A 72,089-nucleotide genomic window follows, 5' to 3' on the forward strand; every position below is an offset into this window, starting at 1 on the left:
GTTTTCTACTAAGCTGCATTAGCCTGTAAGTTTTTTTCTGGTTTTCTTACTGTACAGTTTTTCCTACTGCCCTCTGTTTTAAAACTTAATAAGTTTTAACTGCTTATATTATAGCCCCATAATTGAAAGTGTGTAATGACTCTTAGAAAGGGGTGGTTCATTCCTGTTACAGATAGCCCATGTGCTGGTGTCATAAAAGGCCATTTTATAGATGGATAATGTACTATAGTCATAATTCTTTATTGCTGATGGTTATTGCACTAGATCATGACCCTTGGATATTGAGAGACAGTTTTTAATATCACAACCATTTACAGAGGTTAATGGACTAGGTTTTGCAGCTTTTGACCTTTTGATGGTGAGGGTTAGGAGGTTGCATTTGTGCACTAAACTGTCAGAAAATATCTGTTTATTTATCTTAGCTATAATAGACATGGTTACTTCTTATAATCAAGAAGCTGAGAGCAATGGGACTTGCATGAGTTGGAATTATTTGAGCTGCATCTTCTAAGGTACTTACAATATGCTTTTCATTTCTTATTAATTAGAAAGTCAATGTTTATCAACATTCAATCTTTGATATGTTTCATTTAAACAAATGAAATTGAAATTGAATTATGTTAGCTAGAAAATATTTGATAACCACGGCTCTGAATACAGAATTTTTTTGAGGATCAGATTACCTGTACATGGATTGCTAGGAGATATGGGTACTGATCAGAAACAATCACAGCAGGCTGGTCACAAGGGTAAGTTTTCCAGATGAAGGAGATGAAATTTTCTGTTTCAGAAAATATTTTTCTTATGCTATAAAATACCTGCAATATGAGGCAGCCATTTTAATGCTTCTCCAACAATGAAACAAGCGTCAGGTCTCCAGAGACCTGATGAGTACCTAAGAGTAGCATAGACCACAAAAGTAAAGAATTAAAATTTATCTCTTTTTCTTTTAAAAGTTCAAGTTAACTTTGTCAACTACCTAGAAAGTAAAACACGAAGGTGAGGAGAAGAGAAAAACTCAGAAGCAAATGCAGGAGAACCCAATAATTATTCTAAAGTCAATACTTCAAAAGAATAATGAATATTAAATATGGGGAATATTAAAGGATCCTGTCTATATTTGAAATAAATTTATAAAAGTAATTTATGATTTAATTTTCTTAGATGCTCATCCAAGTTTTAAAATGTTTTAAAAAGAGATGTTTGAAAACAGATGGAAAAAAGGTGATCCTGGTGGAAAAATGGTGAAGCTATGGCAGAAAGAATTAAAAATACACTGAATTAAAAATAGTAGAAACATGGTGAGTTGTCTAAGTTTAGACCAAAACCTGATGCTATGACCTAGTTTTCTAAATCCTAGTCAAATTTTTATAAGTTAATTCTTGGAACTAGAGACTTAGAGGTGTCATACTTGTTTCTAATCAGCAAAGGTTTCGCAGTTTCTGATTATTTAGCATTACTTTTACTATTATTTCTTTTAAAAAATGTTTTGAGTACCAGGTAATTCCAATAGGCTCGTAGGAAATTTGTTTATCCTAGCCTGAGAGAATTTGTAAAGCTGTTCAACCACAATGGCTTTTTTTATTTCTATTTATCCTTCTTACAGCTTTTATCCTCCCTTCCCCCTCTTCTTTACTCCCTCTCCTTTGCTATCATAGCAGTGTGGGTGGGAGTGCTGCATTTTGTTTGCTGAGCCTGTGATGCTGAATGGTTCCAATATAATCAAACTACACTTTTATAGTGTCACTTTATACCGTGCAGCCCAGGGTGCTAACAGAATAATAAAATTAGCAGCTCAGATAATGATGAGCAAGGCAGGTCAAACAAATAATCTTTTAGACCTGGAACTGAAACTGGAATGATATGAGAGTTGCAAACGGCCAGGGGCAGTGATGACATATGAGGCAGTACTTAACAAAGCCCCAAGCATAGATATTTGGGCAGTGTTTTGGAGATCTGATCACAGATGATACTGAGTGCTTTCTGCAGGCCTAGAAAAAGCCAAAGTAAATAGGATATATCCACAACAGTGGTACTGACAAGTACTCAGCATCTGAAAGAATTGGACAGTAATGCCCAACCTAAATTTTTATTTTTAATCAGTATTGTGTTCTGAAGTACCCAGGGGCAATGGTATTTCTACTCTACCTCATCTGTAGTTGATTATCTCATTTTACCTTCAGCTTGACTCCATTTACAATGAAAAAAAATAGTATCAGTTAACCAAACATTGCTGATGTGATGAACTACTTACATGGATTTCTTTAATAGAGTGTTTTGGGAGGTAAAAGTCAACAGTGCGTTTGCAGTTTGAAATCATGTAAATTTCCTCTTTTTCAGTCAGGTAGCTTGCAAGTCTCATAGCACAAGAGGAAATGTTTCTTATGCTATGTGAGTCTAGTCCAAATCCATCAAGAAGCTCTAAAAGTATAGGGGATTCTTTAAGATTTACACTGGTTAGGTACAAGTGCTTTTGGCTTATATAATGGGTGACGGTCAGATCAATTAACTACAGTATATAGTACTTAAAGTGATGAAGAAAGACATTGGATGGTCTAATGATTAATGTCAAGCTATCCATTTTGATGTTCAAAATCCTAATTGTGTTTAGCTCTGACCTCCACCCTCATTGCTACCAATATAATTACAGGATCTCATTTAAATGAGATGGACTTGAAAAAAAAAGGGAAATTGATGTCTCTGTTTTTACTTCAGAAGATTCTTTTATATCTGCACAGAGAAAACAGCTAAATTCATCATTCTTTTGGCTGTCTGAAATATGCTTTTAGGAGATAATAGCACTTCATTGCTGAAGTTACACATTTATATTTCTTTCTTTCTCTTTTTCTCTCCTTCTCCCTCTTGTTGGTTGCTTACTCTTTTGTTTGTACAATGTTCTCTTATCCTGAGCAATATAACATTTTAGTTCTTGTAATAAATGCCTTCATGTGAGGCAGTTCAGCTAAGAGAATGTTATTAGACTGTGCTCTCAGGCAGTGCACCTTCACACGATCAATACGAATCTGAGCCTCTGTTCATTCCCTCTTTGCTTAAATTCCCTGCAAATGTGCAGGGGAAGCAGCAGAGGGTGTCATCAATCATGGGCTACTCTGACATGCTCTGAAACCTGACCAATGCTGAGATGTTTTAATAAGGCATCCATTAAAACCCTCAAATAAATTGCAATTTGAAAACAGAATGTAATATCAGCCAAGTTTTCCTCATCCATCTTCTGGCATGTCATGTAATGTAATTGCGCTGTTAATTTATCCAAGAACTTTCTCTGTACATGTTTTCATTGGTGTTGCTTAATTTCCCTGCAGACTACTTGAGTGTGTATGGCTGCGTGGAAGTGAGCATACATGCATGTGTTGTGCATATATGTATATGTATCTCTATCTGTTTCCACTTTAGGGGAGATAATGGTTCTGTTTAGCATGCCATTAGCCAGAGAAACAATCAAGGATTTGAAATGTTTGACATTTTGTCAATGGCTCCTGAGCTTTCTGATATTTGCTAACCAGTTCTTGCCTGGAGCAGGCCCCCCTTTTCCTGCCTTCCCAGCTTGCCATTGGTTTATGCCCCTCAAGAGTGGGATCACTCAAAGCGCCTGTGGATCCCATCAATAAATATTGACAAAAGGGTTGGGAGACCATTTAAGATCGCAAAGCAATGGCAGTCAAAACAAGACAATGCTGATTTCTGTTCCTGTGCTTAGGAGGCATGCATGAAGTTTTGACAAGGGCAAGGAAAGTGAGAAGAAGTAAATCAATAGGACAGAATGAAAAAGTGCTTGTGTAAAATAATGTTAAAGCAATTACATTTAATTTTCACTTTTTAAAACATAAGTTCTGGGAGGGAAGATACAAGCAGAAGCTCATATAGATTTCTTTGTCTCCCATGCATAAATCTAAAAAGAAAGCTATTCCTCATCTATGGCTGCATCAGCAGTTTCTTCACTTTTATTTATTCTTCTGGGTTTTTCTTAATCCTTTATCTCTCTTTACTGTGAAAAAACCACGTTCACAGGTCTAAAGCAAAACATTTCTGCCCTGCACAATAACTTTAAATCTAGTATTCCTTTCTAACTTTAATATAAAATATGATTTTGTTTGTTTCAATCAGTTTCTATTTTGGAGTCAATAATTGTCATGTCTAAAACAAAAACCACAAACAAAAAACCTAAAACAAACCCTAAATTTTTTTAAGTACTGTGAAATTAAATCAAATGCTAATAAAAAGCTTTTTAAGCTAAATAAATCAGGACAAATGCACTTGATTTCTACAGTTTGATGCTCTATAGTACAGTGCACCCCATTTCTAAAGAAGTGGGGTCCTAAATATTTTTTTTCTCTCCTGTGTTTTCAGTTTCATTTCTGAGATGTATAGGGACATATTCACTATCTGCATAGAATCAAAGGTCTGGCTTTCTGAGTCTCTGAGCACCCCAGTTTCTGAACACCACAGAAACTGCAGGGATCGGTACTGGTGATAATAACATCGCAAATGTGCTGTGCAAGGTTACTAATATTGCAGACATTTTAGTGCCAGCATCTTAAATCTTTATGGAAGTAATTTTACATCATTGGGAAAAAAACACTTAAAGTTCTAATTTTTAAGCACCTGAACCCATTTTTTGCTTAAATGTTCAGGCATCAGTGTAGTACATTTAAAAAAAAGGACATGAAGCAATAGTGTTGCAATCCCTCATAAGGGCTTCTTTCCATGCTGACATTCAAACAACTGAAAAAAATACATGTTACTGAGGCCCAGAGAAACAAATATTGTGTTCAGCCTCAGACTGAAATGTCTCCCACAGACAGCTTTCAAAAATTGTGAATATACCTGCAGAAAAATCTTTGTGCATATTTTCTCAGCATTTTCCCCATAAAATTATTGTAAATGTAAATTCAAATTAGGCAAGCACAGACTTTCCAGAAGATCCTGTTCTGTTAATTTTCTTACATAATAAGGCAGAGTTTTATTTCTTTGTTTCTTTTTAATCAACCTTAAGATCAACACTGCAAATATACAAAGGATTTAGTCAGGTACTTGATCAATTATTCAGTAATCATCCCTGAAATGCTTGTTTTGATATCAAAATGGTGACATGGTAATCACTCTGAGTAATCATTGCTTCACTTACTCACTCTTTCTATATTTAATATTCCTAAGACTGCAAATATTACAGATGAGAAAAATTAACAGAGATCTATTAGTAGTGATTTGTTTAGATGTGTAGGTATAAACCATCATTTTTTTATATATACATAGGATTAATGAAATATTAATACACTGGGAACACTGAATTCAGTTCTTTTAGTCTACTTTAAGGAGAAGAAATGAATATGAGTCTTAAAATGATATAAAAACCCATAAAATAGAAATGTTCTTGTTAAATAAAATTAAACAGATTTTATGTGTCTGTTTCCCCGCACTGGGCATGATTCCACATTCCCTAAGGATACTATACATCACTTTGGTAGTGTAAAGGGAGTATAAATCATATTTACACTTACTTCATGGCTGCTTTATACTGCCAGAGTCATGTAAATCAGTGCAGGTGTAAATGAAGTTTGAAAAAACAGGAAATGCAACAAAATTCTGCAAGCACAGGTAAAGTACAAAAGACACACTCATGTGTTTCTGGTACTTGGAACTACAGCCATTATGGAAATCAATTGAGGAACTATTTAATTTTTTCCTCAGAAACACAAGAACATTCAAAGAAAAAGGGCTTGACTGTTGAGTCTGCTGTGGCCTGCCCCATTTAACCCTGTGATGTTTTTAAAGGGACTGATTTGTTTTACCTTTTGATTTCCTTTCTCTGAGCTCTTTCTTGAACTGATTTATAATTCTTGCATCTATTGCTGCCTTCAGCAATGTGTTCCATAATTCAGCTACCCTTTGTGTAATTAAATTCTACTAGAATTGCTGATAGGCTTGTGCATGCTTGTAAGCTTTCTCCTTAATTTCTGTCCATGATCTCTTGTTTCTGAGTTAAGTTTGTATTGAGTATATGAGGAATAATGTAGTTTGACTACTAAAATACCTGTGTCTGAATTAAGTCTGCATCTCAAATAAGTAGCCAAGAAAAATTTCTGTAAAATTACATTTGAATTGACATTTTGGTCCTTAGAATTTTCTAGTCTTGATGTGTGACAGCTGAAATCTATGGAGATAAAATATGTGACACTATAAACACTCCAGCAAAAATCAAATAAAATTTTCAACTCTGGTCTGGTAACATTTCCCATATTTTCTTAACAGTTCCTCAGTCCAAATTTGGATATACCTGAATGTTTAAAATTACCATTTGTGCTATTTATATTATGCATTTTTACATGCTTTTGTAATGCCCTGATGTGTTTCTAAAAGAAACTGACTTCTTCCCTCTCCTCCTCCCCCCTTCAGTTTGAAAAAAACCTTGGGAAAATATGCCAGTAAACCAACATGACCACATGCAGTGATATTTTCAAGAAAACCTCAGGAGAAAACCACTTCTATTTCATAGCATAAATCTAAACTCTTGGCCAGCCCTCTGTTTGCAAGTCGCCTGCCCAGCTCTCATGCTACTTCTCCACCAAACCTCCAGTTTTATGAAAGCTATATTTTATCTGTTTGGTTCTTTGCAATCACATGAGACTTGAAAAAGGAATATTAGCGCCACTCACATTTTATAGTAGGAGTCACAGTACTTGGTTGACCCCTTTTTCAGTTCCTACTGAATTTCCTATACAAAGGAAATGAAAATATTTTATATTTAATACAGCAGCATGTAACAAGAGGTTTAGTTATTACACATAGTGCTGCAGTTTTCTGCCTTTTGTTTCAGTTACCTGAACTGAAATTTCAAAGCACAACATTTGTTGGTTTTTTTAATGTTGAGGATTCAGACAGAAGGAACAAGGAACACTGTTATATGTATGCAATTTACTCTGAGCGAGTAACATGGAAATCAGAGAATACAAACACTGTCTACACCTTTTGCTATTTGACCCCAAACCTCAGTTAAAATATATTTGAGATACCTTTTCAGTGAGGTCTTGTTATTGTAGATCTCTTCATAAATAGGTAAAATGATCAGTTTTAAATTATCCTGCTCCCTTCACCTACTGGCTTTCTTCCACCTGTCCTGAAAATAATTTTAGCATTGCTGTAATTCTGTTCCCTGAATCATCTTTTCTAATCTGTTAATCTGTAAATCTGAACAGAAAAGTCAACTCATAGTATCTAAATTGCACCAGCTGTACGTAACAGGACTAAATTCTACTTTGTGTGGCAAACAAATAAAGCATATATCCCCATAAAGAATTTAGTACTGATGACACAAAGTCACTGTTATGACATAATTTAGATAATTTTGATTGTTTAAAACCTCAAAACTGTGAAATTCTAATTCTGGTAATTAAGCCATCAGTTTCAATGGGTCAGAATATTTGAAAAGCCAAATATTTGACAAGCCTGGAATAGTAGTATATATGTGAAGATAGGTTTCTTTCATAGTGGGTGAAGGAACCCATTTTTGGGACAAAAAGGTACTACAAATTCTTATATCAGGGCATTGTTTACAAAATATAAAAGTCCAGACAACTGCAATGGGAAATGACTAGATTCCTGGCTTGATTATTATACTAGTGATAAATGAAGATAAGAATTTAGAAGAGGCTGAAGTACGGAGCAATGCCAAATACATGCTCAAGAGTGCATTGTAGCCAAACAGTAAAGTTATAAAAAAGCCTAGGTGAAAGAAACCTCACTTCAGACAGGTGCTATGAGCATTTGTAATAGAATCTGATGAAACAGAAGTCATTTATCCTACTTTCTAGGATAAATATGAGATAATAATAACAACAGAGACAAAACCAAGTTCATGGCATGAAAACGTAAAACATCAGAAAATAAGAGAAAAATATATTGGGGGTTATTTTTGATTTGTTGATTTTTTTCATATTTGGTTTTTTGTTTTGTTTTTTTCTTAAAGGAAAGAGCAGTAGTATGACAGTTTACATGCAGAGTTTGTAGTTGAACAGTATCTGGAATCCTGGAAGTAGGATTTTCTTGCAACATTTAATGTCTTTCTGTAGTGTTTTACTTACGAGCGACCAAATTTTCAAGGTTTTCTGTATACAAGAAAACTTAGATTATCCTTGCATTCTTTATTAGCTCCCTTTTGGGTTCCTTCACCAATAAGTGGCCTGCTCTTGAATCTTTCCATGCTCTCTGTCAGCATGGCTGCATCCTTAATTTAACATCACTAGTTTAAGGCAAGAGGCCCTCCAGACATGACTATTTCATTGACTATGGGACGACATACCGCAGCACTGGTGCTGCCAGTGTTTGGTTCAAACATTTTATTCATCCCAATGAACTGAATGCTTACCTGCAGGATTACACTTATCTAATCTTTATCTATACACTTATTCCTTTTTTAATGTGCTGCAAATAATATGTGCTCATGAACACTCTCCTTGCCTCACACACCCCAAGACTGTCTTTGCCTGAAGGGGCAAGGTGTTTCCAAGTGGTGTGCTGCTTATCCTAGAACTAATTGGAATTTGATGGCATCTGTATTGTCCTTTGACTTATGAAAAGCTGACAAGACAGACAGTGCTGAAAAGGAGAGAAAGCCAGGTCAGGTGAACAAGCAAGACTGAGGTTATGATTCAATCAAATATTGGTGACACTTAGGAATATTGTTTCTAATGGAGACCATAAGGAAAGTCTGAAACCAGGTTTGGATTCCAAATATTGGTGGTTTGGGTGGGATTGGATTCTGTAGGTTTTTTTCAGAGCCATTTGAAGGAAATATCATAGCTTTTTATTTTTTGGAGGTTTTTTCTCTCTCTAGTAGTAAGGCAGTGTCACAAAGCTTTTTGATGGTCAACACTATTCCTAATAATTTTATAAATTTGCAACATATTGAAACATGATTTTTTTCAGAAGTACCTTTTAATGTTAGAAAGTCTTACTGACTTTTTTCTCAGTTTTTGGTAGGGAAAAGCCATAGATGGTGTAGATATTGAAGGACTTAACTCTCCAAGAACAGCAGACTTCACCTTTCTGCCCCTAATATCATGGGCAAGCAATCCACTATTGAAGATGTTGAGGCTCAGGAACTGATCTGAGGAAACTGCTCCCTACATGCACTGCACATTCAAGGGCAAGAAGTGAGGCCCAGGTAATATGAGTTTCAAAAAATTGGGAAGGGAGAGAAAACTGAAATTTTAGGAAAAAGAAAGTAAATATTTCTTGGGAATATTTTTTTACTAATTTCTTGAACATAATAAAATAGTGGAATATTATCCTCAGCTCCTTCACTTGTTAGGAGGGCAGCAGTTATAAAAATATGTCCATCACAGCTGAATTGTTTTTATTTGCTATTCACAGCTAGTTCTGCAGCAGGGACTTTATAATGTCAGGGCCTGATCTGTGGCATACAAGCTGGATCAAATGAGTGATAAACTATAAATGTGAACTCATGTAAGTAAAGTAATATATTTTTCTATATAGTATACCTTCTCTTACAACACTGGCTATTATCATAAGACAAAGCTGATACAGATAGTAGGAAAGCCATCATGTTCTGTTCTTAAGGAGATTTTGTTTACCTTCCTTAACATTTGCTTCAGACAAAAATAAAGACAATTCAGAGTGTGAATACATGGACATACACAGGAATTTAAGCCTACCAGAGCAGGAATAAAGCTGATTTTCAGGCCAATATTTTTTCTCTGTGTGTGTAGCAACTATGAATTCTGATCTTACGTAGTGATTTCTGTCACCTACCATTTCCTTACACCACTCAATGAAGAGACCATCTGCTGTATCTGCTCAAGATCCTGAAGAAGTTGAGTGCAGCTGTCTCAACTGCCTCATATTACTTTTTTGGTAACATTCAACAACATTCAGTATTGTTGCTGATGTATAGGAAAGTGAAAATTGCTCATTCTCAATGACTTTAATCAGAAGACACATCTTGATCTTCAGCTACAATGTCTTGTCTAAAACAGTATTGCTTATATGACACACAGTAATTTCTGGATCAAATCTAACCTGTCTTTTGAAATCCTTTAGGAAGGTATTCATCCTTGACATAATAGCTGCATGACATTGTGTGCATCACTGAGAATGCACCTCAGGAAAGTATTCACTGTTATTATGGGAGATTTATTTTACCTTCAACAGCTCTGTATGTGTTGACACAATCCTGCATAATCTTACTTCTTTATGAAATTGTCAATTATACAACGTATCAGTGACTTTAAATTGTTAAATTCATTGAAGAGCAGAGAAACATTTGTCTTCCAGTTCACATAAGTAAGTGCAAAGGAAGGAGGAATCTATCTGCTAAATACTGGGACAATCTCGGAATTCTGTTACTTCAAAATAGAATGTAGACATCACATTCAAAATAAGTCAATTTGTCTCATGGTATCATGTCTACAGGGGAAACAGGTGCAAATATTTTACCAAACACAACAAAGACAACTTGGGAGACATGTTAAGGAAAATAAAGATCACTTGTCTTAAGGGTTTCTGGATTTGCTTTAGACCTTCTGTCTAGGAAATAAAATTACATTTAGTAGATACAACAAAACTTGAGAAGGATAAAAGTTTTAATCCAAGGACTTGTTCTCATTAAAATATTTTAGAAAAAGCCTGTCCCAAAGATTAGAACTTGGTTTCTAATAGAAAATACCGCAGTTGATCAAAACTTTAAAATAGTTTTAAGCACCAAGAAGGAAGCCTTTAGGCTTGGATGTTCATGTCTCTGATTTATTAAACCTTTTACATTTAGAAAGGCACATTGTAATTCTGGTTTCTTTTCTCTCCTTTGTCAGTCTGTTTTAGAATGTACAACCCAGAAGATAGGTTACAATATTTTGGTGGAGAAAATTTTCAGTACTATGAACACTTCCAGAATATCTGGATAAAATGACACATAAGCAAACATAAGAATAAATGAAAAGTTACAGTGATTAAATTAAAACTTAGAAGCAAACTCTTGATTTATGACGTATGATATCTTAGTTCAATAAAGCCTGAGTTAAACAGCTCTTTTTTTTTTTAAATTGAATTTTATATCCCAAAGTCCTATATTTATTCAACTCTAAGTTTTTTGGTGTTTTCTAGGGTAATACAATCAATCAGGCTCTGAATTAACCATTGTGAAAAGTCTAACCTTATGTTCTGTGAAAAACAATTGAGGAATTTTCTTATCAAGACCATAACAAGTAACTGATTTAAATTATAACATTTAAACAGAAATATAACCCTGCTCTTAGATTTTTGTCTTGGAGACAATATGACATCCTTAAATAGAATTTCAATGTTTTATGATATATATGATTAAAAAATAGGGCATTAGAAAAGCAAGTTTCCATTTTTTTCATTTTGACAGAAAACTATAGTCATTAGATGACCTAAACCAGAGAGGTTTCTGTTTCATAACCATTGGACTAGAAAATACTTAGCTTAATGAGTTGCCAATATAATATAAAACAACTTTCTAAATTCAGATATAAATATTTATCAAATACTTTGAATTGTTTCTTTTTCAGTTGCGCATTGTATCATCGTAACCATTTATATCTAAGAAGTAACTTTCAGAGTTCATAAGGACTACATTAGGCTAGATTAGGAAGAAAAATTTACATGCTTACATTTCCATTCTTCTTTTATGAGGGGGAAAATATCAAAAAATCATGATAAAAGTCTTTACAGCTCTCAGTGCTAACCTAGAAATTTCATAATGAAATTACTTTACACAAAAGTGAGTTCATATTTGTAATAAACATAGATAGTAAATAATTCTTTGTCCATCCCAAATTATCATTAATTTTCCTGAATATTTCTTCAGCCACTCTACATTCATTCCCATTTCATTTAGACACAAGCGAAACAATCAAATTTTTAGTCCTTTTAAACTTTCCTAGTCATAGCAGGTCTATGCCTTTTAATCAGTGAGAGCTCTAAAAACACAATTATTAACTACCAATTTCTTTCTGTGGTTATAGCTGTATCACATCAGTGATAGTGATTACCTCTCACCACACTGGAGAGAGGTAATCAAAACTTGAACATATAAAGTGCTTCTTCCAGCTTACTACTCTAGCTGACCCCTTTCCCCAAAAAGTGAGGACCTTTGAGAGGCCCTTATAAAGTATATTGTCAATCACAAGTGATATTTCAAGAAGAAAAACCACAACATTAAAAACTGTGAGACAGATATCAGTGTACTATAAGCAGATGCCACGTAAATATGGATGAAAAAGATAATTCTTGCCCCAGAGATTATACTGCTTGTAAAGCAGTAGCAGACTGTGTGCAAGCAGTCCAGCAGAAGAGTTTGTGGAAGCAATGTAAGATACTTCCAGCTCTTGTAAGCTGTGCCGCAAACAGAAGTCTAATGCACATGCAAGAAGTTTGCTCTTTAATCCAGATGTTGTTGTAGGACTAATCTTCAGATTTATGCCTACCACACATAAAGCTTATTTATATTTTCTTCAAGGTAGATGTATTTTTCAATAGCAAAGCTATTTTTAAAAGGTGTTGAAGTTTGTTCATAAGCAATCATACCCAAATTAATGCATACCATGCTTTAAAAAGAAGGTAGAAATTTCAAGAGGCATAGGGAGCAAGTAAGTAAATAATATCCTAATAAGACTTAAATATAGTTTAGGTAGAAAAAAGCCAAGAAAACTTGTTACTTTTACAACCTTGGGGGAATTCTTTTCTCCTTTCAAAAATTTCAGTAGAAATGTAATTGAAAATCTAACTAACTAAAGGTAGGTGTGAACTAGAATAAGAAGTGATGAAATTTTGTTCCATTTTTACATTAAAAACTGCAAGAGAAATTCCAATTACATTGGAAGATATTGTTAAAAGTCCTGAAACTTATTTGACTAATACATTTAGACATTTTCTTCCAGGCCTTTGAATTGATTCAATTCAGGGAAATGCAGTACAGTTAGCATTCAACTTTAATTGCAATGAGGTGACAACATACTGGGTAATGAGTTGTTTATGAGTTGTAGATGTGTTTACAATGAGTTGACAATGTGTTGGATAAAGTGTTCTTCTAAAGTTGTAGATCTATTTACAGTGAGCAGTGGGGGAATGTGCATTAGTTGTCGATTTATTTGTTTACATTGTTTTCGATTTGCAATTGCTATAAAACAAATCGCAGACTGATGAAGGATGATTGTGTGCTTTAATGATTTACTGTAGTAGCTTGTCTGAAAAAGTACTTAACTCTGCTTCATCTGTCAGTTCTCACTGCAAAAGCTCCCAGTCACAATAGTTTTATTAGCACAGCATGGGCCATTTGTAAGAACATTATGCATCTAAAAAATCTCAGTGCTTTCGTGTTCAGTCTGTTGCATTTTGGCTGGCTGAGCTGAACTGAATTCCTTCTGCTCTGTACAAGTTTATGTCTTTTAATATGTACCTCGATGTGCACTTGAAGCTATACATATAACATCCTTGGAAACACCTTCCCTTATATGTCCTAAAAAAGATCACATGCTTGAAGTTAAATTACTGTCTACTCTTTCTTATTGCTGCTACCTTCTCAAAAACAGCTTAAAAACAATCTACCATCAGGTTATGCTGGGTTACATGACATGAAGAAAAACAAATATATACATCAGAGGATACCGGCTTTTAGGTTACAGGAAATCTTTCAGCAGTTTGCAGCAATTTTGCAAGATAAACATTGTAATATGCTTTTTTACTTCAGTCACTGTACAGTTTTTTCAAAACAGACAGAAAAAGGAATTTTTGATTGTTTTGTTCCCACATTATTTTTTCCCAATTACTATTCCTGTGGCCTAGAACAAGCACGTTTCATAGGTTTCCTCTTTGTTATTTCCCAATACTATATGGCGTGTTTCCCCTTTTCATCTTCCCTCCCTGTGCATCTTTTGAGTATGGGTTCTTGACTAAGTTTTTGCAACCCATATCTTATTATGGGTTTCTCCAGGATTTAAACACATTTTGTCCTCAAATATCAGCAAAAAAATCTCCCAAAAGAGCTGATAAAGGAGTCTAAGAGATGTCTGAGGTCTGGATTACATCTGATAAATCTCTGAAATCTTAAACACATTAGAGAGATCTGGAAACCAAGAAGGCAAATTATATATAATATAGCATTTAGAAATTATATACTGTGGGCTATAATGTTAATGCATTACCAATGTCCTGACTTTTATCTTCCTTCCTCAGGATGTCCTTAGCATTAGTTTGTAATTAACAATTCAATTGTTTGGAATTCATGTACTGTAATTCTCAATACTTTTCCCTGCAGTGATCATGCATAAAGGATGAAAACTAGATCTGCAGGGAGAGGTGCCAACTCCCTGGTTGTCCACTCCTTCAGTAGCAAGATTTGGCCACACTGGGGAAGAAGGAAGAGATGACAAATAGGAACACCAGCTAGACTCTGCCAGAGTTTTGTGCAAGAGAATCTGGTCACTAAAGCAGAAGTGACCAACTAGCTAATTCATCTACATTTTTATGCTGCCTGGGCTTTCTTATCGTATCACAGGATCACAGAGTATGCCGAGTTGGAAGGGACCCACAGGACCATTCCCAAGAGTCACACCATGTGCCTGAGAGTGTCATCCAAATGCTTCTTGAACTCTGTCAGGCTTGGTACTGTGACCACTTCCCTGTGGAGCCTGTTCCAGCAACCAATCACCCTCTGGGTGAAGTAATATCCAACCTAAACCTTCCTTGACACAACTGCAGGCCATTTCCTCAGTTCTGTCACTGATCATCACAGAGGAGAGATGATCTTCCTCTCCTAAGGAAGTTGTAGACTTCAGTGAGGTCTACCCTCAGTCTCCTCCAGGCTAACAGACCAAGTGACCTCAGCCACTCCTCATTCAGCTTCCCCTCAAGGCCCTTCACTATCTCTGTTGCATTCCTTTGGATGTTCTCCAATACCTTAATATCTTCTATTGTAGTGCCCAAAACTGCACTCAGTATTCGAGGTGAGGCTGAACCAGTGCAGAGCAGAGTGGGACAATCCCCTCCCTCAACCTGACAATGCCCCCCAGGACATGGTTGGCCGTCCTGGCTGCCAGGGCACTGCTGACTCAGATTCAATTTATCATTGACCAGGCCTCCCTGCTCCCTTTCCATAGCACTGTTTCCAGCATCTCATTTCCTGGTCTGTATGAACATCCCAGGTTGCCCGATCCCAGGTGCAGAATCCAACACTTTCCCTCTTTGAACTTCATATGGTTGGTGATTTCCCAGTCCTCTAATTTGTCAAGGTCTCTTTTCAGGGCCTCCCTGCCTTCGAGAGGGTCAACAGCTTCTCCCAGTTTTATGGTGTCTGCAAAGTTGTTCGGTATTCCTTTGAGTCCTGTGTTCAGGTCATTTAGAAAGATGTTGAAGAGCACAGGGACTCAGAGGGAACCCTGTGGAATCCCAGTAGTGACAGGTCACCAGTCTGATGTTACCCCCTTCCCTATTACCCTCTGTGCTTGACCCGTGAGCCAATTGCTCGCCCACCACATGATGTGTTTATCCAGCTGTGTGCTGGACGCTTGGGCTGGAAGGATCCTGGGAGAGACAGTATCGAAAGTGTTACTGAAATCCAAAAAGATTACATCAACAGGCTTCCCTTGATCAACTAGGCAGTTTACCATGTTATAGAAGGAAATCAGGTTGGATAAGCAGGACTTTCCTCTCCTGAAGGAGATGGCTGTGACCAATGACTGCATTGTCTTTCAAGTGTTTTTCAGTACTTCGCAGGATAATCTTCTCCATAACTTTACCAGGCACTGAAGTGAGACTGACAGGCCTGTGATTTCCAAGTTTCTACTTCTTGCCCTTCTTGAAAATGAGGACAATATCAGTTGTGACATTAATGTATTGAAGCTGGGAGGCTGACAAGCAGGGGCAGTGTGTCTGCACAAGAACTTTCTATGCATACCTCTATATGGCTATATATCTCAGCTGGATTTTTCATATAAATCCTTTTCCTTTTTGAGAAGGAGAAAAGGAATGGGAGATCAACAGGGAAAAACCAAAAAAAAAAGTAACTTCTCCCCGGGTGGAAACTTTCTTACACTTTTTGGCAACTAGAGCTTGCCTTTTTCTGTGAATGACCTCAGCATTAGGAACGTTGTCTATGTTGATGCAGTGTTAAGTCTGAATTTTTTTATCCCATTAATAAATAATGCCTCTATAGAACCCTGAGGGGATGGAAAAAAAAAGAGTCATGATATTATCTATCATTGACAAATGTCATGAACATTTGACTTCAATAAAATACACCTAGGGAAACTTCCCAGTTTGTCCATTTATCCAGAATAAAAAATAATATGGAATTTAATGTACTTTTCTATCGGCTTTTTAGGGCAGATCAGCATTATTAAGACATGTATATGTACATTATCTTTCACAATCACAGCATTTTAAACCAGAATATATTATTTTTATACCTCTAGATCACATTATACCACATTTATACTAAAATGGGACACTTTTTCATAGTATATATATTTTAAATTCAATTCCTATACAAATAATATTAATTAAAAAAACACAATCATGTCCTTCTACACAAACTACTTTCTCTGCCATGGTAAAAGTTCTTGTTTTCTTCAGTTACTCAATAATTTGCTGGTGATATTAATTCTAATCACAGGAAATAAAAAATACTATTGCAAAATCAGCTGCAGAGGCTGAGAAACCTAGTTGAGGATTATTTTCTCTCACTGGGAAGTATTTCAACATACAAGGTCAGGTTGATGGGGCTTTGAGCAACCTGGTCTAGTGGAAGGTGTCCAGGCCCATGGCAGAGGGGTTGGAATTAGATGATCTTTGAGGACCCTTCCAACCCAAGCCATTCTAAGATGTTCTATAAGCTGTTACTTTACATATTAGGAAATAAACAAATAAAGAAAGAAATAAAGCAGATTTTTATGACAGACTAGTAGAGGGTAATTTTCTAAAGCATGAATGGAAGGCAGTCATAGAAATCCCACTAACTAGTAATTGAAGCTGTGGATATACATCTATTCACATTTCTTTTGAAAATATACCACAGGATGAATAATTTCCACATGTACAGTAAGTTCACAGCTGATGCTTTATTGTCCACTAAGCCATCTTTTTTCTCATCTGGGAAATCGGCTATGCACAGGTTTTTACGTCAAGAAGCAAGGTAGTGCTCTTATTTACTAATATGAGATACCATAAAACTTTGAAAAGAATTTTAGTGATATTTGCAAATTACATGAGTCTAAAACTCACCTAGCAGCAAAGAATACAGAGAAGGTAATAGAGAAACTGCTGTTCATGTAATTTTCATAGCTTCTTACATATTCATGTTCCAAAAGGATTTCTTTCACAGAAGCTTATGCTTGTCTAACCAGACATTTTGTAAGTAAAAATGCATGAAATTTAAACCAGCTTTTCATGTGGACATTTTTTTATGGCTGAGTGTTCTAACAATCCAGCAATGGTAGACACCTATAAGAGTATAATCTGATGGATTAGATTGCAATGCAGTCTGGATGCATATGGAGGTGGTGTTTGCCCTTCAGTGCAAATGCATTTTAATGTCTAAAAGACTCCATTGGAATTAATAGTGCATTGTCCAGTTAATAAGTAAGACATCACAGTAGTTTTTTCCTTTGGAAAAGAATCCAAATCTTGGTCCTAATTATAACAATTATGACAAAGGATAAAGCTACTGCTAATTAGGAAATATTAAGAAAATCAAAATATCATTGGATAGGTTTAGATTCCTGGTTTGAACCTAGTTTTTAAATGGGAATTTTAAAGAATTTGTTAAAGAAGATTTGCTCTCTTCATGATTTGTCAAAACAGGTTGTAAAACCAGCAACAAACTTACACCTTACACAGACATGCATGAATTTGGGGCATGTCAACCTGGGCAACTTGGGAAAGTTAAACCAAAATAGCTGAAAGGTGTGAATGTAAAGCTTGTTATATAAAGTGCTTTACAATTGTGTCAATATGCTCTCTGAAATCTAAAATACTTTTGAAGCATTTCAGCAGTAAGACCACCTTGTCTCTTTGCAGGACTCAGAGGCACTTTAAATTAAGCCCTACATCCACTTAAGCATCCATGCTTAGGCAACTCAGTTAAGCTTTACTGAGGGTCTTCTGGTAAGTGTATCCCTAAGTTTAAATGCTATATTAGAAAGTATTATTTGATAGAAAGAAAAGTCCAAAATTGGTTTCATTTCTGTGCAACCTATATATACTTTTAGATTATTCATATGTTTAAAATAAGGATTCATATGTTTAAAATTAAGTACTGTGCTAAATTTCAATGCACTTAGGAAAATCTTAGTGGAATCTCAGAATAAAAAGGAATAGAATGATATCCCCTTATGATGTCTCCACTAAAAAACAGTGCACAAGCAAGTTTTATAAATGACTCAGTAGTACTGGTACCAAACATTCTGTCAATAAAAGTTTTTGCTCTTTCCCAAATTCCCAAAAATGATTAAGAAGAAAGACATTTTAAAACATAAAATGCTTTCTATTTTTTCTATTTTTTTCCTATTTTTTTTTAATTTCAAAGATGGTAAAAATGCTGCTTCAAAAGCAAAAAGAGAATAATTTAATTTTACAAATTACTTATATTTAAGTCATTATGGCTACAGGTCTCAGAACAATGAACTGTAAAAAACACCACATCCTCATCAGATATTTGGATTAGAGAAAAATCTGTAAGTGCACATCCAGCTCCATTTAAATTGAAAATTTTTTCTCCTAAATTCAATTATAACAATCTTATATTATCTTTTCAGTATTATGTCCAAAATTTTGAAATGTAAACAAGTTACCCGTATTTCTGGTACATGCAGTTTCTGTCAGCATATTAACTGTCCACTTTTTAAATCTGAATCAAGCTTGTCCCAAAATCTTGTACATGTAACATTTGAAAAATTGCAAAATTTCATTTTTTCAAAAAAGTTCTGCTGACATATAGAAAGAGTTGTCCATTACTGTTGTCATGGTTTAACCCCAGCCAGCCAACAAGTACCACACAGAATTGGGAGGGTAGAAGCAGGAAAAACTCATGGGTTGAGATAAAGACAGTTTAATAGGGGAAGCTGCACATGCAAACAAAGCAAAATAAGGAATTAATCCACTGCTTCCCATGAGCAGGCAGGTGTTCAGCCATCCCCAGGAGAGCAGGGCTCTATCATGAGTAATCGTTACTTGGGAAGACAAATGCCATCACTACAAATGTGCCCCCTTCTTACTTCTTCCCTCCCACTTCATATACCGAGCATGATGTCATGTGGTCTGGAATACAGCTTTGGTCAGCTGGGGTCACCTGTTCTGGTTGTGTCTCCTCCCAGCCTCCCATGCACCCCCAACTTCCTCACGACTGTGGTAGTATGAAAAGCAGAAAAGGCCTTGGATGTGTGTAATCCCTGCTCAGCAATAACAAAAACATCTCTACATTATAAACCCTGTATTCAGCACAAATCCAAAATATGGACCCAATACTAGCCATTGTGAAGAAAATTAAGTCTACCCTAGCCAAAATCAGCACAACTGTAAAGTCACAGGTGGGTAGGAATGGTAATATAACGGTAAAAATGCAATCTATGCTTTCAGGTTGCTGATTGACAATGAATAGTTTAAATTCTTTTTTAATAACTTTTCAACCTTAAAGAAAAAAACCTCTGCAGTACTTCATTAGTTATTGAAAATCTCTTTTCTTTTTTCCAACACAAACCTTTTCAAAATAGAAATTATATTCAAGCGGCCTGTCAAGTAGTACTGTGAGTGCCAACAAGATATTTTCCTCTCTTTTCTAATTGGGTAACACAGCTAATTACTGTTGTCTGTGGAATCATGTTTGATTGGCAGCCTGAATGTAAACAGAAACCATAATTTCAGATGATATTGTATAAACATTTGGAGTAGGGATGTGCCAGCAGTGAAACTTCAGGCAGGGGAAATGTATACCCTAGATAAAAAAAGTTACCTGTATATTATAACTATCTAAAATATATGGATTATTGCCAAATGCCCACAATAGTTTCAAAAAAATCCTTTGGCAAACTATTTATCAAAAAAACCCCAGAAATTTATTGGAAATTACACGGGAAACATGAAAAACAAATATCAGGTAAAGTAGTCTCAGGATACATTTTAGATTAGGTCTATAAAAAATTAGGGAAACAGAAGTGTAATCTGTGTAATTAGTACAGAGGCATAAGAATGAGATGTTAAAACTAATTTGGAAATATCTCCTAAAATACTATATACAAATTAAGTCCAGAAGTACTAAGATTATTGATAGAAAGGACTTGTGATATGAATATTATTAAGATGCCAGATTTCATAATTGTACCCCAGAACTCTCTCTTCTAGTTTGCTTCATATCTTTTTTAATATTAAGAAAGAAAACATAATTAACTGTGCTATGTAAACAGTTCAACACTGTTTATGTAGCTCACAGGTCAAATGATACTTGGACAAGATATTTGGGAATGGAGAGGAAGGAAGAGATTGAGTCCTGATTTTTTTTTTTCCCAAAAATTTTATCCAGGACATGAAAAGCATGCAATGCAAAAACCAATAAAAGAGGTGAATGCCTGAAACATTTATTTAGAAAACTTGCTTCATCTTTACTTTGTCTAGTGTTTTACCAAGTTAAGCTCTGCTCTTCAGATTCCCAGACCTTTATTTGAATGTTCATATTTCATTTAAAGAAAACTTTTGCAAAATGTTCAGAATTGCCATTAACTCACTAGAAGTGTCTGCTGGACAATTCTGATGGCTTCAACACATAACCAAGAACCTGAGAGGCTCCAACCAATGCTGAGAAGGAATTGGGAAGACTTTCCAAATCTAAAATTTGTTCTTTCTACCAAAATCACCCAGTAAAAGAACTTTGTATAGTTTCCTGTAACGACTTTGTGTTCTTGAAACCAACGTCTCCAAATTTTATATTTGAAGAAAAGAAGAGAAAAACACATATACCACTTAAATAAATTTTTTAAAAAAAGAATATTTCTATATATAAAATATTTCAACATTCTCAAAATTAAATATATTAACAATCCCAAAGGAGTCCAGTTTCTGTTGAAGTTCTATTTTTTTATAGAGAAACATCATTGTGAAATTGTCTGTTGAAGCCATGAAGACATGGAAGCTGAAGTTTTGAGTTGTAATTGCCAATTAAAAGGGTTAATCAGTGATATTTTAGTTAAAATTTGTTCATTGAAGCTAATTCTGAAGGTTCTGCCTGATTGTTATAAGGCATTATTTTTCAGAGCCAAGAGATTCTGTGCCTTGTACTCTGATATGCACTGGGACAAGAATGATCTAGAATATCATGCATTGTCTCTTGAAAGCCATAATTTGTGAGCAATGTCATCTGGCAGCAAATGATGCAAAACATGACTATGTGACAATTCAGGCATTGAATAGTGGTGTACTACTTCAAATGGCAATTGTCCTACTGAGTGTTTTCGATTTGTGAAATTTTTGAGAAACTAAGATACTGCAGAATATTGAGTGATCTATACCTTGTGCCTTCTCTCCTCTGAGCCCAGCTTAATAGTTCTATCTGAACTGAAGTCCTTAATTTATTCACAAAGTAGGGAGCTCTCACACTGAATTATTCTCTCAGGCCTGTAATGCTTGCTTGCAATGTGGCAGAATTTGTACTACAAAACCCCCACAACTGTAGTTGTCTTATATGTAGATGATCAGTTGCTTTTGTAATAAATATTTTTGCATATGTAAAATGGTAAGAGCATATATAATTTTGATAGCTGTGCAGTAAAATGAAACATTGTTTTTGCATATTAAATGTTACATACTGCTTCCTTTTGAAAATACAACCCTTGGCTTTACTGTGAATCAATACATACTCATTACATCTTCATTTTTTAAAGTTTTTGTCATGTACTATTGTTCTTGTCTAATTATTTTGCGCTGGATAGGTTCATCTCCAGATTTTGAAAATTTAAGATACCATGTGGTTTTAAGTATTTTTAGCTCAATGCATATTTTTAATGTACTGGTCTAGATAGCATTACTGGAAATTGAATTAAAATGCAGATATATGGAAAAAATGAAACTGATTTATTAAAGGCCAAAAATTACATTATATAATGACTTAGCTGAGCAACAGAAGTTAATGTGATACATCTGCTAAGAAGTGAATCTGCTTTCATGGCAGAAGACTGATAGCTCAGCAGGAGGAGGAAGCACATGGGAACAGCTCACTCACAACAGGCAGCAGCAGCTGGTACACTGCAGCTAAGGAGATTGCAGAAGGGTTTCCTACCATGATGTGCAGAACACAACCATGATGACCTAATCTGCAAATTGCCTCCTAAGCATAGACTCACAAGGAGATCTCAAACCTAAAAATCACTACACTGATACCTTGGAGTTTTGATGTTTTGATTTTTTTTAATTTTTGTAGATCTTAGAAGTAGTTATGTAGTGAATGTAGATTTTAGAGTAGCAGCATATTATCCCTTTACCCTTTAACACACCAGCTCAAACCCCTGTTACCCATTCCCATATCAATTCCCATAAATTCCACTAGCCTGTTTTGTCTCTTTTTCAAGGTAGAATTATAGGGAACATCCTAACCCTACAGAAGAAGATATAACCATAGACGCAGCAACCTTCAGACCTAGAATTCTGGAAGGCCTCCAAGAACATTACGTGCTCTGAGGAAGATGAAGATGAAGAAGAGGGGGTCCCAAAACTCCCCCAGACCCAATTTCCAAGAGGCATGGCGGGGGCAGAACCTGGGTGGTGGCTGGACGGGGATTGGGTGAAAATCATTATAAAAATTGTGAACATCTGTATTCCAGAGGGCTTGTTGGGGTATTCCAGAAAGCCTGGGGGCTCATTGAAGCCTTTGTATCCTTATCTTATCTCCTACCTAATTTGGCTTGGAGTCTTTTTTTCCCCACAGCCATTTAGGCAACACCCTTACGTGTAAGGGCTTTTCTCTGTAAAAATCTTGAATATATCACAGAGTTCACAGTCCTGCCCGAAAAAGGGCCAGATCCTTCTTTCATTTTCAAATAAGATGTTTGCCCAATTGCCAGCAGCATGTTTTGTCAGAGATTTGGATACTACTATATGCTAAGTATTTGTTTAAAAAATGCAGCTTCAAAAAGGAAATTAAATTCCAGCTTTTCACACTGTTATAGCCCCTGACTTTTAGGACAACAGCTACAGGCTATCTTCACCATCTTTGCAAAAAAGCTTCTAACTGCTTTTATTAAGCATTAGAAAGAATTTAAAAAATGCAAGATAAAAAATATATTGATATTTGAAAACAAGCCTTTCCCATGTTACTAATAAAATTGTGCTGGATGTGTAGTTTGATAGATAAGGTCATATTAGGATATGTCTTGCTCTCTGATCCAAGTATAGGTGATGCTTATATCAGCAACTGGTATATCCTCAATATGGATGTTCTACTTCCTTCCAAAAACCCTTTACTATCCATACAGAATCTTAGATCTTCTTGTTACAGACAAATATTAATACAGATTCGACCAGAGATGACTTTGTTTGTGATATAACAAAGACCATTTGGGGGGGTTAAGTGACATCATATTACTCAGTGTAATAAACATAAACTGCAAGGTGAGCCCAATACAATAAATACAATAATAAAGGCAGAAAATTTAGTGAACCTCTCAGACTATGAATGCAAAGTCAGACCTTGCTACCTGGCAAGAAGACTCAGGGCTGATGAATGCATATAAGTTTAACAATTAAAGGTGTAGGTCATTAAGTTGTATGCTTGCAAGTTTTCTAGCTGATAAAAATTAATCTTCAACAATCCCACTATAAGAAGAAGTGGAGAAATTGAATATCATATTGTTGAAACCTGTGATATTTAAAATCTTCTACAAAGTAGAAAGAAAAGGTTTAGTCTCAAACAATTTTATTTATATTCTTATACATTTGCTCCTACTTCTTACTTTATCAAAGGAATTGGGTTTTCTTTGTGGATGATTTAAGCCATGATAAAACTGAAGAACACATCTGGAAACCATTTTTGGTTGATCATCTAGGAAGCCTTCTAGATCAGACATCCTCTGAACAAGTCACTGTATACAAGATACCAGCACTACGATATCTGTCTCCTTGCATTACAAAAAAAAAAAAAAAATTATTTAAAGATTTTATGCTTTGAAAATACCAAGACTTTAATTAGAAGCCATCAAGTCATCCAATGCAAACATTTATTTATATGCATATTCTCCCTTTGCAAACTGATGTTTTGCTAGTTAAAAAAAAAAAAAAGACATAAAACCCTAAACAAGCTAATATTTCAAGCTTCTTTTTTTCTGCACCTTATAGTAAATCAAACATGAGTTCTGAGCAGTGAACAACTCTTAGAAAAATAGTTAAATGAAGGTCATATAATATTCAAGGAAATAATTCAACAAGATGTTCAAGAAAATAATTTACTCTCAAACATAAGGTAAGATTTGAGTTGCTGGCTGGCTAGCCTAACCATTTGAGCTGTTTCTTTGGTAAGCATGTTTGTAAATAGTAATCAGAAATACAATTTATTTCATTGTATTTGATCACAACTCACTTTTTCATTTCATCATTCTATTAGGAAAATTGCTTATTGGAATAGTCACAGAAGCTAAAGGAAGGCAAAGCCCATGTCTGTGGTCTGTTATTATCTAAAAAGAACTTGCTTTAGAGCACTACTTCATCTTGCAGGCAGAAGCATAATGTCCAATGATTGAACGTAGAAGTCAGTAAAGTGCAAACTGGAAGTAAAAGGCAATTTTGGATGGTGAGGACAATTCGCTATTGCAACATTTTTCCAAGGAATACAATAATCTTTTTCATCACTTGGAATCTTTAAATCAAAATGGGTGTGTTTCCTATAGAAAATCTCTTATGCCTCTGTGGGTTATTGTCTACTATGGGAAAACTCAATGAAATGTCTGACCTTTTTGAAGAAGTCAGACAACATGATGGTAATGGCACCCTCAAAATACATTAGTGTACACACATTTAGCCTTCTAAAATTTGAACTAATGTTAACAGGTTGGGGTTTTTTTTTAATTTATTTCTTTTTTTTTAGTGTATTCTGGTCTAAAAATGACTGTCATGTTTGTGACATTAATAGAAACAGCATTCAAACACCATAATTTTCTTTGTTACAATCACTCAGATGCCAAACAGGGAGTGGCTTCCACCTTCTGCCTCAGTGCTGTATCAACCACAGGTAATCTGTAAATAACAGTGACTGGCTATGCCAAAGTTTGTCCTTCTAACAAAAAGGAGACAGCTGAAGAAAGGAGGCAGGGGAAATTCTGCACAGCCAATGCCAGTTTGAGGATCTAACGGTGTAAAATTATCATTTCCATTTTGTCTTGTGATTGTAACTTTCACAGTGAATTAGATCATTCATTTGGTAGCAGCATCTTGACATGTAGTGAAGGAATCATGATAGTGTATGACAGAGCAATCAGCAGCTGAGTTGAACCAGTACTGAGAGGCTGTTCCTTACTAGAGCAATGATATTCAGACTGTTAGAGCCATTAACTGCAAATAACTATGGAGGCAATGAAGGGAAAATGATGACAAAGGTTTGGAGCTGAAATCTGGACCTTTCCTGCCCACTTCCAACACCTAACATGTAATTCTGATGGGGAAAAAAAGAAAAACATCTTCCCCAAGCAAGACAGGCCATCTAGCAGCAGAGGCAATAGGACAAAGCAAAGTACCACAGAGGATCTGCCTGATTTAAGTCAAATGCAGGTCAACCTTAGGAATCCCAGGTGTAGCAATAGTCCTATGGAACACTAATCAAGAAAATAGTGTTCTTCATACAACCATTGTTACTGCAAATATCCCTATTAAAGAAGATAAGAAGTGTTGAGGAAATGTTTCATTTTCTGTCAATTCTCTCATTAATTTTGCTTCTTCAATGACAACAATAAGTTTTTTTCCCCTTATGATTGTAGCAAGAAGCAACTCACTTAGCTAAATTCATCAGAACACATTAAGGCTCAGTGCTAGAGCAAAGGGAAGTTTCAAAACTAAAAATGACCAACCACTGTATGACACTCTGTCTTCTATCTGTTGGTGCATTGGAAACCCCCATTTTAATTATGACTGGAGCTTTATATAGTCAACTATACATTTGCTCCAAGTAGCTCACTTGCACATTTCTGTACTACCCAGTCTTTCTTAAAAAAAAAATCAATATGTAAGATAGTTATTCTACAGAAAAAATGAGTATATTGTTGTCATTAGAGCTAATTTTATTTTGAGCCAAGTAGCCTATGCCATTTATTTGTTACCTTTGTCAATTACATTTATTAATTGGGAATTTAGCATGTGATGTACAGCAAAATGGTTGAAATAATAATTTTTCAATACTGAATTCATAAACAGTTGGTAACTGTTCAAAACCATATATAAATAAAATACAACATAACTTATTAATTAGAAAACATTCCCATAAAAATTCCTTTGCCAAAAAAGTAACTATCTACAGGTTTATTTAAATTGAGTTTTCTATTAAATGTGATTTGTAATTGTGTAGTACCAGGAATTACAACTGAGTTTTCTTTATTTTCACCTGAAGAAACTGCACTAAAGACATCAAAGTCCATGACAATCTCTTCATCTTAGATGTATTAGAAAAAAATATTTATTAAGGGACTGTGCAGTTAATGACATGAAAAGACAAAGACCTAATCACATAGGTTGTGAAGCATAGCAGTCTTCATTGTTATGCCAAGTCAGACTGTATTTCAGTGATGTTATGAAAGCACTGGTGTTCAAATTCTTTCTCCTTCTGCACTAAATCTCTCCTTGATGCGCTACCACTGAAATCAACAGATTTTTGCGAGAGATGTACAGAGCTCACTGCCACTGAAAACTATTCTGACATTTTAAAACCTCATTTGCAAACTATTATGTCTTTCTCAAGTTTCTTAGAAATATTTCTACTGACACCTGAATATACACAAGGGGCTTTTCTGGCTAAAGAACCAGAAGAAAAGGAAACTCTCCTCCTTGGATCAACAACCCCTGCTAAAGAATCTATCCATTCAATCAACTTGACCAATTACCCCTTAAAGAGTTCACTATTTCCTTTTTAAAAAATGGCAAATTCTTTAATTCTACAAATTCACTACTCAAGTATACCCAAGAATATCCATATGCAAAAGGGTATGAGGAGAAAAAGGCCATTTTAGTATCACATTCTGCTAGCCCAGTCAGTACCTGTCTGCATTTTTTCTCCTCTGAAAAATAAGACGACAGTGGAAAGTTGATGGTGTCTGGTGGTTTGTTCTGAAAATTAACCATTATCTTCCATTTATGGTTCCAATCCTCTTCAGTATAAAAGGATGGACTAAATTATTTCTGAACAGTACCTGAATTATTGGACATCTGATCAGTTCAGTATAGCAAGAAGCATGACTTGCATTTTTGGGTATTTATTTACAGTTCGATCTCATTTATAAAATATTTTTTCTACCATTATGCTTTCTCTTTAACATATTCCTATGTAAGCAAACTCTGATGTACCTGATGTTAAAAAAAAATCTCTCACTGTTAATACCCTTTTACTGATCAGAGGCCATATCCTGACTGGGTCAGGTTTTTGCTGTGTGCAGTAGGTTTATATGAAAAAATGCCATCAGTGCTCTCAAGAATTTACAAGATGCTCTCACTAGAACCCACTGTGTTTGTCTGGTGAGAGAAGGATCACTTCCTTCTCATATTTCTGAAAGAAAAATTAAAAGTCCTGGTACTTTTAGAAAGAAACTAAGAAGTGTGATACTATTTGATTATGAAATGGTGAAAGGAAGAATTTATGAAAGATTTTGAAGGAAAAGATAAAAATTTAGGTATAAAGCATAAGTAGGTTGAAATGCAGTGTGGGTTTACCAAAACTGTAATCCAACAGGATAAAAGGGTCGTATACCTCATGGACAAAAGAAATGCACTAGACCTGATCTTCATTAAAACATATTGCAAGATATTTGCCAAACCAATTATATCAAGGAAACAGAAAGCCTTATCTTTTGACAGCAGTCTTTTGAGCATGACTTTTGAGGTTGTGAAGAAATATGATTGCTGTCTACAAATATATCAGGATGTATATACCAATGAGGGAAAAGAACCATTTAAAGATATAATGTATTTAAAGAACAATGCTAAAATCCATTTAGAGAGAAAACACAATAAGGTTTCCAGTTGTCAGAACTTCTGGGACTGTGTTCCAAATGGGAGAACATGGAAGAGTAACTTAACAGAAAGCTCTTTGCTTCTGCAGAGACTGCTTTGTCTAGCTCCCTTCAGAAACACAAAGGGCTCCATTTAGTGACTTGCAAGCTTTCTAGTTTTACTCTCTGAACAAAAAGAGGAAGAAATCATGCTAAAGTTGGGAGCCTCACTTTTAAATGTCTCTTAAATATTTCTTTTCGTTGTAATTGTAATTATTACTTCACACACACATGCTTCAGCAATTTTTTCTAGATACTTCTAGTTAGGATTCAAGGCTTTTCTATCAATTATCCCACTAAAAAAAATCAAGTGTAAGTATCTGAAAGAATACTTGCCTTTAACTGAAATCTCTCCGCTAGCACCAACACTTGTATGAATAGGAAAACAGAGTTTCAGTTTGTGCAAGTCGTGGTGAATGCAGGACTTTACCACCATGATAATTTCTGATCACCAAGGCTGTCCTGTATTTATTATTGGTGGTGAAAAATCTCATTTCCTAGACTACTTTTTCCAGAAAGATTTCCAGAAAGAAACTGTGAGCTAATTCACCACTCAGCAGACTTTATAACACAGCAAATGTGACCTAATTATGTTGCTTGGCCTTAAGCTTTAACTACTTACTCCATAAAGGTACAAAATTTTGAACAAAGTTAACCAGTAGGTCATTGTTAAAAGCACCATTGTCTTGTGCCAGAGCATGTGTAAAATTTACCTCTTACAGGCAGTATGTTTCCTGAACTGTGGAATGCCCTCACTGAGGGAAATGTGCAGGCTGCTGGCATCAGTAACTGATGTCATGTGAAGGTAGTAAGAAATAGTCCTCAGCACAGCATCCCTTTCCTGATATAATTTGCAATGAATGGGTGTGATAGCTAAAGAATCTCAACAGAATTTCAGATGGAAGGATTTCTTTTTGTGGCTTTATAACTGTGACATTATGATTTATGAAAAGATACAGTGTGGGCCTCACCTGACACACTATTAATACTATTATTAGATGTACTATACTTCTGTCTTAAGCCTTGCCGCCTGCCCCAAATAAGACCCCATTACAATAGGCACTGTATAAACATGTAATTTAATGAACCTCAAACAAAAGAAAGGCAGTTGGATAAAGGAAAAGAAAAAACAAACAAAAAAAGATATTAGTTTTAAAATTCCTTCACTGGTTTGTTGTTCTTCCTCCTAGTGCTTAGCTTTTCCACAGACCCTTACAAATTTTAATGCCCTTGCTAGTTTTAAGAACTTGCTTCAGAAGTCTTTATACTCTGGGGAAATGTTCCATTTGAATGCTACTCTATAACACTTTGAATAGGATATTTTTTAAAACAAGTTGTGTAATTTGCAGTGCTTTCTGTTTCTTATGGTATCTACTTGAATATTATTCTCTTTAGTTACCATTGCCCTTATCAGTCTCGGTTTTCTACTCAGCTTCTCTGTTTGTTACTTAATAGCCAAGACAAGAGTGAAAATAATTTATTGACTGTGATGACAGTAACAGACGTAGCATCTCAACCATACTGAATTGCATAAGTAGTCAAACAATGTATTGCTATGCAAATAGTCCTAAATATTGCTAAAGGTTTGATTTAAACAAATTCAAGCCTGTTTTTCCTTCTTTAGCAAAGTATCTCTAAAACCAGCATTCCATGTTCTGGTAATCTTTTGTTTGAAAGAATGCATATCTTTATGCAAATATTTTTCAAAAAGTGCTTGACCAAAATGGTTTGCAAACAGGTTTAGAATTCACTTCACACATTCTGAAGCTGTAACATTCTGACACATTAGTTCAGTTGGGCTCTGAATGGTTCACACGTCTTCATTTTCCAGCAACTCGATGTTTATGGCATGTGCTCAATTGTTTTAAAGCATGACTAAAAACTGTAAAACTGGTCTATGAAATTGCTAGTCCAGAAAAAATTCTCTCCTCTGTTGAATTCAATAAGCAGGATGTATATTCACTTCCTTTGTATATTGCTGTTTTGTTTTTTTTTTTAACCTTTTGAGTGTTTCAGAATTGTAGGGTTGGAAGAAATATGTACTCAGAAATACCAGTTTTCAATATGCAAACTTTGTAGTGCAGAACACACTTTTCTTTCTTTTTTTTTTTTTTTTTAAATGTGAAAGTGTGAGTCTCTACAATGATTGGAGTTTTGCAAAGCAATCCACAGAATTATATCTACTTTGTCAGGACCACTAAAAGAGGGGGAAAGATGGGGAAACATCTTATCTCTATTCAGCATCCTGCACTAGGGAAAATAAAAACTGAACACAACACTGTAATTTGGACTTTTGAGGACAAAAAGACACAAAAGCCTGTTTACCTAGAATAGCACATGCAAAGCCTACTTTTCTTCATGGGCTTCTTCAATCTGTACATCATAAAAGCACATTGAAATGAATCTCTGAAATAACATTTCTCTTTTGGACGCTAACAGCTTTTTCAAATAATCTGTTTTCCTCAATGATGAGAGAGGTACAAACTTTAAGAAAGCCAGCAGAAGTTTATGGCCATTTTAAACTAAATGTACTGACTGTATCCTGTTGAACCGATGAATTGTATCCACTAGAATTTTCTTGCATAACATTCTGCATTTGCTGACATTTTTTGGATTTCCCTGATCATTTAGGTAGCTTGTAGAGTGAGATATGTCAGATTCTCTTTTTGACCTCAGCTCTCTCCAGCTGTGAGGAAGACATAAAAAAAGGAGCTGTTCAAACCATAGGTTTTTTCTAAAAAAGCTGCTTTTCAGTTGTATTAAAAGTGCCAACATTGACTAAATGAAGAAATAGATTTTCTCTTCAAGATAGGTTAAAAAAAAATTGAAGGCATATGCATTTTCAGTGTCAGTACAGGTAGAAAGTAAGATGCCTAGTTTTACATAGCTCTCCTGAACAGGTACGTATGCATCACTTGAAATGGTGTCTAATACTCCACAGATGGCAATTACTTCCAGAGAAATGGCTAGGGACTTAATTAAAAAAGGCTGAGAGTTAGCAAACTAAAATGCTGCAAAAGAACATGAAAAATCTATACATTATGCAAGGGACTCTACAGATTATTTATGAACCTAAAAGTGCCTCTAAGTTTTTCCTTCATTTCTCCACAAAAGGTTTACTGTAAAATAAAGGTTAGGTATCCCATGTTAAAATTATATTTTAGCTAACAGAACCTACTATACAACTAAGCAAAATACATTTGACTGCACAATATTGATTTTACATGAAAGCACATCAGTTAGTGAAATGTAAAAACCAATAAAGCATCACCCTCGGCTGGGATAGATATCTCTAGGCACAATTTATTTTTACATTTAAACCAATTATTGAGCTTGTTGTATTAAAAAATGTGAACCATATATCCTTACAAGGACTTTTTTATTCAATCAAATCAATTGCATTGATCTCCATATTCCATATTAAACACTAATCTTAAATTAAAGTTGACACGTTTTGAAGGCCATAGTACAAGTTTCTAAGCAGAAATAAATTCTACAAGGCTTTCTTTGTGTGTTTTTATGCCCAAACATGAATACAAATATTGATTATGTTTTAACACACAATTTATAAGCTATTTTAATGCTTATTTCTTCCTAAAATTTGTTCAATAATAATAATACAAACTTACAGAAAGAGAATGCTCCCTGAATTTATTTCTGTTGCACTGAATGATGATGGTTTTCACCAATAATGATAAGACAGAATAAAAATAGATCCTTACACATCAGTGTTCATGGGGAATCTGTGACTAAAAGTATGTACAACTAATCTGCCACTTGTTGATATTATAGAATCATAGAATCAACTGGATTGGAAAAGACCTCCAGGATCATCAAGTCCAACCTTTGATCCAACACCGCCATGGTTAATAGACCATGGCACTAAATGCAGATATTTGATATTTTTAAGCACATTACAAAAACAGTTAACATCCACCTTGAGCCTGATCAAACTGTTTTCACTCCCAAGTTGTGTCTACAAAGAGAAGAAGCAAGACTATAAATTCAGAGTAGCCATTCACATGGACAAAGCTATTATGCACAGAACTGATGCTAAGTAGTCTCGAGGTGAAAGTCTTGGTCCACAGAAGATAGTTTCAAAGTTCCGATTTTGTACAAAGAAACCGTTCTGTATTTATTCATCTGTCTTTTCCCCTTACTGCATCACCTTTCCATGCCTGGTAGAAAAAGAACCATGCCATTTGGAAGGGACTTCTTGCTGCTCCCTGGCTCATCAGTTTCCCAGCTTTTAAAGCTCAAGTGATATTGTTGGTACTTTGGAACTTCTGTCTCCCAGTAGTTTTCAATTAATTTTAGTTGTATTATTCAGCTCTCTGAAGCTTTCCAGAGTTTACACAGACTTTGCATAGAAATAAAGTGGAAGAATCCAGACTTTAGAAATATCATCAAATATTCAGAATGTTCCCCATCCTGTTAACACTTCTCCACCTCTTCATATTGCTGTGTGCGTATGTTGCAGTCAAACGAACACCAGGAGAACCAAGGAGGGAATTTGTCAAATACTCCAGATAGCTGCACATCACTACAGATTATGACTGCTTGGATTTAGGGAACATTTTTTTGGCTGAGGAAACATTCCAATGGGATAGATTAATCTATGTAAACCACACAGCTCAGCTGAAACTGCTGTTCGGCATTCTAAATTGCCACCTTCGTCTTCTTTCAGCACAAAAATGTGCATTTCTTCCTATAATAAAGATATTTTATAATAGCAATAAGGCAACTCCAGGGTGTGTGGTTATCATGAGATAATCATACCCTGGAGGGATTGCAGATACTTGGCTGTGCCTCATAACACCCCATGTGTGTGTTTATCTCATGATAACGCTACTCTCTTTTGTATCTTATTGCCTAATTATCCTCTGCTAATGCAAAATACTAATTTTTTTGTCTGAAACAATATGTGCAAGAATGCATTGCTAACAATCACTGGAGGACATTGACAAATAATGCTGTCACTACTTTGTACTCTCTTGCAGTCAGAAATTTACATAAAGAACCAACTTCAGATATTTTTTTCTAACCCAGTTCAAATCCTTTTAGGCAATGTCAACTTAAATATTGGAAGCAGGTGAAGTAAATATCTGTAAAAATCCCATATATATTCTTACAGTGATTTATATAGTTTTACTTACATAGAACACTGAATTTCATTCTTATGTATTTACATCTCTTTACATTTCTAATTCTAATACACAGAATGTAGTTTCCTGTCTCTTGTTTTTGGACCCTGAAGAGATTCTGTTTATGTGCCAGGATCACTCATTTAATATTTATCTGAAGATAAATAATCTGTGCATAGAGATTAATAGCTACATTTCAGATACGATTAGGAGATATTCAGACAGAGTAAAGATTCTGGACCTCTCTTAAACAGATGGAACTTTTCTTCACTACAACATTCAGCAAAAGAGCTGTAATACCTGTTTTCCATCGATGCTGAAATTTGCAATATGAGATGCTTACAGATAGTGTTTAACAACTCTTTATTCGAATCAACATCATAAAAATCACACACAATCACAATCCATTGAATATAAACAAATAAAAAATTGTTTTCAATTTTCAACTGTCTTATTTTGCAATTTAAATGTGAACATTATAAAACACTGTAAAAGGTAACCTAACACATCAAAATACTATGTATTGCCTTTTCCTCTTTTATAAAAGCTATATGGATTGAAAATCAGTTACTGGTCAAATGATAATCTATTTTATGTGTGTCTGCATTTGTTTTATATCTATGTATGTACACATACATTTTTGGTTTTATCTTGTGTTTTATAATATATCATTCTTTTCCATAATGTTTGCAGTGAACAATATTCTACACTTAACATCACCTGAGTAAATCTGCAGGCTTTGGACTCTTCTTTCTTTCATTGTGAGCTACAGTTAATTAAGTCAAGACTTTCATGTTCCCTGTCCTCCCATTCAGCTAGGTCTTCTGAAAGGCATGCATGTTTATCGTTTTTAACATTGCTTACATATCTCATTTTTCAGTCCTTTGTTTATTTTAGATGGCCTTCTCTGAATTCTATCTTCATGGTGCCAACGGAAGAGAATTACCTTAATACAGTTCTCCTTAGAAGTTGCTAGCTCTGTGGCTGTCTTGCCTGTGGCATTCCTGGCAGCGCTTGCCATGGTACATTCTTGGAAAAGGAATCAAGGGGCATATTCCCAATGAACATATATCAAAAGAATTACAAAAAAATACCACTAATACTGGATGATTTTGATATGCAAAACCCACACTAATCATAGCAGCTGCTGTTTCAGAACAAAGATTTGAGCTCACAGTTTCTTTATCTTAATAGAAAAATACCTATAAATCATATGAGGCAGTAAAAGGCTCAGAGAAACACTAAAATTAGCAGGATTTTCCCCTACAGTGACCACAATATTATTAATTATTATTATTATTATTATTATTATAATATCCTTGAAGTTATGTGAATGTGATGCTGTGAAGATACCTTTCCTAAGTGACAGCTAGTAAGAGCTGTACAAATAAAGAATAGTCCAATATGCTAGCCCTGTCTTGAATTCTCTCCTTTTTTATTATTTATGACAATAAATTAATCTTAGTCTTTAAAGTGGACATCAGTTTGCCAGCAGTAATGGACATTACTCTTGATAGTCAGACAAAAAGTTTTGTGCCATAGAACATGATAGGAAATCTACCTGAAATATTCTTGATCGATTGACAACTGAGAAGAATTAGACTTCAGTGACTACAGTCAGGCTTACATCTGTTGTATTACCTTTCCTGGAGAAGTTTCCTTGAGCCACACCTTACTGACAGACTTCAGGATTGCTCCTCCTCCACAGAAATAAACTTCCTCTTGCCAGTATTAGCATTAGCTGTCAACTAATATTTAAATATGACTAAATGAAAATAGCCCCACAAATTCCAGAGAAAATGTTTATCATTAAAACTTTATCATGCGCATTATGAAAATGAGAAAAGGTAAGAAATATTTTAGTTCAAAGAACTTTATAAAGGGGAACATCTGATGTAATAGTCACCTATAATAATTTGTAATGGAGAAACCCTGTTTTAACACATGCCATTGTCTATGGTCTTTTTTGATCAGTAGAGTAATGAATATATTAAGGGCAATGCCATATATTATTTCTCTGTGATCAAATAATTCCTCATTGTTTTATGATAAATTAAACCAATGACTAAATAATCTATGCTAAAAGAGAGCACGATGAATTCTGTTTCCAGTTTTTTGCTTGTTTCTGCGTTTTGCATTAAAAACTATTGAACTTAAATCAAAATAAACAGAACAAAATTATTGTTACATAATAAGTATGATTTTGCATTCCATAAGTTCAGACAGAGAAGAAATCTTATATTTCTTTGTTAAGTTCACTTCAACTATTATTATTTGAAAACAGTCATTTGTGTTTTATGCTGACTTCACTGCTGCTGATGTGTGCAAAGGACCATGGGTCAGCTGAGGTAGCACTCTAGCACTCTGGTTAGTCTCACAAGTACACTTAAGACAAGATGTAGACAAGACTTTACCCAGGGTGGAGATAGAAACAGTTCCACTTTGACCAGGAAGTCTTCTGGATGACCTCCAGACCTCCACAGATCCCACCTCATGCCCCTGACTCTGTAAGGAGAACTTACAATGATGTGAAATTGACATGGCACTAAGATCTACCTCATAGCAATTTTAACTGATAGGATTTGCATACCTGATGAGACTTACTGTCTTGACTACTGATAAAATCCATTCTGAGTTGAAATACAGGTTCCCATTCACACTGAGCAACCAGCACTGATGATCAAGACCTTGTTATCGAAAGTCAGAGAAAATTGTGATTACTGTTTAAATCTGGTATAAACAGCAGTAGAAAGCAAGTCAGAATTTCTGATGAACTATGAAAAAAACTGAAAAGGAAAATTGAACTGTATGCAGCATACGCTAAGACTATAATAAACATTATATTTGAAGTTTAACATTTCTAGTCATCATAAAGTAACGGATCCAGATTTCATCAGTAAATACAGTTTTTAAACTAGGATCTCTTCACCCTATTAACTTAAAAATATCCATCTGCTCAGATTAAATGCCTTGATAAGGTTACTGGTAAAATCTATAGACCAAAAACTTTCAGTGCCACAGAACACAAACAATTATGCTTTTGGATGCCATTGGTGATTGATCCTTAAAAAAAATGGTTGGCCCTCCTGTGAAATCTCCAGCACATTCCAGGTAGAACTAGGAAACTAGAGATCTACTGACAGCACATTTGTGATATTGTGACACTATTTCAGTCTAAAATTATTCACAGTAATCATCTCCTATGAATATTACAAAAAATACATTTAATTAGAGTAATAGCAATAGCTTAGGGATACAGTTTTAATATTTCCTCTTCAATGTAAAAAATGGATTCTGAAATATCTGAGTTTTTTATCTTCAAATATTGCACTTTTCATCACCATTAATAAGAGGTTATTTAAAAAGGGTAAGATATCTTTACTATTATCTTTCAAAATATACAGCTCTAAATTTCAACTCAGCTGTACACCAATATGTGCTTAGCAGCTTACAATAGTAAAGACAATAAAAGAGACAGACATACATAAAGCTTACTAAGATTTGCTAAGGAAGGCCTCTTGGTTCACGTTTTCACCCTAGAGTCCTGCAGTAAAGCCACACTACCCTTAAGAATCCTGCTTCAGTTTCAGTATGGCCAGGATTTTCTCCTCTACCCTTTTACCTTTATATACATTTGCTGTACTGGCATTATTTCAACAAAAAGCATTTAAGGATGTATGTAAATTCATTCCTCCCCAAAATATATGTAACTTTGTGCTTACCTGTAAACACATTCTTATGCTGCATTTCCTTCAGTGAAATGTAAGCACTTGCTGAGGTACTGTTGTGGAATGAAGATCCAGTGAAGGCACTGCTGGCCTTAATGAAAGAATAAAATCAGGGCCCTTAGCAAGGTTTTAAGAAATTAAAATCATCATTTCTGAAAGGAATGCAAGACTTCAAGACCAAATTCCTCCTCAAGCATTGTGACACCAATACTTAGCTTTCCACACCTGAAAGAATAAAATTTAGACAGCTAAGTAAATACTAATAAATTAAGATTAAATTAGGATTATGGAGCTAGCATTAAAGAATTCCATTCTGCATTGCAAGAGCTATAACTCTGGATGACAGTTGGTCTTTTCTTCTTGTGTGGCTCCAAATTCTCCTAGGACCCCAGATCTTGATTCATTGTTATATTAGTATTCATTATGAATGCTTCCAATCACATTTTCATTCTACGTCGCTATTAGAACCAACCCAGAAACCAGATGAATTTTTCAATAGAGTTGCATACACATGGTACACAAATGCCCATGTTTTCATCACTGTTCCTATTCATGCTTCAAAATATTGACTTATTTACGTCCAGGGATTGCCAGAGAGCTTCAATTCTTGTGGATGCATGATTTTCACAGAAGATATCCTGAAAACATCAGAGCTCATAGAATCCACAGATTCTATGATTCCTGCTATGATTCCTTGAAGAGATGTGGCCAAACCACATTCCTTGGAGTGAGAGGTGAGTCCTGGTGAGAAAAATATGGTCTCAGAATAACACAACCATCACTGCAATAAACAAATAAACAAACAAACAATGCCCCTCTCCCCCCCAAGAAATGCCCCGAAACCCCTACTAAACAAAACCCAAAAAAATCTGCAGAAAAGTACTTCTGAAAGTTATGTTAGACACTGATTTTCAAATTACTTGGAGGAAAAGAAATAACATTTATTCTGCAGAGCACTGTCATTTGTAACTTTTCAATAAGTAAATGAGTGGTCAATGAGAAATTTTGCCTATCTGCTTTCTGCTCCACTGGCCTTACTAACCTAAGAGTGGAACCAGGTATACTCAAATGAAAAGACATGTCTACAAAGGAAGGGACATGAACAAATACAGGAAAAGGGAATTGCTGTTCCAAATTAAACTCCATAGTTAAAGAAAAATATTTTAAAACATTTTTCAATATATGGATATCTCCTTTCAGGCCTAGGATTCACTAGCTTGAGAATACTGGAGAAATAGACTTAAGACAGTATGCTGAAATTTTTCTGTAGTGTTTGGTGTCTGACATTATTTTCTACATGTTTAAAATGTTTCACTTCTGCATCTAGGAGCGACATCCGTTTGTTTGCTGGACCAACTACACCACAACTTAAACAGTCAGGCATAAAGCTTATTGGGCTTCCCAGTCTAAGACTATTTTTAACCCTTCCTTCACAAATGTTCTTGCTCGTGATTCTTGCTCTATTACATTAAGAAATAGACATTGACCATCTTTAATGGTGGCCTTTTTCTTTAAAGGCTTCATCTGATTGTGCACAATGAACAGTAATGCCTCCTTTTTTATCCAGCAATTGTTGAAATATGATTTCAAATCTAGTGTCTGAGGGAGGATTAAATTCTGTGATTGTCACTTCTCCCTGGACACATAGTTGCAGTTATTTTCTGCATAGAAGTCTTCAACTGGGATGTGCTTTTCTGAGTAAAGTGAGATTTAGGACATCTATTTCAGAAAAAAAACTTTTGAAAGAAAAGCACCTTTTCTTGATCAGTGCAAAGCCACTTGCACCCTTAATTTTTGTGATTTAATTTCTTTAATATGAGTTTTTCAGAGGAGTTTAATAAATTAAAACATAAAACATGTTATCGTTGAGATCACTAGGCATCAGAAAAAGAATGCGAGTGTCATATTCTAATCCCAGAGGAAAACCTTGTTTAAGTGGTGAAACCCTTGCAGTGAAAATCTTGGGAATCTTGGTGGGTGGAATCTCTCGTTGTCAGAACTTTCAACAAAAGAGCAGCTGCAGATACTGAAAGCATTAAATAAAAATTACCAACAAGCTGTCTTACCTGTGTGCACTCGATAGAAAGGAAGGGCAAACATGAGCAGGTAGTGCTTGTACATCAGTCAAAACTCTGACAGCTACCATGTAACATCTGACAACACTGACATGTGCTGTACTCCCTAAGATATTCCTCTAACTGAACCATAAAAAGACAAATAAATTAGTAATAGTACCTTGCCTGTCAATGTCCTTTCTTGCAGGCTTCTCACAGTGTTGATTAGCATTGTTTGAAGTGGTTCATCAGTACATTTACTTTCAGAGGGAAAAAAAAAGGATGCTGAATTATTTTATTACTTTAAGAAAAAACAGCAAAATAAGGGGCACCTGATTCCTAATGATCACTTATTCATTTCTAGGAAAAGGACATATACAAAAATAAGTATAATGTTTCCCTACCAGTCAAACAGATCAGCTTTTGTCTCCATTCATCTGCTGTGTGGCAGATGAAGCTCTCTTAACCAAATCAGTATTCTCATATAAGAAAGAAATCAGATGGTCAGCCACTACTTGTCAGATTTTTTTCCATATGTCTGCTGCACAACAAGTTAGGACAATATTTTTCAGTAATAGTAAAAAAGTAATAGTAATATGGTGCTAAAAATATTGTTTATTGATTAAAACATTATGCATGGAAATTAGGTGGTGCAGGCTTGGCTTCCATCATATAATACAAGGATTGCATCCTGGAACTTCATTTGTCATTGGGGTTAGTAAGCATACTTTATGTTACAGTCCTATCAAAAGGAAATGTTATAATATGTTCTTGTTGGAAGATACTCATTGAAAACTCTGCAAAGAGCAAACTCTGTCTAGACCTCTTCACCATCATATGCTTATCTCAGAATGTTTCGTAAGCTAGACCCTGCACAAAGGAACAAATCCACAGTTTTGTTTAATGTTCTTGATTTAAAGGTTTTTGTCTCCCTGAAACAATCTTTCAATATTGTGATATTTATATAGAGTTTGTAAAAATTTTGAAATTATTTTACTTAGAAATTAAGGCAATCATGACAATATTGTGTAAGTGGATGTGCAGTGTGTATGGCTCAATATGTGTTACTTATGTTTCACTTGTTAGATAGAATGAGCATTATATATCTTGCTTAAACTCACAAATGAGATTTTGCACGCCATATAAAGGAAGCAAGAGACACCTTCAAGTCAATCAGCCATCACGCTTATCAAGATAGAGTGTATGATGCCACAGGACACAAAGCGAAAAATGAAGATGAAATGAAAGTTCTGTTTCTTTGCCAGACAGATAATGCAGCTGTAAAATTATTGGCCAGCTAGCAGATGTAAAGAATTGTCATGGTTTAAGTTCAGCCACCAACCAAGCCCCCCACAGCTGCTCACTCCTTTCTTCTGTGTAGAGTTGGGGGAGAGAACTGGAAGAGTAAGAGTAAGAAAACTTGTGGGTTGAGATCAATTTGGTTTAATTGATAGGAAAAATCTGCACATACAAGCAAAGTAAAAGAAGATATTCATTCACCACTTCAATGGGCAGGCAGATGTTCAGACATCTAACACATAATGATGACAATTTGAGATTTTGCTCCCAAATTTTACAAAGATCACACTCAGCAAATTGCTTGAAATCCACTTCAGAAAAAGTATTCTGTTCATCTCTTCTATGAATCTGAACAGTAGAGATTAATTGCTGATGAAGTGTATTTTGTGGCCCTGAGGTTTCTTTGGATGGTATTGGAGGCTACCCATTGTATCATAAAAGTTGTGTAAATTTAAACAGTGCCACCTTCATGCTGTTGGAACTCCTTATTTTTCATAACTCTTATAAAGACGTGGTGTACTCATACAAAAAGCTAAAAAATACTGTTATCGCATTACAAATTAATTAACAAGATATGTATTGATGTCAGTAGCTGAGAATTTGGTTCCAATAGTCTAGCTTTGACCCCAGAATAAAACCAGACTGCCACTGATTGATTTCTGCTGTAAAAATGCAAGTTTGATAGAAGAATTCAGAGCAATTTTGGAAATAGGGATTCTACTCATAGATTTATATCCTTTATACGCTTTTGCATCTACTTATAGGCATGCAGATATTTCTTCGGGCATGGTTTATTTCTTTGATACATTTAAAACCAGATGAGCATGCGTTCTTGTTATTCAGGGTTTCATTTCTTCATTGTTAAAATAATGAAATGTTCTATAGTCTCTTTAGAACAGATTTAAGACAAAAGACAGTTGAACTGTTTTTTAGTTTCTATATATTTTTGTGAGAGAAGCTTACTTATATCTGACTGAAAATCAAGAATATTCAGTCTTGGTCTGCATGTACTGGACCTCTGTCACCTTTTACTCGAATGTAGGAAAGGTAAAACAAAGAGACTTCCTCCACTATCATCTCCCTAATAATTTGAAAAATATAGGATCCTACTTGGGAAAAGAAATAATTATTTTCTTTACCATTGTCTCAACAATTTAAAACAAAAGTAGCTGTCCATTTGTTCAGGCATTCTCCAGAGCTAGAGAACAACTCTATGCCATCTCAGTGGGAACTGGTTCAGCTTGTCACAGGTTAGCTCTCCTCAATTACCCTCCCAATCTCTTTTTCATCACGAACAACCAGAAAACAAAATTTAAAGGGAGAAACTAAGAGTGTGAGATTTTCAGCCCTGCCAGCTGGCATTTCTCATGTGATTCAGGGTTTCCCAGGAAAACATGCTTAACATGAAGCAGTTCTGGGCTCTGTTTATCCTAGTCTGGGTTGAAAAGGTAATTTCCAGTGTCTGAATCTTTGCAGTTCCAGATAATGTTAACAGTAAGAACATTATTGGGTTTTGTCTAGAATAAAACACTGTTTTCTTATTGTAGATTGTGATATCAGTAGTTATCCAGTAATTATGAATAATAATTTTTGATACTTTTTAACAGAGATTCCCGTACATCCTATGCATTAATTAACCATCACACAACTCTGTATCTGAAGCTGTCACTAATAGATGAAAAAATGGAAGCAATGAGGCATAGATTCACCACTCTTAAATGCTGATGCAGTCATTTAAGTTAAAAACATAGGAATCTGCTACAGACAGTGGAGAACTGGGTTGTTCTAGAGGTTGCTCTAGATAGCCTGAGCTGCAGTTGGGTGCTGTTAAAGTTAGGAAGGATGAAATTGGGTATAAAACATTAAGTCACTTAACTATCCTTTAATTCTCAAAGCCCTACAGAATCACAGAATCATAGAATTAAAAGAAGATATGCAGTTAATCTAAGAAGTGACTTTAAGTCAGTTCTCATTGTCTTCCTTTTTCTTCTAGATTGTAAACTCAGAGGAAAAAGATTTAGATATGGATGGGACAGTCCTATCAAAGCTTAGGCTTCCACACTGCAGTCAAGACATATTTTAATAGCCTCCCAAACCACGAGTTTGCAGAATCTAAAATTACAATACATCTGGTAATGAAAACTAAATCCCTCTTTACATCTAAAACTAATACCTAAGCAGCAAAAATAATTTTTAAAAGGGCTTTTTAATTATTCTCCACAGTAACCTTTTCTTTTAGGATCACCATATGTACCCCATTACCTAGTGATCTCACTTTAAAGATGTATGACACATTAGGGTCTTATCATTCTGCATTGTAAAGGAATACATTAAAATGCCACATATTTTACTATTTATGTTTCCTTGGCAATTAAGAAAACAACAACACACCATGCCATTAACAGTGATTAGTACTAAGGTCACTTTTTCATTTTAAGAAAAGGAACAGAAACATCAGAAAGCTAATAAAAGCAGCTCAGAAGTGCAATTGGATAGAATTTTGCAGGGAGGAAGTTGCAAAATTCAGACTTGTTGGTTGCTGTTATGATCCAGTTTTTAAAATTATTAGAGAGATACTTCTGCCCAAATTAAGGTGCAAACGAGATCATATGCTGAAATTAATAGGATGGATTTTATTTAACAGAAAATGTGAGGTATAGAGAGAGAGAAAGAAATACAAAAAAGGAGGGGTGGGGAAGAAAGTACCAGAGAGAGATCGAATAGAAAATATATCACCACTCCATGAAACCCAGTGAGGTCCCGTGGGTCCTGTTCTTCTTGTCCACTCGTGGGGACAGTCCACCAAAACACGGAGTCCAATGGATTAATACATTCAGGAGATGTTCAGGTACCTCCCCTGGGGTGTGGGGAAGCTTTGCAGTCTGTTGTGACAAGCTATGGATTCGTTGCATCACTTGGATCATGAGTAGGTGCTGGAAGGCCTCAGGAATGAGTTTTGGGGAGGGTTTTGGGAGTCTTTGACAGTTCGGAACCCTTTCTCAGCTGCCTTTCACATGACTGTCCTGTGACCACGTGGTCTTCCCAGAGGGGAGTTTACTTCTGTTTTGTGTGGAGAGATTTCACCATGACACACCCAAAACCAATCCTCTTCCACCTGGTGAGCCCAGCTAGAGTTGATTCTTAGCACAGTTGCTGAGTTTGTCTTTCTTTGTGGAAATATTCTTCTTCCCTGAGCCTTGTTTACTTCTCCTTAGACCTAAGTGGACAATAGTCTTATCTCAAGTTGGAAGATGGGCAGTTGCTTCTTCGAAGTTTGACAAAAAGTCTTTCTAAGATTTTGACAATGTTTAAGACATTACCAATATTTCAGTCTATCACAGTTGCTGACACCGTAACAGGAATTAAATGATCTGTTACTAAGGCCATACCAGAAATACTGCTTTCTGTTTGCCATTAGATGCCTTCATCTTCCAATTAGCTTCCAATTATAGGCTTTAATATTTGACATTAGTTAGGATTTTGGTGAATATATACAACCTCAGTACTAGAAGATAAGGTCCCTGGGTTAATCAGCTGGAAGTCGTTCCTGGAAGTTCCAGCTAATCAAATTTGTACGTGCAATCCAGTGATTATATTGCCACAGTAAGTTTTAGAACAGACGTCTGATGCTATAAAAACCTCTTTATAGTAGAATTTAAATTCCCTCTTTTCAGTAATGACATTGGTTATTAAAACACACTTTTTTGGTGACCTAATTAAAGCATTCTATCAAAAACAATCAAAACAACCGCCCTTCTACTGATGAGGTTTTCCAAACTCTAAATGCAGTCCTGATGAAAGCATAGCATGACAAATGGACAAAATTATGATTTCTGCTGAGAAAATAGCCTTCAGCACTTGTTAATAAAGGCAAATAAGAATTCACATGCCAACATGTAAACTTTGTAAGTGTGGATTCTCTTTTATTGCCTTTTGTAGCAGGTAGACCATTATAATTATCACCCTGGAATTGTTGTTTAACAACAACAAGTCCAAAGCGATAATTATAAGATATTTCAGTGACAGGAACCCTAGGAGTTAGACCAGGGGCTCTTACTAACATAGTTGTCTGTCTCCTGGGTAAGCTGTTATGAAGCTCTGTTGGACACTTTTAAACACTCTCTTAGTTTTTGTGCAGTTTCTGGGTTTTCAACGCTGCTACTCCATGGAAGATTCATTATGTATCTGGAATCAGTAGTAAGGTTTACATTGTCCTTTCAGATTTGGATTTATTGCCCAGGGACATAAAATAGGATTCATCTCGCAATGCTTACATAGAACAGATACTAGTCAATCTGAAAAGATTACTGTGAGTTGTCCTTCAGACTCTGCCTTTCAGACTATTTTCTGAAGCTATATTTTCTTAAGTTGATCATCATTGCTAACAAACCTTAGAGAAACTGTGGTACCCACTTTACCTTTTGAATCCAAGTCACAAAAATCTGGAAAAAATATTTGAAAATTAATTTAGATTAAACTGCTGAAATTTTGAAATTTAAAAACTCCAGATCATGTAATGGATCTTACTTGGCACAATTATATATGGGATCTGCCCTTGATTGTAGACATCACAAATAGCCTTTTATCTGTCTCCCTTTCCCAACTCCATGACCAAATTAGATAGTGAGGAAAAAAGATTTTTCAAGGCCTATGACTAAATAATTTTTAAATATTTAATAATACTTGCACTACATCAGGTAAGACTTTGTTTAGAAACCATTGTAGCTCTGAAACTTATCTATTCCATCTGAAAGATTTGTAGGAAACCAGGAAGAAGAAACAAAGTAGTGATGAAAAAAACCCAATAATTATTCTTTTCTCAGATAATCTGTTCTTACTCAAAGATCTCAGAATAGTTATGCAGTTCTTTCATCTTTCCTTCTGAGACTCTGATGCTAACGATACATCTCAGTTTTCATTTACATGGCTAAACTGTGGTGTAAATTTATAATCCAAAAGGGATTGGTCTCAACCAGTCTACCAGGGATGGACAGTCACACATGCTATTCCCCAGCTCATGAGCTAACATTATCTGGGAGAATACTACCTGCCATGGAAAAGTAACATACCAGTCTGTGTGCTGATACTTAAAGAACAAGGACAAATGAACAACAATGCCCTGGCCTATGCCTTCGCTGTGCTTTATCTGCTCATACAGAGCCACTAAGGCTATATGAGCACTGGAAATATCTCAATAAGATAAGCAGATAAATCTTCAGTGTTACAAGGATTCATTCCCTCCCTACAGCATGTGGCTTCTAGATGTTTGCTTCACATCACTAAAAGAACAAGTATGTCTGTCTGACTAAGCCCAGTGTGATCCCTCCCACCTAATATTCTGAGATAATTTTTACTATTCTAATTTTTCTCTCTCTCTCTTTTTTTTTTTTTTTTTTGACTAACTGACTAGTACTAGCTCAGTATTCTCATTATGGCACAGCTCTCATTCTATTAACATGCTATTCTCTTAGTATGGTAGGAGATAGGTCTATATGGTGCCTTAGAAAGTAGAGCAACAATGAATCTCTGTAATTGAAGTGTTAATCAACTTTTAAAGCACCCTATTTTTAATAAAGTTAAAGAGAGTAATTAATTTAATCTGAAAACTAGAACAGGAGCCATTCAAAATGCTGACTCGCAAGAAGTGTCTCTTTCTAACATTGGATTCACATTAGATTTGAATATTGGTTTGAGGGCACCTTTGTTTGTTTGGGATTTTGTTTGCTTTGTTTCACAGAGAGGCAACATTACGAGTTTGTACTATAAACTAACAGAGAAAACCTTCAGAATCCAAAATCCCACTCTGAACTAATGGGAAAAATGCCAGCTAGGAAAAAAACTATGAACTTTCAATCCACTGTGTGCAAACTCAGTCCCTTTATGCCTTTGGTTAGGTTATAAAACAATGGGGGGAAAAAAAAGAAGTTGTTTTTAGAGGTAATTATATTTCCATCCACTACCTCAGACACTTTGCAAACTCATTTTAGACCCACAAACTTACTACAGTATACTTTATGACACTCTGAAGAGATAAACTAAGTTACCAGATTCTTGTCCATGCTATCTACTAGTGTTTTCTGAAAATAATGCAGTTGCATATGAGGAGAAATCTCTTGCTGAATAATGCATATGAAGTCTCTGTCTGACATCACCCATTGTACCTGAGACACACTCCTGAGCACAAACAAGACAAGTAACATGTCATTCATTTGAAAAACCCTCAGAAGGAAGTGATTGTTTTCTTTAATGTCTTTCCTTATGTTTTCAGGAAAACAACTGGGATGTCCCTATGTTCTGAGCAAGAAACACAGAAAGAATGCACAAAGACAAAAATGTTGCTGTACAGATATTCAAAATAATGAGGTATGTGATTATTATATCACTGTGGAACAGCTAAAAAATAATATTTTTTAAAACTTTCATAAAAGTTTTAATCATTTGTTTTTTGGTCACTGCTTTACTGCTGTCCTTTAGCCTGGGCATTATATTTCATATTCTTTGTTATGTACTTATTTGTCATTAACTAACTTCTCTACATAGTTATTTTGAAGAATAGTACATTTTATTAGCGTACTATTGGACAAAGTTGAATTTTATTATTTTAAGAAAAGAAAAGATATGAAGTACAAACTTCAGACTAATTTTTTTTCACATGCCTTCAGTAAACAACCTTTAGGCATTTATGGACTGAAATGGGAAGTAGAAGACGCAACATCTCAAAATTTATCGTTTGTGGCCATACTACTGTCTCACCAAAAAGATTTGTAAACATCATAAACTTAATTCTTCCAGGACATGACCTTTTTGCACTTTTCAGATTTAACTTTTTGAAAACTGGTCAATGTGAAGGACATAGTATAGGTCTAAATATAAGTTCTTGAGTCCTGATAACCCTAAAAATTGAATTTTAAGCCACTAATACTAAGCAATTGAATATTGACTTAGTTGTGTTCTAGGGCTGATGCATTTGCTTACCTACAGTCTTTCCAAGTGGCATAGCTGCAGACACCCTTGAGGTGGAAAAATTAGATGAATGTTAGTAACATTCATTTACTTCAACCTTATTTGAACAACTTTTATCACATCTAATAAAACCAGTCTCACTAGTATGCAACCCACATAATCCTTGGCAACACTGGAAATATATTACCAAATAAAATCTGTATTCTTCTAAGAGAATATTTCTGTAGAATGGAAAAGCTGATCTATGAGTATGCTTTTAGAAGCTATATGTGCACTCAATGCCACAGGTGTAAATTTTCTGTGTAAAATTATTTTAATTTTTACTTGTAGGAAGTTTGGAACCTTTAGACTCAGCTTTTGATTTTTAGGCGTTTTTAATTTTTTTCTTCCTGCCTCTTTTTGCATATTTTTTACTGAGAAATAACCATATAATAATCAATAATTATTAGCAATATGTGTTTAATTACAAAACCTCCACATTTTGTTGAAATTTAAAGAGAAGATCATTATCAGTGAAGTCACTAGCTCTTAAAAGGATTAAAAAGTTATGTAATGTCATACTTCAACACTTTGACATACTAAATTCCAGTTTTACAGTTCAAAACATGCTTAAGTTATAAAATTTAAATCAGTCTAATAGATTAAAACAAATATCTTCATGGAACTTTATGTAGTTCTTCCTCTTTTTTCTCCTCTTTTTTTTTTTTCGGATATTTAATACCTTTCGTACCATTCATGAGTCCCATGCAAAGATGTTAATGACCACAGGAGACATGAAGAACTGACGAATCTCCTTCAAGTTCTCCAATTAATATCTTACATTTTAAAGCTCTGTTAGTAGAACAGCAGGGTTTGCTAATGGTCAATAATTATATGAAAAATTATTGTACTTATCTCCTAAAATGAGTTCAAAGGTAATAATCTCCAGTGAGCAGACTTCTCAAGATGGATTTTTATAATCACTTTGCACATACCTTCATGGAAAAAAAAATCTAGACCAAAATCTACCAAAATTATTTAACTGTATATGTTTGTAAAACATTTGTATGATGCACAGTGTTGTTTAACTGGGAACAGAATTCCTCATTTTTGTTCTTAGGTCTTGTAGATTATGCATAAGAAAAGGTGTACAATTAAGTTGTTTGACCCTTTTCCCTGACGTTATTAGTTCAAGTTAGTTAAGAAGCACACACTGCATCTCTTTTTCTCTCTATCTACATTACAAATGGTCTGTATAGCACCTGTGTGCAAGTTCAGCATTTGTATTTATCTGCTGATACACACCCACATAATAGGCACCTTGCACTACATAAATTACTAATAAATAGTAGGTCAAGTTGACAAATAAATTCCAGCTGCTTTGTACTGCCCCATCCGATATAAACCTGCTGTATGCAAGTGTTATCTGGCTGATTCAGATGGATTTACAGCTATTTTGGCTTGGTGACACCACACAAATCAGTCCACATATATTGATGAGACTTGGCCAATACCTCCTCTGAAATTGCACAATGCATAAGAAAATTTAACCTTCCAACAATTATTTTAAACATCCACCTTAGAAATCAGAATCTGAAGAGATAAGGTCATATTAGTGAAGATAGCCAGTAAAGGTTAACCATTTAAATCATACATCTGTAGGAAGTTAAAGTACACTACAGCAATTAAACTCATGAATAGAGGTCAATACTTTAATCCCATGTCTAGTTTAATCTGATCTACAAAAAGGACAACTTTTAAACTTTTTTTTTTTTCTGAGTGCAAATTCACTGTAAAGTTCAATGTGAAATCAAAATATGAAAAAGGGATGATCCATTTTCTTAGCAAAACAAACTTTATCAGAGACAATCTTGTAAAGGATCTGTAGCTTAAAACCTTATTTCTGCCTATTCTTAAAAAGGATATTAATAAGATCAGAGGCCCATTAAAAAGCAGAAATGTTCAACATCTGTTTCTGTGTTTCATGAAGGCAAGACAAAGATAAATGAATACCATATGTGGAGGAATATGATTTAAAACCCCAGATTTGTTGGAATCTCCAAAAATAGGTTGCTAGGTTTGTATAATATATAAAATCAAATATAAATGACTTTTTTTTTTAATTTTTATCCTGAAAAATTAAGAAATCCCTAAATTGAAAAATAAAAGAGTGAGTCCAAAAAGAATCATAAAATAAAAATATTTAGATTGAATGACATCTTGGAGAAATCAAGACAACATATAACATAATATAACATAAGAATGTTGCCATTTGCCTTTGGCATTTGTATTTTTGCTTAGTTTAGAGAGACCATAGCCTTTCAAAAACCTCTTCTGTCATGAAAGGTTATGTCCTAGGAAGGTTATGTCCTAGACTGTGGCTTGTAAAGTTTTCTTTTTCAAATGAGTCTCCTTGTGACTGTTCCCATGAAGAAACAGGCAATTTACACATCATGGGCTCCTGTCACTTTTCTTGAGCGATCGGGTTACAAGAAAGCAAGAAGATGATGTACAAAAGAGTTGTTCAAGTTCCATGCTGCAGTAGATACTGGATGTTTGGGATTGCTGATGTGCTGTTTTGTACATCACTATCTTTGTAGCTTCACAATCATGTTCTGATGCAGTGCTGCTCTCCAGATATTCTGCTTCAAAGATACCTCAACCATGTATTTTTTTTAGCTATGGGTTCTTCCTCGAATTGTGTAGTCATTTATTGCCCCTATATTCTCCCAGACAGAGGTTAGAATTTGCTCCAAGATATTTGTGGAGTAGGTTCTACTGTTTGTACAGAAGTGGTAGCCTCTTTCACCAATAAAAGTATTTCAGGCCTACTTTGCTGATGAAAGAACAACATGAATATCCACTGGCATTGATTGTAACCCTAAATGGAATGTGTTTAGGTGCAGAAAAGATGGTTTCCTTGACTTCTTGGAGACAGGGAGATTAAACAATTCAACTGAAAATGTTTGTAGAATAACACAGTAACTAACATATTGCCAAAGTAAGGAAAAAGCCTAGGATGTTTAGTTGATTTTGAAATTTTATGGTTAATGGATAAACATCCTCTTAGGAAAATGTTGTTCAAAAGCTGAAGTTCATAGAGAAAACACAACAAAACCAAAAACAACCAACCCCCCCAAACAAACAAAACAAAAAAGAATCTCACAAAACCAAACCAAACAAGCAAACACCAAAAAATCCAAAATAAAACAGAAAAATAAGCCCCAACCACCATACTCTGATGTTTCTAATAGTCCTGTGGGATCACTGCCACTGTGTTTCAGCTTGACAAGTAAAAGATAAGTGGTTTTCACAGCTTATTTGTTTTCAAGCAGTGATGCTTACAGGCCAGGGAAAAATGGAGATCACTGCTCTAGATTGTATCTTGAGACTTATACAGGACTAGTGTAGGAATAGATATGTTTCTGGAAGAATTTGTAATGGAAAGCTAGAACTTGGATTTCTCTCGGAAGGCTTTCTACCTCAATGGTAACTCTTTCTCAAAGGCAGTTTCAGTGCTTCCCCACACACACCTCTCCCAGCATAGCAGGAGAAGTTCTCATCCTTACTCTCTGGTATGCAGAGAGATAATGTTTGCAGACATACAAGGCCTCCTTGGGCCAGAGAGAGTGGGGGAGGAGAGAGAGAAGATACAAAAAGCCTTGGAGGAGGCAAGGCATTGCCTTTTATTCCTGGTAAAAAAGTGGTCCTTGCATCTGAAATAAACCTTTTGTTAATCCTTATTCTACCTTGGCATTCTTGGGAAGAATACCTGTATATGTTTACCTTACAGCTAGTCTAAGCCAATTTCAGAAATAGGGCAAATAAGTCTTGCGCAAAAAGGCTAGTAAGTTTCTAACCCTTCCCAAACCTTCCCAATCCTTCCTTTCACTTCTTCTCTTTCCTTTTAAACATGACACCATGAGAAACAACTAAAAAATTCATTAGAGGCAACTGAATTCAGTCATTTGTGCAGTGTAAGATGTGGCGAGAGGTGAGATGTAAGTTTAAATGTTTTTCCTTCCTGCCGCTATACAAGCGTTTGATCCACTTGTGTATTTGTCCCAAGGAGTCCACACATTAAACAAACTTCGGTTAGCTCAGTTGGTTGAAGCATGGTCCTAATGACTCCAAGGTTGTGGGTTCAATCCCCTTACAGGCTATTCACTTATGAGCTGGACTCAATGATTCTTGTGGGTCCCTTCCAACTCAAAATATTCTGTGATTCTAGAGACTTGTGTAACAATTGTGGACAAGGAGAGGTTAGGAGAGGGAGAGTAATTAGCAGAAGAGAAGAACTTGGTGCCTTTCTCCTTCATATCAATGTCTATTCACATAAGTATCTTCAGAGCTGTCAGTCTGGACTTAAATGGACGTATCTGAGAGGGTTACATGATCCTTCTTTTCAAGAGCTTGTCCTCAGAGGTTTAAAGAAACACTTGGGAATAGTGTGAACACAGTATTAAAATAATTCACCTGCCATAACACTTGATTTTACACTGAAAAGTTATTCTGAAATTGTTTTTTAAACAGACATCAGAATTATACATTGAATTTTCATTTACAGATGTTAGATGACTTTAATTTTGCATAGTGTAGAATGTAATTGCAAACTGTAGATTCAGAGCTTGAAGATCAGACTGGATCTTCAAAGAAAATTCATATGGTTTGCTTTACTGTTAAAATATAGGTTTTCAATGAATTTCTAAATTCTCATTATGACCCTTTACATCAGAAAAATGTTCATTTGAAGTGCAGTGAAACATGTGGTTTGCTGGCTTTTGGAAACAATATGAAAATTAGACTTTTTCCTGTCATATATCATCTTAATTTTTGAACTTTCTAGACATGGAAATCACACAGGCAATCCCCTTTGGAAATTATGATGCTACCTAGATTAGGGTTGTTTTCTGTAGCTGTAAAGTATTTTAAAAGACTCCCTTTATAAATCAGGAAAAAAAGTGGAGAAAATCAGGCTTTATATGCAAAGTATAATATTGTCTACTGATAGATCATGTTGGGAATTTTTATCTGCGTGTGGTACACTTCAGAAAAGAAAATCTTAAGAACCAGCAAAAGAAGATGATATCATGCAAAGCCAATACTTCGGAAGGCTGTGTTATTTTTGTTAACTTATATTTCATATGTAATTAATAGTATACTTATAATCTTTTCTTACTGAGATCTTTGTCCATATCTGATAAAACATTAAATTCGCATCAGCAGTTTGAGGAAGAAGTAAAATTTAAATCATTCAAACCAGAATAGCAAAATATTTAAAATGTTGACCATTTAAATGTGTATCTTAAGCACATTGTCTAAATATCTTCATGTCAAAACTGACATTAGCATTAAATCTTGCCCTCTATCATAAACACAAAAATAGGACTTATGGCAGTGTGACTGGAGTGAGCAGTTGGATGTCACTGTGAATCCTTTCACTGTTTTTCTATCTTTTCCACATCTGGAGGCTCCAGACTGTATCTATTGGCATGATCTCTGAGAGTAAAACATTTGCTTTTCCAATTTAGAAAAGATTATGAAGGGTAAAGTGAGTGATCCTATTTGCATCACAAGGTCAGTGTTTGGAAAGATGTATTATTTTATATAACACATTAGTTCTCCTTCACTGGTTTGTGCTTCATTGTACTCTTGCAACTTTGATTTAGACACCAAGTCCTTGCAAAAATAAAGACAGAAAAGAAAACCAAAATGTTGAACAATCACAGCTGGTTTTTATTGTTAAATTAACGGCAGGAAAAAAAGAAGAGTGACAAAACTGTGAATTCTAAAACAATCACAAAATGTTGTGATGAAAAGTAAGCCCAATTGCTTACTAACAAAGGAACCCATAATTATATAATAATGTACATGGTGTACATATATTGACCACCCTCTAGTAGTAACAGTTTAGTATCAATCAAGAGATTGATTTCAGTAACTTCCCTTTTCCCTGAGGACATACACCCTACCCTTCATTAGGGCAAAAGCAGCAGCGCTGGAACTCACGCTGCTGCTGCATACACGGGTGTCACAACATATGCTGGTAGCTCACCTTTAGCCACAATTAAATAGCTGCAAAGCACCTAATCTCACTCTACAGGGAGCAGCCATTAATGCCTAACCTTCATTACCCAGGATAACTATCACCTTTCCTGACAGCTTGTATGTGACAACTCAGTCATCTGAGTTCCATTCATTCTCACAGCAGGCACTCAAGTTACAGTATTTGAAACTAAGTTGACTCCTATGAATGATCCATAGCTGGTTTGAATTCCTGCCAAAGATAATATATATACTGAGGAAAGGAGGGATAGGAAAAAAAAAATCAGAAAAGCAATAAAAGAACAGGCTTTATGGGAAGAGCAGCCTCTTTTCCCATAAATGATGAATCAATCCATTATATTTGTAATAATCAATGCCATGGATCCTCTTTATGCCAAGCTAAAAAAAACCAACAAAGAAACGAAAAACTTGGTAAAGAGACAAATCATTATTAATTCATTCATTGCAATAACATTAATCATGATGAGCTAATGTGATATTAATGTGGCTGTAATATGTACTTCCATAGGAATTTCACTGTAATATAGGAATTAACTAATGTACCATGGTTTTAAAGAGTTATATAAATTGATAAATAACACTGAAAAGCTTTTCAAATAGAGGTAAGCATGAATCTATCAACATGCTACCTTCTAGTGGAGACAGGAGGGTACCCACATCCTGCTCCCATGCCCACACTTGGAGGTACACTAATGCTCTGCTTTTCATTTTCAGTGAGTTATCACCTAGCACAAAAGCCAATCAGCTTTTCAACATCGTGGTCCTGTTCCAGGAAATATTGATGTGGGAGATTAGTAGTTCTGGGAATGGAATCAAAGCTGTGATGGTGCTTGCTGATGCCTAGGAGGGAGAGGACTACTTCACAGATATGCCTCCCATGAGAATCTTCAAAACTGACTTCTGCCATATCCTTACGTTATAGGTAATAATTCAAAGCAGACACATCCTATATGACCAGCTCTTGAATGCAGTATGGTATGGCATGATACGGTATGGGGAACTTTAACAAATAGCAAAGGACCTTCTGCTCACAGAGTCCTTCTCACTCAACACAGCACTGAGTTGACAAGGTATTGCAGCCCTCTGCTGAGGTTGTCGTCAGTGCTGAGAACCAGATGGAAACCAGGGCATGGAAAACTAAAATATCAAAACACATAAGAAAAACAATGAAACAAAAATAGTAAATCATGCTTCTACTTAAAACTCTGTGTAGATCCACTGCATCCCTCATCTCACCTAACATTTATATTCTTTGGAAAGTTGTAAAACTCTAAGATGATGATGAAAATCCCACTTGGAAACAGGAAATTGGTCTAAACCTTCTATCTTTTGGTCCTTTCAGTTAATATTTCCATGAACATATGATTCAAATTACCTGTAGAAGAAATACAATTTTCTAGTATAATCTATCTAATTTTCTCCCTGAGGTATTACCTGCACATTACCAGAAATGTATTTGGACTATAATTAGTATTTTCCCCATGCAATAAATACTGCTACTATACTAAAAATGCTCTATGTTCCATTAGAAAATTTCTTTATTTTAATCTGTAGGTTTAATAAATTTAATCTTCCAGATATATCCATTATCAAAGCATTTCAGTGTTAGAAATTAAGTTATTTCTATAACTATACTTAGAAGCTGAAAACATGTAAGTTACTGTGTTTCTAAAGTTCCCATATTTATTCTTTCTTTGAATGAACAGGTTTCATTGCAGTAAGGAGCCTGTAGCAGCATACACTCTATCTCTGGTTCTGCAGTTCTGGATACTTGGTTCATATTTGTAGATGCCTTACATATACAGATCACCAAGGCTGAACTAGTTTTTCTATAGGATATTAGTCCTCTATGGGATATTTATTGTCTACAGCAAAGTCAGCTGTAGACTTTAGTCTGAAATATTTATATATATATTTATTATAGATTAATATGTGTATTATATACACAAATATCCAAATTGTTTTTTTCTCATATGGGAAGGCAAGGGGAAAAACAACAATTCCACAAGGTAAAAAGTCATGAATATAGTTTGTAGCCATCAATAATATTTGTGCCAAATACTATAGCCTATTACCACAAGAAACTCTTCCTACTATACTTTTAATCAACGGAACTGTTAATGACTTCAGTACCTTAGCTGCTTATCCCAAAACTGGGCAGTTTAAGCTTCCTGACTTCTATCTTTTGTCTGTCTTGCTAGGTGATTGATAGCCCTCAAGGAAAGAACACTTTTTATAAGTGCATAATACAATAGGACCTAAATCATTGTTGACATTTTTACTGGGATCCTATCTAATGGTCATAAGCAATTATTTAAAGGAGTTTTTTCAATGAATGAGAGTTGTGATAAACTGGAAAGGTTAATATTTCTGTTAAGAGCAGAGATATCCATTCATTGTATAAGCTGAATCACCACAGAAATACCACAATATTCTCAATTACAGTAAAAAATTTTTTTGAATGTATTTTTGTTAAAAATCTATGGTATATGATCACAAAAGATTTTTCTTGAAGAACACAACAAATGGGTATTTTCTCTAGGCTTCTGCATGGTTTTGCAGCAAGAGAGAAAATTATACAGCTGAAGGTAAAGGGCACAGGGGACATGGGGTAAAATTTGGCTAGTCTTAAGTATATTGTAACTTCAAGAAATATCACTTGGTAACATTGGTAACATTACCTGGTAACATTAATTTAAAATTATTTCAATTTATTTTATTAGAAATCAGGAGAAAGAAGCCCCAGTATCTTTCGAATTGTTGCATATTAAGCAGGGGTTATTTAAATTGACAGAGTTAGCTTGAAATCATTAATCAGTACTATTGCTTTGATTTTATTTCAGTTACCTGACTATTCCCCTTATTCTTTTAAAACCATGACAGGCATATCAAGAAAATAATAACAATGGACCCTTATTGTTCTCCCACCTCGATTGTTTAGTTTCAAATATTCTAACAACAGATATGGTTTTCAGTATGTTTCTGACACAATGCTGCAATTGCAAAAAAAAGAAACAGAGGATAAAGCGAACTTCAGTAACTGTTATTCTCATAGTAAATCACAGACCTCTTATATCTTAACCACATCTTGCATTTTCTTAGCAAATGGATTGGGAATTTACTTTTTTTTTTTGAGGAACAAGTCCAAAATGTAACATTCCTGAAAGCACTCAGTAAGCCTCCAAGTCTCTTGATGATACCCAGAAACGTGGTGTTTCCTGGTTTGTTTTCTTTTTAGAAATGGAAAAATAATTATAAAGCATATTGTACTAATAAATCAAAAAAAGCGCTTGAAATAATCTCATAAAATGTTATGACCTAAATAATGCCCTTCATCAGTATTCTTTGTTTAACATTTTATGTTTATTGATAAATGAAGATGCATTTAAATAATTCAAACAAAACATTAGCTGCAAGCAAGGAATTAATAATTGATAGGACTGGAAGGGCTTTTTTTCACTTGGGAAATAGATAATATTAGCTTAATGTGGGGCTGTAGGAACAGAGGAAACGTAATGGATCTGCCTGCTTTAAACTGATGATTGTTATTGTGGTCAGAAAGTTGCTACAAAGGCAAAAGCAGGACAGCTCTGTAACTGCAATAGATTTCACTCACAGGAGCTGACAATGCAAATTGTGGTTTGATATGCCAGATTTATACAGGGGAGGAAGTCTAATAAACTTAACATGCATTAAAGGGAAAAAAATACGTGCTGTTAAACTGAAGTCTGAGAATTTTCAAAGAACAAAACCACAATGGTTTTGGTGTCTAAAGATGTTTGGATTTTTTTCCTTCAGTCTCCTCTGTTATGAATATCTTCATCCAGAGTTTTCTCTAAGTCTGGGATCTACTACTAAGGATACTAAGCAAGCCAATGCATTCTGGAGGATTCTCAGAGGAAGACCATTTAGTCTACAAACACTCATCATAAGGTTTTATTTACATTTACCTGTAAAGGTGCCAAACTCTTCCATCTGCACACTTCAACGTGGAACTGTAGAAAAAAAAGCTCCTCAGGTCCTCTCTTCGGAGGGAATTTTCTGTTGGTGATCCTCAGGTTGTGGCTAGTGATATCAAAACCCACAGAATTAATCCCAAATCAGTTGTTCAACTCCTATTTCCATTTGTTTTTGGAGATATGAGATTTATGGTGATCTGAAAGTCTACCAAATGATATTTTCATTTCTATATGGCATTTTTAAATCTATAATCCAGATGTTCATACTACATTCTAGCAGCCAGAATTTGCATTTGCACATGTAACAAACATTTGACTTCGTTAGTTGATATGCAGGACAATATTTTAAATAAATAAAATAAAAATATTGTAGCACAACTCTATAATAATTTCATAGATGTTTCTGGTCTAACAACATAAGACTGTTCAGATATTTTACTACACAATTAGAAAATTAATGTTGCTCTAATCAAAAGCTTTTAGACAGTCATAAATAAGAATACAAAAACTGTAATCTGATCTGAAAACCAGTAACATTTTCCAGGTTTTAAAAGTAAGTTTAAAAGATTGCAGCTTTATTGTACTTGACCCTCACTACTAAAACCAACGCTGTTATGATATTAGGGGGTTTTACTTAAAGCTTGTGCTAGAACAGCCAAACACTTCTAATAAAAATATCAAATAGAACATTCCTCATTACTTAAACCGTTGTATCTTGTGTCATCACTTATGAAAGATGAGTGTGCCATATTACTGAAAATGAACAGTTGTGTTTTCTACCTATTTTCCTCAGGGGTAAATGGTTATAAAGGGATCAAGGCAGTGAAGAATCAAGTTCTGTATCTCTAGTTGTGTGTGCCAAGTTCATACCTGAGCATCTCCTAGAATAGGTTTTCTTAAGCAGACAGATTGTAAGCCTGCACAAAATTGGTTTCAGAAATGCAAATGGGAGAAAGCAGCTTTGTTTTCCAGCCATTGCAACACTCGACATGACATTTAGATAGACTTGCTTGCATTGACAGTAGGCACATATGTCTACTATTTTGTTTTAAAATATAAGTATTGCTTTTAATAACAACATTACAGCTGTTCACAAAATGACGCCTCTAGACAGAAGCACTACAATGAAAAGAGAGTATCAACAGAAGGACTGTATCTGCATGCAACTCTACAGTTGCCAAGAAATGAAGATATAACATATGGTCATTTTGTAAAGGTGAGCTGAACAAAAAACAAGCAGCAACCTAGCCAATTTTTGTCATTTGAATTCTCCTGTTCAAAACTCAATTTAGTTTCATATGACTCTTGCTAATTTGAATGATAAATTTATTAAAATATGATACAACCAGCCCTGCAACTGGGACAACAATTTAAAAATAAATTTGTGGAATGGTATGTTGCCAATTTTTCACTTGTCTCGAGCTATCCTTTAAAAATTAATGTATAATTTTGCAGCAGAAGAATCGAATGCTATTAACAGCTTGCTAGTGTGAAGAGAGGAAGTTGTAACTTATATTAAATATCCCACTGTTGATATGCCTATGAATGTCTTCCCTTGATTTATCTGTTTATTGAACTGCCTTGGAAGAGCCACTTCTCATAGGAATGCACTGGGGAATGTTAACATACCCCAAGACTGATAATCTTTCTGGACATCACCCAGAAAATGGCAAGATTTAGGAAAAAATTGATAAGCTTGGAAATGTTTAATTTCCCACCATAACAATTTATAGACTCTGTAGGGAAAGTGTGGGCTCCAGACAAGCTGCTGTTTTAGGCAACATTACTGTTTTTGTACTTGAATAGCCAACAAAAATTCATAGTTGTGTGGGTTTTTTCATCAACAAAAAAAAAATCAGATCCTTGGTCTAATTCTGTTTACTGTAATGAACATATATATCTCTGGCTCACTGAGTGCCTGAGGAAAATAACGGGAAGGAAGCTTTTTTTCACTTACAGCACTTATCCCAAGCTGCTCTTTCCTTTTTTTTTTTCCTATTTCAGATCTTTTTGCAGATGCACTCTACAGCCCCATTCATGGATGGTATTTTTTTCTCAGCATTTCCTCTCTTTCTCAATGTCCCACTTGTCCATAAAGGCAGAAACCTTTACAAACAGTAGCCTACACTTATATATGTGTTTTTTGGGATTATGAAATATGCCTGTGCTTAGAACAGAAGGCATCACTTATCTAACTGCCCTGAGATTTTTAATTGTTATTTAAACTATGTCACACAGAGAAGTTACAGTTACTTGCTTTGTTTCCAATGCATTTCAGCTCTAGTCTTATCCATACCATTTATAATGTGGTCAACAACATATTGTAAGATTTTTTTAATCCCAGAGAAGGGTTACAGTGTTTGTTAGCAAGACCCAGCTGCTATTTGGCCAGCACAGTTGGTTTAAAGAACTCCTCCTCTCTTTGTTGCACCTGATTTCTCACTTTTCAGTTCCTCTAATATGGAAGTTTGAATGATGATATAGGAATTTAAAAAAGAAAAGTTTGTAGATTTTTTCATCAAATTAATTATCTGATTTATCTGTTGTATCCATATTAACTCTCCACAGAGGATTTCTTCTGAAGTGTCCTGGGAGTACTGGGGAAGCATTTAGGTCCATGGTATGACAAAGAACTAGAACAGCTGTGCATTCCTGTTCCCTAGCAAAACTGCTGCAGCCAGTAAAATCTGTGCAAAAAACTTGAGCAGAAATGGTAACTTACCACATTAAAGTGGAAAGAAATCTATCAGGCAGGAAAAATAGCTGTCACTGTGTCTCTGACATAGTCCTGATGAAAGATGAAAACCTGTGAGAGAGAAATGCCAGTCTGCATCTCAGAGCATAAGCCTGGTTTCCAGGAACAAGTCAATGGTTGTGGCAGAGTTTCTGACCCAACTGCTGTCACTGTTTCAGACTCTAGAGTCTACACCCATCAAAAGCTCCAGATCATCACACTAGCTGGTGGTCAGAACAGGAGTAAGGTTTGTTAAGACTGCAAACACTTGAATAAGGGTCAATAGGACAAAGCAGTGGGACCACTGAGAAAAGATCAGCACTCACTGCTTAGGACAGTGCTCAGCTATCCCCATCTAAGAAGCATCTTTTGGTTTAGGATGGATGTTATGGGGAAAATCAGAAAATATATCCAGCAGTGCCGTTTTTTGGTTGATCAAGTTAGCTACCACATTTTAAGTCAGTTCTGCAGGGGAATCAAATACCACAGCATTTCCCCTACCATACTGCAGAGAGTACAATGAGATCCACCCTCACTTTTAAGATTTTTCCAGAAGAAAGTTTCAATTTAACTCACTGGTTTTTGTGGGTTAGAGTTGAAGGAATTTACATTGGCACTGCTAAGTTTCAGGTATTAAACTGAACCCCTGGCACTGTCAGCCTATTTTCTGCAAAGGATGTGACTTCTGGAGTCTACCATGTAACCACTTTAGGTGTAGTTCCCTTTAGCCCCCAGTAATGTCACTTTCCAACCTATTTACCACCCAAGTACAGTCACCAAAGTCAGTGTACATCTGGTAATTAAGGGGAAGGATGAGTCAGCCCTTTTTCTTCATGATAACACGGAAAATAGCTCATGTAACAAAACACTGTACATCGATCCTTTTTTGATCAAGTGAAAATGATTTTGCAGAGGCATCAGATCATCAGGAAGAGGTGAGTGTGTATGTCTATACAACTTTGATAAGACAGTCCCTTGTGCATTAGATACTGTTCTAATCCCTTCAATGCTCCAAAATATAGACAAATAAAAGTGAGTACAGTGTAAGCTGAAAAAATGAAAGTAGTATTGAGAAATTATTAAGAAAAGTCGAATGAAAAAATATATTACCTAGAGTGAGGATGAAGTGATAACATGAAAATTATCTTTTGATTTCTAAAGATTGTTTGGATTACAAAAAAAAAAATATTTGTGGGGTTAAAAGGCTATAACAGATAAAGATGACAAATTTTAGTAAGGGTAAATTTTTAGTGAATATCAGAAAAGACTTGTTTAGCTTTCGATAGGCTATGAAATAGAGTTTCTCCTGGGAAATGAAGGAAGTCTGAGAATTTTCAGAACAAACCTGAATAAAGCATAGAAATATTTACTGCAGTGCTGCAGATGTGACCATCTTTGAGTTCTAATGCTGTGTGAGTGTGTGTGTGTTACAAAACATCCTATTGGGCATCCAAGTTTTATTTTAGCGTAAAGGTAGATTTGTATGTAGTTTTCTTATGCTTATTTCCCTTTAAAAAACCAAACCAAACCAAAACAAAAATAACCAACAAACTTCTCCTGGAAGATAATAACTTTTTCTATTGGAATGTTGAAATCTGGAATAATGAAAGAACATAAGAAGTATTTACTATTCATTAAAAAATTCATAGGTATTTGTAAAAGGATGATCACTGATTGGAATGAACTATTTTTATGTAATTAAAAAAATTATTTTCCCTTTATGCTGTTTAAACTCAGTAGAGAAGACAGAACTCAATGAAATATTTAATTTTGAAAATTCAAACCCATTTTTTTCCTCAGAGTTTAGATTTAAAGATACTTTTAGGTTCTTTTCTTTAGATTTTGTCTAATATAGGCCCTACTTCTGAACTTGTTACACTTCCTGGAAAATAAAATAAACATTTCCTCCCCAGATTACTGTAAGCAGTGCTTAATTCTTCTACTTGACAAGGTGCCGGTTATTCTATTCTATTCTATTCTATTCTATTCTATTCTATTCTATTCTATTCTATTCTATTCTATTCTATTCTATTCTATGCTATTCTACTTCATTGTATTCAGAGATTTTTCAAGACACTCACTATGTCTTCCTGATTTTGAAAGAATATTCTGTTTCTCTGATCTGCCTCCTTTCCAGCACCGAATAATGATAAATAGATCTTGCAAAAATCTTTTCACTGATGTTTAAATTGAGGAACAAAATTCAGAGAGAGATAAGGTATCACTTTTCACCAAACATGTTACTCAAGCTGTATACCCTACATCTTGATTTGATGCAATGTTTATAAAAACGCATTTTTTGTATAATGCCACGAAGTGATGACAATCTGCTCTACTGTCATGGTGTGATGTTGAATTAATAGGAAACAAGGTGAGGGCAGAGCAGGCAATCATTGTATGTGTTAACTTCATGATTAATCATTGGGTTCTTAATAAAGCTTTACTTTACGGAACAGACTGCCAAATATTTTTGTCACTTCTACAATATTTTGTCAAAATATATGACCTCGAAAGTCACCTTTGAAGTTATCTTAATATTTCATGCAACTGCGACTAATGCAGCTTTTATGAACTTCAGTGAGAACACACCTGATGTGTAAAATAATCCCTAACAAAGATTGGAATTCCTAAAAATAGATCATATGCAGTGAAGCCCATTGCAAGAGAATGCACTGCATTTCTTTCACTTTAACTAAAATTAGTGCATGCTATTCATTAATTATGCTAGACTGTTTTTCCTTAAATAGAAAATAGAATAATTAGTGCATTGCATTTCCATCACAGTTTGTGAAATCTCTTTGGCAGACTACAGATAAATAGTCTTGATTAGTTTCAAGATCATCAACTGCCTACTTCAAAATTATTAGTTGCTTGTCTTGCTGCACTATTTCAAGAAGAACATCACAAATGCCCTCAATGCAGAGATGTGTCATGACATAAGCTAATCTTTCCTTCTTATGACTCAGTGCAACTACTTAGACCTTTTGCATCCATGGTATATAGGATCATCAACCATTCTTGCTTACAGAACAGACTTTATCTAACAAACTCAGGCTGATTTTCAGTACTTGTTGATATGACTATTTTCTCCATGATAAGGGAACTGTAGTCAAAATGCAGTATCACACTGTACTGGATGAGTTAAGGGAGCACAGCAAAAAGAAAAATTCCTACCCCATGAAGCTTATGCTCCAGGTATGAACAAGAGACAGAAAGTAGAGCACAAATACTAGTACTGGTTACTTAACAGTTAATCATCTCAAGAAAAATTTTTACTAAATTTTTTAGACCCCATAGTAAAATAAAGTTGTAAGAACAGATTGGTTGTAGACAGAATAGTTTCACAGATATTGTTTTCAAGGATGGAAATTAGGCAAAAAGAAAGAAATAAGGTGCTGATTTCAAATTTAACTAAATAAGAAATAAAGCTCTGAAGAGGAGCTTAACTAGATGCAGTTATTAATATATTCACAGTAATCCAAGGTGTTAAAGTGGGATTAGGCTATGAAGAATCTGAAGAACTCCACGGGCCATGTTCAATGGAAAAAAGTTTTGCACTGGGCTCTTTTATGGAGAAAATTTTGCCTGCTTAATTCTTCCTGAATTTGGTTAGAAGATTGATTAGGTAATACCATTAAACTGTACACCTTAATATTAGGAACCATTCCCTTTTGGACATAATTTATTTGCAAAATATCCTTAGATTTTCTACATCATGCTTACAATGCCTGTGTGATCTGATTGAATCAAGGCCTTGAAATTCTGACCTGTCAAATCTACCGTTCAGCCATTCTTTGTCCAAAGTCAGTATCATAGATTCACTAGCATTTATCTATTGCAAATATTTATAGTATTGCAATACTTTATTGATATTTGGCCCTGCAAAGCCACCATGGGTTTGCTGCACGTATTGCTTCTATTGGCTAACCTACTGCTGCTTTCAGGTGTGAGCAAGCAGGCAACCGGCAAAAGACAGAGGAGCAGCTAAGAAACTTTATGAAAACTATGGAGTGTGAGTCTGAAGGTTATTTGTAGTGCAGTATATTCTTGACAAGAGTTAGATGTCAAGTTCCCTTGTTTCTGTACAGGGAGGACAGTTTTCAGCTATCTGGTAAAGATAAATCATACAAATTTCTGCAAAGAATGTAACTTTTGCTGCTTGAGAAATTGTTTGAGACCTTGTGACATACAAGCTGAGCATTAGCAAGGCTAAGAGTTCCTGGAACAAGACAGTCCTCTGGCTGTAAAGGAAAAGGAGACTTGGAAAAAGATACTTGAACCTCTATCTGCTGGATGATAGCTCATTCAAATATTTTTGCTACAAGTGGAATTGAGATACAAAGTACATCTTTTGGAGTGTTGACCATAAACTGCAATACGGTTTTTGAGGAAGTGGATGGTCAAAATCTCTATTTAGATTCTCAGTGTTTTCAAAAGTTGGTTGGGAGTTGTAAGCTCAGGCTCTGGCTGAGGCTTCCATGCAAAAGAAACTTATCTACCTCCCTCTTTGTGACTTTCTCTCTCTTCATTTTCTATTTGTTCTTATAGTGATACTGGGGCTTGGGTTCTAAAATAATAGCCTAAATAGTACGTATACCTCTAATGCAATGAAATGTGCACTTAATAGATGATGTTGGCCAAAAACCTCATTGTTATTATATAGCAATTATACATGATTGTATTATGATGCTAAATTAGTATAAGGTTAATAGTTCTAACATAAACTAGTTGGTCTCTTTTGCAAGTAAGACACATGTTTTCATCCAAATTCATTTAAATTATCCATTTTTTAAAATTATTATACAGAAGTGTTAACTATTACTTAATTCCAAGCCTTAAAACAAAAAAGAGTGTTAAGAAAATCACAGTCTCTGTATATCTTTCACTCCCAGAACCCAACTCTTCCTTCTAGCTCTTTTTTTTAATGCTATAGAATATATTTATGTGTAAGAAAACACCACAAGAGTAAAAAAGTGCTGTCTGAGAAAACAAAGAACAATTAATGAAGAAAAAAATGTCTACAATGGAATGCCTGTTATTTACCCTTAAGTGATACATTATGTTCAGGAAATCATATTATAATTTGCTATATGTGTCACTTTAAGAGTGATTTTTGGATTGTGGTGGTAGCTTGTCTGTTGTATGATGTGAGTACTTTCACTGAGTAGGTAAGTATGTAATAGCTAAAAACCTCATAAATCAGTTGAATATGCTCCCAAGTTATAGAGAATATTTGATCTGAGAATATTACCACCTGGTGAGCCACCGAGAAAAAGAGAAGATATGAAAAGTGATAGAGATGGATATCTTGGATAATTTTTTGGGTATGTGGTATCTGGGCCTGGCTCTTCATTGCTTCCATCTTTTGTATTCATTAATACCTGTGCAAGTGTAATATACTACCAAATTAGAGTTTTATACCTACTTACTTTAACACTTTTATAGCTGTTTCCCAGAACAGTAGTGTAACACAGAATGAAACACAGGACAGGTTTTCAGTCCTAAAGTGTTTCTCTTTTAGACAACAACAGTTAACAAACCGTGTGTTTGAGGATTATCTGAAGTATGTAAACAAGCCCAAACTAAGTCCAACCCATTGTTTTCAGCATTACAGTTCACTCTATGTTATTAAACTAAAGAAGTACAACTTCTTCTGATTTCAAGTACAGGTGGCCACTGTTCAGTCTGTCTCTACATATTCATTTTTTATTGGAACAATGGGGGACTTTAAAACCTGTATTTATAAGTACATATATAAATATATATATATAAAAGCTATATATAAAAGAAACAATACCATATGGATTCACTTTGATTCTCCTTTACGTGATTCTTTATATAGTACTTAATAAGTGCATTAAAAGTATTTCATATTTAGCAGCATCTGTTGATAGTATTGTAATCTGTACACTATGATGAGTGCATGTATTGACTGAAGGTGAACTTTTGAACCTGTTGCAACATAAGACAGCAGTGTTATTTATTTGTTATGTTGAAGTTATAAAATTAAATAACTTCTATTTGCTGTGGTTACCCAAGAAAAGTTGTTGAACAAGCCTCTGATTGCTAAATGGATACTTCAACATATTTTCTGATTGCTAAATGGATACTTCAACGCATTTTTGAAACTGTGATTTGTGAGGGCTCTGATGCTCTGAGGAATTGCTTGTTGAATTGTTCACCTATTCATATTTTATACTTCCACTTTAAGTCTCATCAGAGGCCTTTAAAAACCTTGTTTCACTCAAACTCATTTTTCAACAAGAAAGTATGGAAACAGTGGTACTCTAAAGTTTCTTTTCCTTTTCATTTCTGGGCCACACAATGGGTATACAAGCCATCAATCCCTGGAAACACAAGGTACTGTAGGATTTATTGTGCAGGTGAAATGATTAAAATTTTTCCCTTTAAAAGCAATTGTCTTTGCATGTATAATCCTTTCTGGATATTTCACCCTGCAGTTTTGGACTGATTCATTGAATTTTTGGGGGTGTGAAGAGCAAAAGATTGTCTATCAAGATACTGGGCATGCTAATCCCCAATTAAAAAAAAACTTCCTCAAGTATCTTACATTAGAATGCCCAAAGTTAATATTACCACAAAAAAGGTTTTTTTTAAAATTTAAAAATGGGTGGTTTGATGTATTTGTCCATGCAGAACAGAAGACAATAAAAAGGTACTAATCCTAACAGAGGCACAAGAACAGAAGCAACTTTTCTTCCTACTCCAACTCTTTTATATTCATGAACCGCTGTTCATTTGAGCTATTTGGTGCAAAGACCACATGCACATAACTCAGCTGTGAGCTAGGTTTGCTTGAGCATCAGCACTCACAGCAGTAACACAGGGTCATAGAATACTTCTGTGTTTCTTTACAAACTCTGCCTCTAGGAATAAATATAGTCCAGTCTTATGAATTAGATCCAGGCTGCTAAATTGACACCATGCCTCTCACCACAAATTACATTTCTATACTCCATCTCACTTGAGTTCTACCTGACCACTGTGCTGGCTCTGAATGACACTTAAGTTCAATCTGCACTGGTATATGATCTGCTTAGTAATGTCTATAAAGCACTAACAAGGTTAGTTATTTCTGTTGAAGAATGATCCTGTTCAATTATCCTAATAATTCCTCTTTGACCGTAACCCTTTTAAAAGATAGAACTCATGCATTATGCCTTAATTCTAGCTTTCCCTTCTTCAGAGTATAACCAAACTCTCTAAATTTTATTTTTTCCTAAGTTTTCTCATGTTAAATACACCTTCCTAAGCACTCTTTTGCAGCCCTATTTAGTCAACCCAAAGTGCCATCTATTTTTTTCTCAAGAAATCTCCTTCACATACTGAAACGCATGCACAAGGAAAACTACAAAAAAATTAAAGCATGAGTTCTAAAAGAAAGTCAAGGCTTAGATGTCCAAAGTTTATAGAATTAGGAAATAAAAGAACAAACTTAAGACTGTCTCTAAAAACACTATGTCAATTTCAAGACTGTGATCAACATGAAATTTTCCTCAAAATCAAATATGTAACAATGGCAGGAAATTCTAATTAAAAAAAAAATCCTGCAGGTTATGTTGCTGGTTTTTTTTTTTTTTTCAATGTAGTCCTGATGGAAAGCATCAGGCATTCTTTATGAAAAAATGCAAAATGCTGAAATGCAGATTAATAACTGCATTTATCACAGTGATGCCAGTTGTAAAAAGTATTAATGTGATCCTTTTAATCTAGAAATGAGCTTAATCATAGTATAGATGTTTTGTCATCAGCCTGCTGTCAAGATTCTCTTCTTTATGTACATGACAAATGTCAGTCAAAGCAAGACAGAATCCTTTGAAGTAAAACTGTAATCTATAAAATACATATCTTTGAGAAAGGGTTGATTTAAAACATCAAATACAACCATTTGGCTTTGTAACAAAACACTGTTAATTTTTTCTAAGTGATACTCTCAGGCAGTTTTAAATACTAAGGAACTTGAAGTTCTAGAAGTAGCTATAGGACTGGCCAATGCAAGAGAAAAGATCGTGCTTAGGACAAAATCGTGGTTATTTGTCCTGATACTTGTACCTTAGTTGTGCTCAGGGGTCCTCATCCAACTTCTATTGAAATCTGTGAAAGCTGGAAAGAGCCATCACAGCATAAGCCTTGTGCCTGGAGGTTTTTTTCCTCCTGATGTAAAAAGAATAGTCATATGGCTTTGGATATGTGAGAGGGAAAGAACTGCTGCTTCAGGAAAGGACTACAGGGATATTTTTTAAGATATAAAGGGAGTTAGGCACCTAACTTTGACTTGAGCCTTTGAAAATGCTTGCCTTGCCATCTAATAAAAAAATACTACAAAAATGTAAGTACAGATTCTTTCTCAGTGAGAAGCAGTGATTTTTTCTCCCTGTATGCATCATTCTTCAGATAATAAATGGAAGCATATATGTTTTGAAATGTTTCACATCACTATTACTTTGGTCACACTAAGGTCATCTATCTACAAAAGGTTTGGTTATTTTCAAAGACACTAAAAAATACTAAACATATTTCATATTTCAATACTAGACATATTTCAATACTAAATATATTTCACAAGATTTCCACTTTCTTTGCCAATAAATGCATTAATGCAAATTAGGATAACTACTTGTGCAAAGGTTTACATGTTTCAAAAAGAAACAATTGATTTCCTTATCTTCTCATAAAGATATTGATTGTTAACAAATTCTGACATACTGCCTGCTTTTGCAGATAAAACCATGAAGCAATTCTGTTCAGTTTCAACAAAAAACCAAACATTATAAGACTTCTAGATATAAATGGATTGAAAAATCTTACTTCGGTTTCGGAGAAAGTGGGTGTGTTGAAAAAAAACAACTAGCATTTTAATTGGCACATGCAAGAATTAAAAACTGAAGATATAACTGAAACTTTATGAGGAAACTTAATTTTTTGATAATTACAACTTATTTGAACTCCAAGAAAGGCTGATCAGCTCCATACAGAAACGATTGCTTGGCATGAACAATTCTGAATTATACTGTCTGCTTTGATTTTTTTTCTGAAGGTCAAACTTACTGGTCACAAGTCATCCACTTGCTGAGGAACCTCTGAACTACTCATATGATTTCCTCCAGCTGTAAACACTGAAAGACTGATGTGCACACTCTTGTTTCTCTTGGTTGAATAAAATGCCTCTCTATATTTTGGTGACATTTCTACATTCGCTTTTCAGGAAGTAAACGATCGCAAAATATGGAAGGTAAACTCTGGCTGTGATTCCTTGTAGATCAGTTTTACACTGGTGGATTTCTATTGCATCAACAGAAATACTTCATGACTTTCAGCAACATTTATTCTTTTGTTTGTTCATTTTTGGGGGGGGGTGGTGTTTGTTATTGTGGATTGGTTGGTGGCACAATAACACAGCTAAAACACCTACTTGCATATAGGTAGACCATTACTTAATGTGCAAGTATTTTTCTTTGTCAATGAACCCTGAGATTTTAAGATGAATGCTAAATATCAGGCTCTGTTTTCTGACACATATGATGATATATTCCTACATAATGATAGGAATCTTTTCTCGTCATAGAGAATTCTTTCTACATCTGATAGCAGACCATAAAAGTAAAAAAAAAATTCTGGACTTTTGTGACTTAAGTTTTTTCTAGGATACTCTCAAGAAGCTACAAAACAGAAATAAAACACATCTACTGATAATTTACTCAAGGATTTATTTCTTATTTTTTCAATAAATAAAAGTGAGAATGAAAAGTTGCTTCTGAAGAATGTAAAGAACTTTCATGATTAGAACTGGCTTCTACAATTTCAATCACAATGTGCACAAGAATAAAAACTACAGTTGCATAGAAAAAGAAAAAGAGCTATGTTTTAGCATTTCATACATCCAATTAAAGATTTTGAATCTGTAAACCTAGCAGCTACAGTGATTAAGATGTCTATGAAAATATGACTCTATTAGACTGCAAGAAACTTTTAATCTGCTATTTCTAGCACCTTTCTCCTTTAGTGCTCAGCTGATTTTAACTATACATGTTATCAGTTCCTCTATTCTTTAAAATATGTGTATCTAGTAAAACCGTAGAATTACTAATTGCTCTTTCTTATTGCCTCATACTAATAATACATACCTATCATGTTATTATACTCTTTCAGCTCTGTCATCTACTTCATAGCTCACACTAATGAAAATAACAATTGACTCAAGTTCTCTTTTTTCTTTCCTTCAGCAGTCCTGGGAAAACAGTTCTTCAAAATAGAAGGGGAAAAAATAGAACAAGAGGAAAACATTCAGATTCCCTATGAAATGAGTAAGTTGGATTTAAAATCACTCATACATCTCATGTGCAAACAAAATACCTTTTGCCTTTTATTTTTTTCAATTTCTACCACAGGTAGACCGGACAATGTAGTTCTGAGACAATGGCAACTTTGTAGAAACAATTCAATATACAATCTTCCATAAATAAAATCAAGTGGTGAAAGCCAGCCTATGTCTGTCAATACAGAGAACCAAAGGCAATTCCCCACCAGAGGATTGAGCACTCCAGTGCTCTGACTCATAATCCCTGAAGTGCCACCCAGTTTACAATGCTTGCAAACTTCCTTTCTTGGCATGTTGTTTGATGGCATTTTTTAACAGGTCCTTTGTGTTTCTTCATCCTGTACTGATTATTTTGCTAATTCCAAAGATTCTCAGAAATTAGAGGAACATAACATCCAAACAGATTGCCTTCTACAATGAATGAATCCCTCTGACATAGTTGAGTGAGCTCTCTCTATTGTTTAAGTATATGCCACTTCAGTCAGTGACTCTCAGCAGAAAAAAGCCAACTTATTACATAATATTTATATTTCATGGCATAAATACTGTATTTCTAAAAGGTATTTCATTGCTTTTATATTGCTTGTCATTGGTTTACAAAAAATAGTTTTCTGTTTACTCTGTGCAGCAAATAATAAGATCTAATACTTCTATATTAGCATGCTCAGTAATGATTTGTGATGATTAAAATACAATTATGTAATACTTAATGATGTCATGGTAGAACTAACTTTTTCTGTTTACTTCATCTGACATTTCCAATTTAAAGCTTAGACTTATAAACAAAGGCAAAGTTCAACACCAAATGTGCATAAGTAGTTTTTTACAAGTACCTCATTTGTAACCTATGTCATCAATAGCATTCTCAGATTGCTGCTGTGACAATATCTGAAGTTGTTATTCTAAATGGTCACATGAAAAGATTTTTCTCACTTTATTTGTAGTTGAAGAAAAAGGCTATGAAGAAGAAATTTGTACAGTCACTCTTTCATATGAGTTATACAGACAAATTAGCAGCTACTTTACAGTTCTACTTCCTCTGTGTCAAGATCTAAGAACAGCCAACATGAAGTGTCAGAGGAAAAGGTCTGAATATCTCCCTTTTTTATGGCTTTCAATCCAAGTTGTTTAGAAGACTGACCACAGCCCAGGCTACTCCCGTGTTTTGTACAGGAGTCTCTTGGTATGAACTGCTTCCTGGGAGAGGACAATGGCAGCTTTTAATGGTGAAGTCTCTCCAGTCATTTGCTCTGTTCTTATGACTTGGGCAGCATGGCTCCCACTACATATGTGATGCAAATTATACTATTTTTAGTGCTGTGCCATCCAATGGCAAATTCCTTCTGATATCCAACCAACCCACAATGGTGGCATTACCTCAGCTCTGGATACCTTCCTGTGATACTGACATACTTGCAAAGGAAAATTTGAAAGCTGAAAAACGTAATGGCATAGGCTTTCTGCTAGTGGAAACAGGACAAAATTTGTGCATCCACCTTTATATATTCAGATTTCAAATACTGCAATGAACACTTTATCATGCAGACAGC

Source organism: Myiozetetes cayanensis, unplaced genomic scaffold (genome assembly GCF_022539395.1).
Source record: "Myiozetetes cayanensis isolate MyiCay16 unplaced genomic scaffold, myiCay2020 scf6-25, whole genome shotgun sequence".
NCBI classification, from domain to species: Eukaryota; Metazoa; Chordata; class Aves; order Passeriformes; family Tyrannidae; genus Myiozetetes; species Myiozetetes cayanensis.